General features: G+C 37.8%; 1 protein-coding gene, 1 long non-coding RNA gene and 1 pseudogene across 6 annotated transcripts; 2 read left to right on the top strand and 1 right to left on the bottom strand.

The window, feature by feature from the left end:
- Positions 1-875: 875 nt before the first annotated feature.
- Positions 876-18,530, bottom strand: LOC123639538. Its single transcript, XR_006735754.1, has 4 exons — positions 18,377-18,530; positions 17,911-18,012; positions 2,260-2,363; positions 876-910 (listed from the first exon to the last, which is right to left on the bottom strand). It is a non-coding gene; the product is annotated as an uncharacterized LOC123639538 (long non-coding RNA).
- A 160-nt stretch (positions 18,531-18,690) lies between these two features.
- On the top strand, positions 18,691-47,174 carry MDM2 (MDM2 proto-oncogene). Of its 5 annotated transcripts, none has more exons than XM_045553404.1 (11): positions 18,691-19,017; positions 19,731-19,809; positions 22,943-23,017; positions 29,138-29,271; positions 31,674-31,723; positions 35,041-35,108; positions 35,240-35,336; positions 38,309-38,475; positions 42,075-42,230; positions 43,264-43,341; positions 45,567-47,174. In XM_045553404.1, exons 2-11 carry the CDS (start codon positions 19,735-19,737, stop codon positions 46,140-46,142), a joined length of 1,476 nt encoding a protein of 491 aa, XP_045409360.1. In that variant the 5' UTR covers positions 18,691-19,017; positions 19,731-19,734; the 3' UTR covers positions 46,143-47,174. The 5 variants fall into 5 exon arrangements, with proteins under 5 accessions (XP_045409360.1, XP_045409357.1, XP_045409358.1 ...); XM_045553401.1 differs by having other exon boundaries at positions 18,691-19,028; XM_045553402.1 differs by having other exon boundaries at positions 18,693-19,028; positions 38,315-38,475.
- LOC123639535 lies at positions 47,152-47,622 on the top strand (annotated as a pseudogene).
- The last annotated feature ends 7,251 nt before the right edge of the window (positions 47,623-54,873 follow it).

Genomic DNA, 54,873 nt, shown 5'->3' with positions numbered 1-54,873 from the left:
TGTTGTCTTCATCACCTCTAAGCTGATAATTCTCAAATCCACATTTTTAGTTGTGCTCTTGCTCATAGTTTATCCTTGTTCTTTCAGGAAAAAATGTCGTATGAAAAAGGAGTTTACTGCAGCTTGCAATTCAATCACAAGAGAACTTTTCCTTGAGATAAGCAATGCTCATACTTCGATGTGCAGCAGAAGTGCTTATACGTACCTCCCATTTTATCATACAGAATACTAAAGAGATGTGCACTCAAGAGTGAGGATTAAATAAAATTAATAATTTTGACTACTTCTTCAAGAACATTCTTAAATAAATGTTAAGTGAAACTGGCTTTTTTTTTTTAACTGTTGGGTACATAGAGGGGAAGTACAATGACTGCTAGTATAGCTGGTGCCATGGCTTGAGTCACGCTAAGGTAACAGCAATTTTACCCACCATCAATGCAAAAGTCAACAAAGTGAAAATGCAAATAAAGTCTTAGTATTATTATGTAAAGAGTTTTGACCTCACAAGACCTTTTCAGGGGGGTCTGTGGACCGACATTTTGGGAACAGCTGCCCTAGGCTCCTAGGATGTTGTGGTGAACAAGAAAACAAGGTCCCTGCCCCCATGGAGCTTAAGAAGACAAACAGTTAAGAAGTAACATTTTTGGCCAGGTGTGGTGGCTTAAACCTGTAATTGTAGCACTTTGGGAGGCTGAGGCCGGAGGATTGCTTGAGGCCAGGAGTTCGAGACCAGCCTGAGCAAGAGAGACCCCGTCTCTATAAAAAATTTAAAAATTAGCTGGATGTGGTGGCTCACCTGTAGTCCCAGCTGCTCAGGAGGCTGAGGCTGGAGGATCACTTGAGCCCAGGAGTTCAAGGTTGCAATGAGCTATGATGAAGCCACTGCACTCCGGCCCAGGAAGCAGAGTCCCTGTCTCAAAAAAAAAAACAAAAAAAAGGAACATGTTAAAGAATTTTAAGAGGACAAACATTTAACAAATAGAGCAGTAAACAAGATGATTTCAGAGCATGATCAATTCTATGAAAGGAATAAACAAAGGGAATGTGATGGACAGTAACTAGGGGCTTGTGGGGTGGGGACTGCTTTTGAAAACCCCCTCTGAGGAGCTGAGGAGGTAACATCTAAGCCAAAGCTCAAGGATGAAAAGGGGTTCCCCATGCACAAAACTGGGAAGAAGTTTCTGGAAAGATGATGCAGCAAGGAAAAAAAGCACTGAGGCAGGAAAGGAGGGCAGTCAGGCTGTTGCAGTATATTTATGGCCCTTTTAAAACTTCTTCAAGGGGGATTCCAGGTTATTAGCATTAACAATGATAAAAGTATATGTATTAACTTTTAATCCTTGCAACAACCTTGTTATTATTCATATTTTACAGATGAGGAAACTGGTGTCAGAGCTAGAACACCAAGGCAGTTTGGCCATGGAACTGATTACTCACAATCTTTAAAGTCTCTTTTGGAGAAAATCGTTTAATAGATTAAAACTTCCTTATTAGTGTATATAAAAGCATTTGTGTGTATTTGTGCTTGTGTGTGTATGATATCTTATTTATTCCTCTTTGCTTTGGGTCTGCAGAACCAGAGGCTATTAAAGCCACTCTGACATCTTACAGACATCTGTCATTTGAGGGAAGGAACAGTAGTAGAAAGGAGTTTCTCTGAATAATTCTCTTAAAGAGTATCTCTTTCAACTTGAGCAGTCACGGACGCATTGATTCTTTTTGAAGCCCTGTCTTATTCTAATTGAGTTATAATAAACAAAGAGCAATGAACAGTCCATTCTATGACATGTTCCCTTTTTTGGTAGGTCTTTGAGTGACTTTTCTAACTTCCATGGTGGCCCAACGAGGAAGTTAGAAAGGTTTAATGCTCTGTTGCCCAATCTACACAGACAGGCCCACTCCCAGCCACCCCAATCCACAGGTGTCAGGTGAAGGGTGACACCTAGCTCAAAAGGTGGCTACCAGTTGAAGCCAGGCTTTCTCCTTGGTTGTAGGCATTCTGTCATCTGGATTCCAACAGAACCGCAAACCGAGTTGCTTTCTGAGAGACTAAACCCAAGAGACTAACCCCAATCCAGGATTCAGCCACCTGCACCTCAGCCCTAATAATAGACTGTGGCTTCTGCTCCCCAAGGAGCCCTGCTCTGAGCTTCTGGAAATTATATGGTTAAATCAAGACATGGACATGTGCTGCTCCTTTCCTGACAATAAGGAAGATATGCATTTGCTTGGTCTATTCTACCGCTGACTTGTACTTACTAGACTATAAGCTCCACAAGGGCAGGGTCTTGTCTGCTTCTGTTCACCTTTGTAGCCCCAGCCCTGGCACCATGCCTGGCATATGGTGTATGTTCAGTGATTATCTGTAGAGTGAGCGAATGATTAAATGAGTGGTTTAACTGGACACATGAAAATAGAGACATACCAGTATAGTGAAACATTTATCCATTTAGTATTTTATTCACTATTCCACAAATATTTATTGAGCACCGATTATGTTGGGCACTCCGTTAGATGCTAGGAATACAAAATCCATAGGTGAAGCAATCTAACCAAGGAGACTTTCCCAACTAATCAGATTCAAAGAAACAGTCCTTTATTCAGTTGGTAGCATGAATTAAGTAAGAGTTGCGGCATGCAGCACACTGTACCATACCCAGAAAAGTGGAAAGAGATGGAAGACAGTTCCTTTTCATCACAGAGCTCTCAAATTAAAGGCAAAGAGCATGGCCAGGTATTAAAATGTTATGCAATGACACATATATGAACAAAAATATATGAACATACCACCGTACCAAAATGCTGCATCTCTCTGAGTAATTAAGTGATCATTACTCATGGTGTTTCTGGCGGAGTTTTCGTCAGTCTAGTAAGTCTCTCTTTTAAGAACCCAGTTTTTTTCCTCATCCCAATTTGCAATTATATATTTATTTGCTGCTTGTATTTCTCCTTCACTACATTGCACGTGCCAAGAAAGGCAGGGACCATGTATATTTTGAACAGGCTATATTTCTGATGCCTTGTACCATGCCAATAAATATTTGTTAAATATATGAATTGCTGGGCACGGTGGCGCCCACCTATAGTCCCAGCTACTTAGGAGGCTGAGGTAGGAGGATCATTTGAACACAGGAGTTTGAGGCTGTAATGTACTGTGGTCACATCTGTGAATAGCCACTATGCTCCAGCCTGGGCAATTTAGTGAAACCCTATCTCTAAAAATGAATGAATGAAGGAAAGAAGGATGAATCACAGCCAAATTCCTGCTTAAAATATTCTGAAAACTGAGAGGATTGTAGTGGTAATTCAAGAAACTAATTGATGGTGTGTTTCTGACATGACCGGTCGCATAGGATTTATCTTTCCATACTGAACTAAATGACTGTTTTCATTTTTGCTGGCAAAGTTCTGGTCTAGAATCTGGTTCACTTTACTTCATTTTCTTTCTTAAGCTTATTTATTTATTTTTAACTGTGGTTAAAGACTCTAGTTTACTTTTAACAATAGCCTACAATTTGCTTTTTAAAATTACTCTATTAATTATTTTTTTATTTTTTTATTTCGGCTCACTATGGGGGTACAAAAGTTCAGGCCACACACATTGCCCATGCCCCCCTATCCCCCCCGAGTCTGAGCTTCAAGCGTGTCCATCCCCTAGACAGTGCCCATTGCACCCATCACGTAGGTATGCACCCATCCCCCCTAATTTTTGATCATATTTTTATGTAGTGTATTTGGATTTATGTCTCTAAATAACTTAAAAGTGACGAGGACACTATTAAGTAAGGTAATGAGAGATAAGAAACATTTAGCTTTATTTTTAAAGTGGGTGACAGCCTCTAAGCTTGAAAACAAAACCACGGCTGTTTTTGCCCTTCCTTTGGCATTCCCTTTGCTGCGACAATGGGTCCAGTCATCATCTGTGGCGTATGTATCATGCTTTGTAAACCTATGTCTTGCTCTTGCTCTATAACCCTATCTTGCTCCCCCCCTCAATAAACTTCACCTCATGCTTGCCTTAAAAAAAAAAAAGAAAGAAAACAAAACCACAGTCAGACTGTGTCATTTTCTGGTCGCTAGGTGGAACCACTACTACCATAGGGTTCCTAAATTTTCAGTCATTTAATAATCAAAGCCTCTTTTAAGGCCGGGCGCGGTGGCTCACGCCTGTAATCCTAGCACTCTGGGAGGCCGAGGCGGGAAGATCGCTCGAGGTCAGGAGTTCGAGACCATCCTGAGCAACAGCGAGACCCTGTCTCTACTAAAAATAGAAAGAAATGATCTGGACAGCTAAAATTATATATATAGAAAAAAATTAGCCGGGCATGGTGGTGCATGCCTGTAGTCCCAGCTACTTGGGAGGCTGAGGCAGAAGGATCGCTTAAACCCAGGAGTTTGAGGTTGCTGTGAGCTTGACGCCACCGCACTGTAGCCCGGGCAACAGAGCGAAACTTTGTCTCAAATAAAAAAAAAAAAAAGCCTCTTTTACGTATTTAACATTACATTTTAGCTCAGTGAGTTCCTTTAAATTGGAAGGATCCTCAGAGAGAAAAAAAAAATATGTAGTCAATTCTTACACATTTTAACACTCAGAAATGCTGCTTATTAGAATTTGAGTTCATTTTCAGATTTTTCTGAGAGGTTTGAAGGGCTCTACTGTGTTTAACAGCACAAGGATCAGTTAGAAACTAGGGAGGAAGCTATTTAAAAGGAAGGAATGACTAACGTCTGAAGGTCAGAGCACTAAAATCCTGGTGACATTAGCAAGTTGCAACACATGGGTTTTCCCTTTAAAAAACAAAAAACATTCTGTGCTGATTTCTCATTTTTGGCCCCAGTAATTACTAGACTCATGCTTGCTCTTTCATTTCCTCTTCTAATGATAAAGGAAACTGCAGTTGCTCAACTTTTAAACTGAAAACATTGGACAAGTACACAAAACGGACAAGCACAGACAGAGCTCCTCTGTGGTGGCAGATGTCTGGGCCCTGTGGCTGCCCCATTATTTCCCTTTCTCACTTTTGTTCTTTTCATCTTCATTTCTTATCACATTCATTTTTTTCCCTAACCATTCCACCACCCTCTTTTCCTTCTATCACACCCTTACATTAAGCCCATGAGTTAAAGCATTGATGGACGTTTCTACTTCAACTCAGGACTATCGATACAAAACACAAGACCCCAGTAGTCATTTAAATATAATGTAAAGCAAACTCCTTTTCTATAAATGTAACATACAGGTCTTTCCAACTGATTAAAAATGTACTTAAATGAAAATTAAATGAATTTTTTAGCATATAAGACTGGCAAACATTTTGTTTTGATTTTAATAGAGACCTATAAAACCACACCTTTTTAAATTTACTCTAGCAAAGGGTGTGGGAAAATGAGTACCCTCTCACACCCATTATGAGGCTATAAATTGCCCAGCCACAAAAATGCTTACGTTCTTTGCCCCAGAAAGTCCACTAGCAGGACTTTATACCAAGGAAGTAAGGATGTATACAAGGATTTTGTACGTGGAAGTTTATCAAAGCATTATTAATAATGGCAAAAAGTTGGAAAGCACCTAACTGTCTAACAGTTAGGTGTTGTTAGTCCACCGGTCTGTGTGGTTCCCCAGACTTCTGGAAAGGCCTGGGGTTTTTAACCTTATACTTGTCACCTGAACCTCAGCTGGATGAGTGAGACAGTAGAGGTCCATGGACTTCTACAGTTAATAATTGCTAGTCTCTCATTTCTAAGTTCAGACAGTTTGATTTCCTCATCTTTTTCAACATGCTGCTTAGAACTTCCAACTGCAACCCCTTCCATCTTCCACTGTGGTTAAATACAAGAACTGTGGTCTTTATGATGATGATGATGATGATGATGATTGTATTCCCCAGAGCTTAGCATCACAGTTAATAAGCACTTAGCACATTTTTATTGAATGAGTGAATAAATGAATGAGATCTTTGCATCTACCTAAAAGCAAGAGGCTGAAGCACAAAGTATGATTTCTAAAGGGTTTACTGGAGCCAAAGTAAGGACAACTGCCTGGAAGACTCAGACCGAGGTAACCTTGGATATGAGCTCAGTTTGGCCTTTGTTACAAGCAGGTTTTTAAAGGCAAAAAAGGGGGACAGGGAGTGGCCTGTTACAAAGTCGTCTGTCAGGAATTCTCGTTGGTTTACAGAAATAACATTGATTAGTGATTGGCTATTCATTGTTAAGCTACAGGGTGTGGGTTATAGTGGGTAGTGTGGCATTATTAGGTTAATTTATTGCTACTTGTGGCAATAGCAAGCAGTTTCAAGAGATGAATACATAGCTCAAAGAGGGGAGTAGAATGTAATTGCCATCTCATTTTAATTAATGTCTCTCTGGGCCTGATAATTTAAAAGGACTTGCATTCCTCAGATAAAAGTTCTTTTCTTTTCTAATTTGCAGTCTGCCTTGAATGTGATTCACTCCACTTCAAGCTGTAGGCACATATCTCTCTGTGGAAAGAAATCATTTACACAGTAATACTATAAGGAAGAAAATGATTCATATCATTTAAAGTGTTAACCTAACAAAACAAGAGTGATGGTTTGGCCACCCATTTGTTCAACAAATGTACTGAGTAGCTTCTATTACCAGGCATGAAAGCCCTGGGGATAGAACCACAGAATTAGAAATTAGGAAAACTGTCTGGATTGAGCTTTTTAAGCTACACAATTAAAGGGATTGGTTTATACACCAGAGTATCAGTTTCTTTTCTTTCTTTCTTTCTTTTTTTTTTTGGAGACAGATTCTTGCTCTGTTGCCCAGGCTAGAGTGCCGTGGCATCAGCTTAGTTCACAGCAACCTCAAACTCCTGGGCTTAAGCAATCCTTCTGCCTCAGCCTCCCGAGTAGCTGGGACTACAGGCATGTCCCACCATGCCCGGCTAACTTTTTCTGTATATTTTTAGTTGTCCAGCTAATTTCTTTCTATTTTTAGTAGAGATGGGGTCTCACTCTTGCTCACGCTGGTCTCAAACTCCTGACCTCAAGCATCCTCCTACCTCAGCATCCCAGAGTGCTAGGATTACAGGTGTGAGCCACCGCACCTGGCCCAGAATATCAGTTTCTTAATTCAGAAAGGTGCACATACCTGAACTATCCATTTCCCTCTATGGGCATCCCGTCCTTTGTATCAAGGTACCTGTAAAACTACATAGGTTAGCAGGAAGTGTTTTTAGGGGGCATATAATCAGTGGTAAGGGAGTAGACTAAAATAGGAAGCTATTTCTTTCAAGCCATGGAAAGGCCTGGAAATGTTTATATATTCCTCCAGTGAATTGATTATTCCCATGTCAGACGATCATGGTCAAATTCTTATTATTTAATTCCTATTTTTATATACTTCCTGTATGTGCTGTGGTTTGAATGTCCCTCCAAAACTCATCAAAACTTAATCCCCAGTGTGGCAGTATTGAGAGGCAGGGCCTTTAAGAGTGATTGGGCCATGAGGGCTCTGCCCTCATGAATGGATCAATCTATTTACGAATTAACGGGTTAATGAGTTAGTGGGCTGTGAGTTATGGGAGGGGAACTGGTGGCTCTGCAGGAAGAGGAAGAGGGACCTGAGCTGCACGTTAGCACACTAAGCGCCCTTGCCATGTGATGCCTCTCTGTTGCCTCAAGACTCTTCAGAGTCCTTGATCTTGGACTTCCCAGCCTCCATAACTGTAAGAAGTAAATTCCTTTCTTTATAAATTACCCAGCTTCAGGTATTTTGTTATAAGCAACAGAAAACGGACTAAGACAAAACAGAATGCCCCTTTACTGTGTATTATTCCAGACAAGCTCTAAAATATAACTAAGGTACAATTTTCATTTTATAGGCCCATCCTACTCATTTAGGTAAGTCTGTCAAAAGAAAGCTAGTGTTTGCAAAGGTTAGGTCCTCAGGTTGCCTCTGGGATGATGAAGGACAGGGATTTGAGTAGGGTTTAAAGGGGTTTTGTCCTTATCTATGATATTCCTGCCCCCCTCTTTTTTTTTTAACAAGGAGAATTTGTGTATTACTTCTTTAAATTTTATTTTTAAAAATTAAGACTTTTTCTGGTCAATAACTGACGTATATGAAATACATATACTCCCTTTAAATAGATAGGAATGCTGCATTATCTATTTATTAATGATATACATTTTTTACCTATATAAATATATGTGTGTGTATATATATACAGAGAAAGAGACAGAATAATTTGAAATCGAGAAAGATATTTCCTTTTGTACCAGAAATGAAAAGAGAGCCCCAAAATCTAAGCAGTGAGCAGGTGCTAAAGCCAAGGGGCTCACAGCTAGCAAAGCAGCATCAGACTTTACGTCTGGGGACTGGGCTTCAGGCTGCAGGCTGCGGTGCCAGAGGCTGGCAGAAGGTGGAGGAGGAGGCGGGCGCGGGGCATCAGGGTGGAAAGCCGTGGATGTGAGCAGCGCTGCGGGAACAGCACAAGGCCAGGACCCCCGCCCGCCACACTAGAATACCACTTAGAGAGAAAAACTGGGATGAGGGAAATCTAAAACAAAGACTAAATATTTCTATTTAAAAGAGACTGGACACTGCCTAAATTGACTGATTAAATGATCAGATCCACCCCTTTAAATGGTAGCTACTGGACAGGCACAGCCTCAGGAATACTCATAGGCAAAATAAAAGTGCTATTTTTTTTCTATTTGCCTGCCTGAGCTGGTGTGAGTTAAATGTGCAGCCCCCACTTCTTATATAACAGTCAGTTATAATGCTGTTTATAGAGCCATCTATTGTCACAACCAATGAGAGCTGATAAGGCAGCTATACTGTTTGCTTCAGCCAATGAGGGTAAGTATACTATGTTGCTAAGACTCTCAGCCAATGAGTGCTCTCCTGAGCTATCCTCAGCTAAGCCTGTACTGCAAATGCAAGGTGGGTCATTTGTCCTGCTTAGGCCCAACTTTCTGCTGTTTATTTTGGGTTCTAGGGAACAGATTGACCCCAGATGTCTGTCATAATCTACGTAAGTGATAGTGTTGGCTTAGAATAAAGAGACAAAGACTATGATGGCATTTTTAAAAGAGCAGATGTTACAGTGACCTAAGTTGGGGGACTCCCAGAGGTTAGTTGGCAGTCTTCTAGGTCTAGCCACTGTAGAAAAAAATTAAAGATCCATATGCCTACCCAGCAGCTCCTCATCAGGGAGGAGGCACGGTGACTTTTTAACCAATTTGAAGATCAACAGCCCAGACATCTGGAGCCAGCTGTAGTAATTAGAGAGTTCCAAACACCTCATCAACCAGCAATAGTGTAAAATGGAGTGGTCAGGCAGAGATTGCTGGCAGGAATTGTCTGACCCCTTCAAGGTACCCACTGAGCATGGGAACAACCTCTCTAGCTTGCCTTGGGAGGAAGACTTTAATGCTACCAAGGACTGCCCTACAGCCCTGCAAGACAGTACTACTTTTGTGAGATTTTAATTTGAAGACCATGCCAACCTGTCATTCAAAGACATCCATCCCTGCCTAAGCTGTCAGATGTGCCAGTTTCTTAGATGTGCCATGATTATTCACTCAATAAAAAATTATATCAATCATGATTCTCAGTGGTAAGTAGCAGAAACCAACTGTATTACTTTTCTAGGGCTGCTCCAACAAAGTACCACAAACTGGGTGGCTCAGAAAAATAGAATTTGTCGTTCACAGTTCTGGAGGGCAGGTCTGAAACTAAAGTGTTGGAAGAGCCCTGGTTTCTCTGAAGACAGTAGGGATGGATCTGTTTCAAGCCTTTCTTCCTAGCTTCTGGAGTTTCTTGGGTTTGTGGAACATAACTCCAGTCCCCTCATGCTGTTCTCCTAGTGTGTGTTTGTATCTAAATTTCCCCTTTTATAAGGACACCAGTCATACTGGATTAGGGGCCCACCCTACTCCAGTATGACTTCATCTTAACTAGTTACATCTGCAACAACCCAAATAAGGTCACATTCTGTTATGCTGGGTGTTAGGACTTCAATATAAGAACTTTAGGGGACACAGGTGAGCCTATAATGCACCTTGTGGGATTTAGGGGGAAAAATCTTTTAAAAGGATATTGGGTCAAAGGACCATTGGAAAGGCTGAGGAAGCAACTTGAAAAGTGGGCAGGTACAGGGGAGCTGGGTGCAGCCAGGACCACAGCTAAAATCATGTCCCAAACCAGCCCAGTGAGGGTATCCTGACTTCTGCAGGACACTGGGCACCATAGCTTGCACAGTCCCAGCATCTCTGAGTTGCTATGCTGCAACTCCCAACTACCTTCAGACACCCAATTGAAGAATGGACTTACCAAGATCTTGGCTTTTATATCACTAGCTCCCAATTTTAAGTCTAGGTAACAAGCCCATGTCCTAGCTGCAAGGGAGGCTGGGAAAGCAAGTATAGCAATGTGTCACTTAACAACACAGATATATTCTAAGAAATGCATCGTTAGGCGATTTCATTGCTGTGTGAACATCATAGAGTACACTTACACAAACCTAGATGATATAGCCTACTACACACCTAGGCTATATGATAGAGCCTGTTACTCCTAGGCTACAAACCTGTACAGCATGTCACTGTACTGAATAGCGTAGGCAGTTGTAGCACAATAGTAAGGATTTGTGTATCTAAACATACCTAAACATAGAAAAGGTACAGTGAAAATACGGTATAAGATAAAAAATGGTCCACCTGTATAGAGCACTTACCATGAATGGAACTTGCAGGACTGGAAGTTACTCTGGGTGAGTCAGTAAGAGAGTGGTGAGAGAATGTGAAGGCCTAGGACATGATGCTATATTACTTTATAAACACTGTATACGTGGGCTACACTAAATTTATTTTAGAAATTTTCTTTCTTTAATAATAAATTAACTTTAGCTTATGATAACTTTTCTTTTTTTTTAAGAGACAAGGTCTTGCTCTGTTGCCCAGGCTGGAATGCAGTAGTACAATCATAGTTTACTGCATCCTCAAACTCCTGGGTTGAAGTGATCCTCCTGTCTCAGCCTCCCAAGTAGTTGGGACTACAGGCACCTGCCACCATGCCTGGGTGATTTTTCTTATTTTTTGTAGAGACTGAGGTCTTGCTATGTTGCCCAGGCTGGTCTTGAACTCCTGGCCTCAAGCAGTCCTCCCACCTTATCTTCCCAAAGTGCTGTCATGTCAGCTACTCGGGAAGCAAAGACAGGAGGACCCCTTGAGCCCAGGAATTTGAAGTTATAATGAGCTATGATTGTACCACTGCACTCCAACTGGGGTGACAGAGTGAGACCCTGTCACTTAAAAAAAAAGACTGATTCCTTCATTTTGAAACTTCAATTCATATTTGATTCAAAGCTTTCCTCCCCCTCTCACCCACCAAAGCAGGCTAGCCTTGTGAATTGGGAAGGGGGTGTGGGATGTGGGGCATGGGTCTTGTCACATCCCATTCCCTCTTCCCTGTTCTTGTGGTGCCAAGAATTCCAAGATGACCCCTGTGACTCTTACCCTTGTGTAATCCTCTCCCCTTTAAGAGTGGGTAGAACCTGTGACCATGATGAGATAGTACTCCCATGATTATGTTACATTACATGGAAAAAGGGAGATGTAGGTTGGTTTCATCAAGTCATATGAAACTTTAAAGTCAGACATTTTTCTGGCTGGCATCAGAAGACTAAGTCAGAGGTTGGAAGGCCAAGGGAGATTTGACACACTGTTGCTGGCTTGAAGATGGAGGGGGTCATGTGCCAAGGAATGCAGGAAGCCCTTCTCAGCTGAGAGCAGCCCCCACAGACAGCAAGAAAAAGAGGATCACAGTTCTACAATCACAAAGAACTGAACTGGAATGAGCTAGAAAGCATGTTCTTCCCTAGTGCCTCCAGATAAGAGGCCAAGCTGGCCAACACCTTGCTGTAGACTTTAGGAGACCTGGAGTAGAGGAATCAGGTGGGCTCACCTGGATTTCTGATATACGGAACTGTGAGCTAATAAATTTGTGTTGCTATGAGCCACTACATTTGTGGTAATTTGTTACACAGGAATAGAAAACAACTACATTACTCCTGCCATCAGAGTACCAGGTGTGGCAAGCAGGAGGGGGAGGAAAATTACATTTCTTTGCATGATTGCCCTTGAAAGTTTGTTGCTCTGTTATTAGCGGGACATTACCATGGTGCCATCATGTGAAGAACCCCAACTAGGTGATGGGAGACATTTCTGTCCTTTTCTGTTGGTTGTCCCGAACTTCTCTGATTAATACCAACTGGCCACCAGTACCCTTCACATGGAAAGTGTCCAAATGATAGATCTTCAAAGGGTCCTGTGACATAGTTCTGGTGAGAATTTGGACTGGGGAGATGTGAGTGAGGCTCAACTTCTTTTTCCCCAATTCAGCACATGCTACCAGTAGACATCCTATAGTCTTCTGCTGCCAGGGTTCTTTTACCCAGCTAGTGGCCAGCCTAGGGGCCTCCAGCAGAACTGTTTGCACCCTTGGGACCACTCAACCTGCGGAAACTCCAGCAGCCCTTCCCCACCAAAGAGTGGGGTGCTGTTCAACCTCACTATGTCTCTTCTGCCAGTTGAGTGGCTCGGCACCTTTCAGAAAAGAGATCCCGGAGTTCTTTGGGGCACATGGGAGATTATAAACTCTTCATTCCTCTGAAAGGTGACTTCTGTTGTTTCTGGTCCTCTCTTAAAACTCTCGATGGTAAAGTTATCAGACCAGTTCAGCCTGTATTGCTCCTGTGGGAACCAGAGTCTCAGGCCAAGAGTTGGGCCTTATTTGAACTTAGCCTAAGAGATTTGAGTCACTGTTCTTAACGGAGCAATATTCCTATGAAATCTCTGAAATATTTGGTATCCTCTAAGAGCAGGATCAGTTCTCAGTCATGCTCCATCCTGATATACTATTTCTGTTACAAATTCATCAGTGTCAAAAAAAAAAGACCTATTGTAACCAAGTAGGATTTTACGTGAGTAATAAAAGGATGATCAATATTAGAAAATCTATAAATATCATCTCACCACATTAACATATAAAGGAGAGGCCAGGTGTGGTGGCTCACGCCTGTAATCCTAACACTCTGGGAGGCTGAGGCAGCAGGATCGCTTGAGCTGAGTTTAGCCTGAGCAAGAGCGAGACCTCCATCTCTACTAAAAAATATATAGAAAGAAATTATCTGGACAACTAAAAATATATAGAAAAAATTAGCTGGGCATGGTGGCGCATGCCTGTAGTCCCAGCTACTGGGGAGGCTGAGGCAGGAGGATCGCTTGAGCCCAGGAGTTTGAGGTTGCTGTGAGCTAGGCTGATGCCACGGCACTCTACCCTGTACAACAGAGTGAGACTTTGTCTAACAACAACAACAAAAAAAAACATAAAGGAGAAAAGCCACATGGTCATTTCTAGATGCATAAAAAGGCAATATATAGTATAAAATTGAGACCAGGTGTGGTGGCTCATACCTATAATCCTAATAGTTTGGGAGGCCAAGGTGAGAGGATCACTTGAGGCTAAGAGGTTAAGACCAGCCTAAGCAACATAGCGAGACCCTGTCTCTACAAAAAATAGAGAAAAAAAAAATTAGCTGAATGTGATGTCGTAGTTCCAGCTCCTCAGGAGGCTGAGGCAGGAGGATCACTGGAGCCTAGGAGTTTGAGGTTGCAATGAGCTCTGATGATGCCATTGCACTCTAGCCCCAGGCAACAGAGTGAGACCATCTCCAATAAATAAATAAATAAATAAATAAATAAAATTGAGCACTCATTTATAGTAAAAACAAAAACTAAAAAAACTAGAAATAGAAGAAATCTATTATATTGTGATATGGAGAATTACCTAAAACAGCAAACATCAAACTTTAAAAGCATTTTTATTAAAGTCAGGAGTAAGATGAGGATGCCCACTATCATTGCTACTATTCCATAAAGTAATAATTGTTCTAATGGTTATAAGAAAATAAAAGAAGAGGTATAAGAAGGGAAGAGACAAGTTGATAGTTTTTGTAAATAATATTATCTACATAAAAAACCCAAGAGCATCTACTGAAAAATTAATAGTATATATATATATATTGTGTTATATATATATATATATAAAACAAAATGCAACAGTATTGCTGGCTATAAGATCAAAATATGAAAATCAATAATTGTTTCATATGTTGGCAATAACCAAATAGAAAATAAAATAGGAAAAAATAAAATTTAAAATAGCAATAAAAGTTATAAAGCACCTCAGAAAAAAATTAGCCAAAGATACAAGAGCTTTAAGAAAAAAATGATAAAACATTATTAAAGGATGTCAAGATAGACTTAAAAAAATAAAGCTATATGTCATATTATCTAGGAAGAATTCATCCTGAAAAGATGTCAAATTAATCAATCCAATTCAATTCAAAGCAAAATCCCAATAGGATTCTTCTTACAAATTAGACAAACTGGTTTTAAAAATAACATCCAAGAAGGGCCAAAACAATATTGAAAAAAGATAAGGAGCACTTGCCCTGTTAGATGTTGAAACTTACTACAAGGTTTAATACTCTGTGGCCCAGCAATTCATTCCTCTTATACGTATGCAGTCTTCTGTCTCTACTGTTTATGGATTCATAAATTTACAGTCATATGTATGGACTCAGTGGACATGCATTAAATTGAGCATTATGATTGCTTTAAGAGAGGGGAGGAGAATGGGGTTAAGAATAACAGTGGAGGCAGGCGAGGTGGCTCATGCCTGTAATCCTAGCACTCCGGGAGGCCGAGGGGGGGAGGGTAGCTTGAGATCAGGATTTCTAGACCAGCCTGAGCAAGAGCAAGACCCTATCTCTACTAAAAATAGAAAGAAATGATCTGGACAGCTAAAAATATATATAGAAAAAATTAGCCGGGCATGGTGGCACATGCCTGTAGTCCCAGCTACTCAGGAGGCTGAGGCAGGATTGCTTGAGCCCAGGAGTTTGAGGTTGCTGTGAACTAGGCTGATGCCGCGGCACTCTAGCCCAGGCAACAGAGCAAGACTCTGTCTCAAAAAAAAAAAAAAAAGAATAACAGTGGAATTTCAACTTTTTTGTTTAATTTTTGAAATATATTTGATGCAGAAATGACAAATGTGAATTTTTGAGCAGTGGTTATGTTGGATATTAATTATTCTGTGAATGTTTCTGAATGTTTTAAACTTGTCAAAATAGAAACAAAAAGTCTGTATTTATATTCACTATTTGCTGGGCTTTTGGTTTTTATTTATTTTTTTGAGACAGGGTCTTGCTCTTTTATCTGGGCTAGAGTACAGTAGCATGATCATAACTCACTGCAACCTCAAATTCCTGGGTTGGGCATACCACCACGCCTGGCTAAGTTTTCTATTTTTTGTAGAGACAGGATCTTGCTTTTGTTCAGGCTGGTCTTAAACTGTTGGCCTCAAGCGATTCTCCTACCAAAGTGAAGCCTTCCAAAGTGCTAGGATTACAGGCATGAACCACTGTGCCCAGCCTGCTTTTAGTAACACTATTCAGTTCCAGATGTTTGGAAAGATATAGGGAATTTGAACTACTTCTGTAATTTTGGATAGTCTCATAAATATTGTGAAACTCTCAACATTCTAAACACCATTTCTGGGGTAAATCTTGTTTATTTTTCACTGTGCTTTTTTTTTTGTTGTTGTTGTTTTTTTTTTTTTTTTTGAGACAGTCTTGCTCTGTTGCCTGGGCTAGAGTGCTGTGGCATCAGCCTAGCTCACAGCAACCTCACACTCCTGGGCTTAAGCGATCCTACTGCCTCAGCCTCCCAAGTAGCTGGAACTACAGGTGTGTACCACCATGCCCGCTAATTTTTTTTTTTCTATTTTTAGTTGCCCAGCTATTTTTTTCTATTTTTAGAGATGAGTGTCTCACTCTTGCTCAGGTTGGTTTTGAACTCTTGACCTCAAGCGATCCTCCCCCCTGAGCCTGCCAGAGTGCTAAGGTTACAGCCGTAAGCCACCACACCTGGCCCACCTTACTTTAGATATTAGTCAGCTGTCATTATTAAATATAAGTATGAAGTGGCCCTTGGGCCAGGATGTTTATTGTGGATATGTTTACAGAGTTTATAGCCCAAAGAATATTTAGATATTTAAGGTATCTCCACCTCTTGGGCATGGAGAACAATGCTATGGAAAAAGAGGGAGAAGCTTGCCCCCAGGAAAGCCTCAAGTAAGCACAATGAAGGACACAGGATAATGGTGGAATGTAGGCAAACAGCAGCTGGTCTGCATTTTTTTAATGGTAAAGTCACAAACAATAGAAACTGCTTTTAAAGTAAGCTGATTCAGTTTGCTTTCTTATTCCTCATTTTGACTTCTGCAGTACTCAGTATTCTAGTTTGAGACACCACTATACTGCCCTGGGTTGGCTGGCTTTCGGGTTGTTCCTCTCATTCTGTTGCTGCTTCAAGCTCTGTATCGAGCCTGAGCTTTCTACCACTCAACTCTATTCTGAGGTGCATCACCGAAAACTCAACAACAACACAACTTTTCCATCCCTTCAGGCTTTTTTTGTCAACAGTATCATCATTCTCTTTAGGTGGAAACTGAGTCATCCTGCTAGGTTCTATTGACAGCTGGAGCATGACTATCTTGTTCACCATTTGGGGCCCATGGTAGTACTCAGTACACAATGGTAAGTTATCATTACCAAGTCCTTGAAAGAGTGAATGGTTGCCTCAATTTCTCTCCCTAACACTTTAAATCCTATCACTTCTACCTTGATTTCTGCCCCTCCTTTTCTGGTTCCATTAGAAAAGGACTAATCCTATCAGTTCTGCCCTTTGTTTCTGCTCTAATAATTTTGTCAAGATAATTTTTTTGAAGCACAAGGCCAATGAGAATGGGGAAAGTCAGTCCAGTTTGAATCAGCTCTTGGTGGTCCTGTTAAAACCATTTGAAGCAAATTACCAGCTTATATGCTCCCAATGTCTACCCACTGCCTACTCTGTCCAAAACCCAAATTCCCCTGCTTGGCATTTAAGGAGACTCCCAGTTCTTTTTTTTTTTTTTGAGACAGAATCTCGCCCTGTTGCCTGGGCTAGAGTGCCGTGGCATCTGCCTAGCACACAGCAACCTCAAATTCCTGGGCTCAAGCACTCCTTCTGCTTCAGCTTCACGAGTAGCTGGGACTACAGGCATGCACCACCACGCCTGGCTAATTTTTTCTATATATTTTTTTAGTTGTCTGGCTAATTTCTTTCTATTTTTAGTAGAGACAGGCTGGTCTTGAACTCCTGAGTTCAAGCGATCCTCCCGCCTAGGCCTCCCAGAGTGCTAGGATTACAAGCATGAGCCACTGCAACGGGCTGAGAAAACTCTCCAGGAGTCTCCAGGAGACTCTCACTTCTTAAAACTTTTTCTTGACTCATGCAAGTCAAACTGACTTACTATTTCTCAAATGGTCCTGTTATATTTTCACTTCTGGATTTTTTTTTTAACAGTATTTTTCTTGTGCCTGAAATATTCTCTGCTTTTATTTAAGTCTTACCATCCTTCAAGGTACACAACATGTGTGATCCTCTCTAAGGCCTTTGTGAGCTGCCGTGGTATGACTGAGCAATTCTGTGTCTGAACTCCTACAGCACACACCCATTCACTCATCTGGTATCTAACAAATGCCAACTTCTATCACTTATCCTTTTATGCTTACATTGTCCTACCGTTTGTGATTTTCTTTCACCGAGTGTCAAGCACCAGGGTCTCACAACCAGAAATCTTATATATTTGATATGATAAAGATTAGATTGTTTTTTAAAAAGCCACATTAAATCCCTGAAGTTGATCATGTTGGCAATTAAATTAAATCAATTGAATGACAACTATGTTTAAGGAAGATTTCTTTCTAGTAGGCTGGGGCGTAGGAGAAGGGAACGACATAATTTTATAAAAAAGGTTCTTATTTACCAGAAGCTGTTCTTTGCAATGACTGTGCTTTTCGGGTTGAGCCACCTCAATTCTTCATGTCCTCATTAATCTCTGAGACTGCATCAAAACCGCTTGCCACACCTATGTGAGCAAGTAGGCGAGTCTTTCAGAATCGAGCGCATAATATACAAATATATATATTTTAATGGTAATCAGTGTATAGCTTATATAAACAAACCCAAACATTCTAAAAGCATGCTGTCTTTTACCATCACCCCCTTCCTCCCCAAATCTCAACGGTAACCACCGTCTTATTTCTCCAATTAGAACACTTGCCTGCACTAGTGCATAAGCCTATATTCCGTGCTATTTTTAAATCTTAAAAAACAAGTCTTAAAAATAACTCATTTGTATACAGTTCCAGCAGCTGGAGCGGGCTTAATATATCACACAGCTGTTACTTTTGGTTTCTTTTTGGAGCAGGGGCACTTAGATTCGCACTTACGGGCAGTCTCCAACCCGGTCGTGTGAAGTAAACACATGAAATACAAAAACAGCACAAGGCTGAAGGAGTGTCCCAAGCGTCGCGCGCCACACAGGCGGGAGCCGAGGAGAGCCGAGCCCCACCCCGGGGCCGGCGGCCCGGCGGCCCGAGCCCCCCACCCACCTGGCGACCCGCCGAATACGGCGGCGCGCGCCCCTGGCGCCCACCCTCCACCCTTCGCGGAGGCGGCGTGGCTGGGCCCCGTCCCCAATTGGCGGAGGCGGCGGGGCCGGCGCGTGCGTGCTCGCGCGCGCGTAAACGCCCGAATGGGCCGCGGCGCCCCGCGCGCTCCCTCCGGGCGGTAGGGGGCGCGCACCGGGGAACCTCCGCGAGGTCGGTTCCTGGCGGGGTCTGCACGGCCTGTGTGACTGGAGGGAAGATGGAGCCCAGAGCCGAGCCTGAGGGTCAGCTCTGACCTTTCTGACCGAGGTCCTGCCCCCTTTCGCCGCCAGGAGCTTCCGTCCTCTCCGGACTAGTGCGTTCGAGCTCCCCAGTGGCCTGGGCCCCGAGGCCCAGGGCGTGGGGCTTCCGCGCGCCCCGTGAAGGGAACTGGGGAGCCTCAAGGGACCCCGCACAACTCCAGGCGCGAAAACCCCCGCATGGTGAGGAGCAGGTATCGGCCAAAGGGAGCGGGCAGTCCCGGGTCTGGGCTGGGACTTGGGTCCCCTCGCTCGCTTTTGTCTCCAGCCTCTTCTCCGCACGCAGCCTTTGTGCTATTCGTGGTGGGGGGCGCAGGGCACGTGGCCTTGCGCGGGTTTTGTTGGAAGGAGGCGAGGTTGCCGCCGGGGGCGAGGGGGTGAGGAGGGCGGGGTTTAGAGCTGGCGCTCCCGGCGGTTGGGGGTCTCCCCGGGAGCCCGGGGTAAAGGTCACGTGGGCGGGGGGCTGCGGGGCTGCTGGGCGCTTCCGCACCGGGCTCGGGATGATCGCAGGTGCCAGTGCGGTTGCCAGCCTGAGCCGGGCGCTGAGTCTGGGCGAGATTGGGCTGGTTGCGTGAGCAAGTTGACTCAGCTTTTCCTCTTGGGCTGGTCAAGTTCGGACACGTTCCAGTCCGTAGTAAAAGGAGCTAAGCCCTGACTTGTCTCCAGCTGGGGCTATTTAAAGGATTCCTCTTCCCAGCTGTATTCACTGGCCGTTAGAGATAGACACCTGTGGTCACAAACCTGCAGCACTTTTCTATACCGATCCAGGTAAGGACCGACTTACTTACAGCTTTAGTTTTAAGAAAGGCAGTATTTATTTCCTTTATATATGGTGTCTTTTTCACAGATGTTTCGTTATTTCCAGGTTTTATCCTGTGTTTATTTCCTACTTGTAGGCAAATGTGCAATACCAACATGTCTGTATCTACTGATGTAGCCACCTCACAGATTCCAGCTTCGGAACAAGAGACCCTGGTTGGTATTTCTGTCTCAAGCGTAACTTTTAAAAATAATTTATTTTATGTGGTGATCAGCTACATTTCGTGCACCCTAATTGTAGCATGGCTCTTGAAATGAAATTGTGTCTACGTAGCTTAAATTCTGCCATCTCAGGCATAACTGTGTGGAGTAAAAAATGAACTGTAAGAATGGGTAAGTATTTTCTTAGTCCTTTACCACATGGGCTATAAAAATGACTTCCATTACATTTCTTAAGCACGGATGCTGAAGTTATGTTTGTTATGTGATTGATTTTCTTTTCTATTTTGACCTGTCAGTATTTAATTTTTTAAATGGTTTCTAAAAGTCACAAAAATAGTGCTTGTAAAGATTTTAGGCATTACAGAAATATATAAAGTAAAAACTGAAAATTTCAGTCTTTCCATCATGTTTCCTTTTAGGGTTTTTCTGTGTACATATACACATATGTTCACACGTGAATTTAAATATATATTATTGTCCTGTTTGTTCTAAAACAGGATTAAACTAGAGGTATTCTACAACTTGCATCCTTGTCAGTAAAATCTATAGAGTCTTTTTAATGGCTGTATAGTATTCCATAACACAGCTGTACCATTTTTATTTGTTTGTGCCTTTACTGATAGATTTTTTTAAAGTTACCTCTTGTTTTTGAGTATTACAAATAGTGCTGCTTTGTACATGCATCTTAACACAAGTGTTATGTGACTATTTCGGTTAAGAAAGATTTTATAGCATTAGAACTCTTGGCTGGGTGTGGTAGCTCACGCGTGTAATCCTAGCACTCTGGGAGGCTGAGGCGGGTGGATCGCTCGAGGTCAGGAGTTCGAGACCCGCCTGAGCAAGAGTGAGACCCCGTCTCTACTAAAAATAGAAAGAAATTATATGGACAACTGAAAATATATATAGAAAAAAATTAGCTGGGCATGTTGACACATGCCTGTAGTCCCAGCTACTTGGGAGGCTGAGGCAGGAGGATAACTTGAGCCCAGGAGTTTGAGGTTGCTGTGAGCTAGGTTGACACCATGGCACTCTAGCCCTGGCAACAGCGAGACTCTGTCTCAAAAAAAAAAAAAAAAAAAAAGTTAGAACTCCTGCATCCCATATTTTATGTATATTTGATTGCTGCTGGTAACTTTCTTACCAAAACGTTGTAACAGGTTTCACTCCTACCACCACTGAATATTACCAGTCTTTAATTATTATTATATTTTTGCCTTTTGGGGAGTAAAAGGTACTGTGCCATTTAGATTAGTATTTTCCTAGTCTCTTGGTGAGGCTGGGCATCTTTCCATTTTGTTAAATCAGTTGTTTCCTCTGGGGTTTGCCTGGTCTTATCTGTACATTTTTCTTTTGGGTTTTTTGTGTTTTTCTTAATTGGAGTAGTTCTATGTATTTTAAGTGCATATAACTTTTGGTGTTTACTAATGTTTCATTTAACTTTGTTTTTTTTTTCCCTATTGAGAACATTCTTATGAAGTCAAATTTGTAGACTTTTGTTGGCTTTTGAATTTCATATTGTGCTTTGGAAGAACTCTCCCATCCCAAGGTCTTACAAATATATTCCTATATTTTATTCTAATATTTTTAATTTTTATATCTACATCTTCACCTGAAATTTATCTTTTTGTTCTTAAATGTATTGTCTTTTATAATCATTTTCTTATTAATATATGTTTTTTAAGTCAGTAAAAAACTGATGACTTTCCATTGTGGAATTTTACTTTGAGTTATTTTATGTAATTTGTAGTTAATACACCATATATAAAAATTTAAGAGAAAAAAAGTAATTTTTTAGTCTTTTCTGAGAGGGTTCATTCTTTAGCCTGAAAGGACATACGTAAGCACATTTTTAAAAAGTGTGTGATCAGAACAATTAATACTTCAATTCTGCATTTATTATGTATTTTAAGTTTTTCAATTAAATAATATTTTTAATATTGTTGATTAGCTGGGAACAGGCCATTTGTAAAAATCTGGTTTTGAGAGCTCCCAGATGCTGTCAGATTTCAAAGTTAGATACAAGACAGGGGCATCTTGAGAGGTACAGAGCCACCAGTCTGTATGGGGTGGTAAGCTGTAAAGATACTCGAGTTTTGCAGATTTTGATTCAGCAACAGGAAGGGAGAAAGGGCATAAGCACATTACATTCCTCCCCCATGTGGGTTATTTTTGCAATACCACTTATAAAACCTCTAGATCAGGGTCAGGCATATAGCTTGTGGGCCAAATTTGGCCTGCTGCCTGTTTTTGTAAATAAAATCTTACTGGTTTACATGGTATCTATACTTTTGAGTTGGATAAACCATCTGTCATGAAAAGCTTAAAACATTTACCCTTAACAGAAAAAATGACTGCTAATCTAGTTGGCAGGCTTCTTGAAATATAGGTCATATGTCTCATTTGTGATTTTCTTTTTGCAGTACCCAGCACTGTCTAGTGCATAGTAAAAACTCAGTAAATGTCAAGTAGTTTTTTGAAATGTAGACCCGCTAAGAGGCAGTGTTGTGATATAGTAGGGAGAAAATGCTGAGTTGTAGTTGAGGGACATGAGTTGCTGCCTCAAATCTGCTTTCAGTTACCCTTGTCAGCTTGGGTTAGTCATTTTAAGTTCTCTAGCTTTCAAGAACCTAATCTGTAGAAAGTGAAGATTGAGAACAGGACCTACCCTAAAGATGTATTCTTTTGTATTGGATTCTCTAAGTTAGTTTGCAATAAATTCATTGGATCAGTATAGTAAGCTCATTGGATCTCAGCAATTTATGATTGTTTGTAAGGCAGTAAGCACATGATAAAAATAGCTGGAGGGAAAAATAATCTTCACTATCTTGGGATAGGTACTGTTTATGATCTCAACTAATGATACTTGATAATTCTGTCATAGTTGCATAATAATTGATCCAGAATTTTTTTTCCAAACCCTCTTGACTATCTGGTATTCAGTTTACATAGTCTAACCATTACACTTAGTAAAAACATTATAACCTATTTTTTGAGGTCCAACCTTGTGAAATTGTTAAACATAGTACCTGCTACCTTTATTGAACATCTTTATGGGCATGTTTGATTAAGGGCTTATGGTTCTGGAATAATTTGGGCAGTATAATAGCAGCTCTTTTTTTCTTTATAGGTTAGACCAAAGCCATTGCTTATGAAGTTGTTAAAATCTGTTGGTGCACAAAAAGACACGTACACCATGAAAGAGGTAAGCTGAACTAAGAGAAAGACATAAACTAATGTCTTACTAATGGTATGTAGCCATACTTACAGTTTTCAAGACCCTGGGGATAAAATTGGCCACAGAGGGATTTTTAATTATCAGCAACATTAAATTTTGTCGTCATTTGCACTATATTTAGAACCTGAAAATTCTAATTATATGTCTAGTTTCATTTCTCAGCTAGGAACTCAGACAAAGGGAAGCCCTGTATGCATTCTTGACCCTTTTATGCTGTGAACCCATTTGGCAGACTGGTAAAAGTCTTCTCAGACTGGTAACTCCTCAGAATCTTGTTTTTAAATGTATGAAGTAAAATTTACAGGATTACAAAGGAAACTTATGTTTAAATATAGTTATCAAAAATAGTAGTGATATATGTGCTTGTGATATATGTGCTTTTGTTATTAATACATTAAGTACTAAGATTTAGGAACAGATCTAATAAATATAATTTTGATGTAGTGAGGAGTATAAGTAATATTTTGAGATGTTTGCTGTATGCATAGTATGATATGAAAACGCTTGTGGTTTTTATTGATGATTAAATCACAGGGATTACAAATGCTATTGATTTGTTGCCTACATTTATGATTGAAGAAAAAGCTAAATTTCAGTTATAAGTTAGTGAAAATAAAGATAGAAAAAATTTTTTTCCCATCCAAATTAATGGACCCCCTAAATTCTATCCAAGGACTTCTTGGGCATCCCTGGATCCCAGGTTAAGAACTTCTGCACTAGAGATACATGAGTACAGTATACTGATCTTTCTGGGATAGAGGTGAGCTGTTTCATGAACATATGTTCTGTTTAGTGGATACAACATTTCAATGCATTCTCTAGCTTTCAATTTGTGTACAAAACATTTTCAGTGAGAGACTGAGCCATCTTAGGCAATATTTCAGTGTGAATGCAATGTGCCTGTTCCCCATCTGTACCGCTTACTTTATGGGGCTCAGATTACTTAAAACATTAAAGTTTCTCTGTCACAACAGAATAATGGGGCAGGAAGAGATTCCAGACCCTTTTCCTTTTCAGCTACACTTTTACAAACTTCCTTAAGGGATCTTTGGTAGAAGCAATCTAAGTTCTCTTCTTTGCTTTCCCACTGCCCGTCAACCATCTATCCAATTCATAATCACACAGGAATATTCCTTTAGGGCTGACATGCTTAGTGCATTCAGGGAAGTGCCGGGTTAAATGGTATTTTTAGGACTGTTAATTGGGAATTGACCTTATTATTATAATCAGTTAAAGAAACAAAGTATGGATTTGGCAGTAGGTAGAAATGAGAAAATTAATCAAGACCATCATAAAGACTTGGAATGCATATGTTAAACTATGTAACTGTAATGTGTAAATTATCAAATGCTGTTTTCAGTTACAGGCTCTTTGTTCTGGGGCACTTATGGGAAAGTGGTGAAAGCTAGTATGGGGTAGTAGAAAGAGCATTGGACTAGGAGTCAAAAGACCTGGGGTCAGTTTCCCAATTTCTGATACAGTGATGACAGTTCTATGAAATATCAGAAGGATGAGATAGTACTTTTTAAAAATTTTTGATGATTATGGGTACATAATAGTTATATATTTTTATGGGGTACATGTGATGTTTTGATATAGGCATACAAAATGAGTTAATCAAATAAGGGTTATTGGGGTATCATCACCTCACGTATTTAATAATTTCTTTGTGTTAGGAACATAAGTATACCATAACTTATTGTTGATTGTAGTCACTTTGTTATACTATCAAATATGGTTAATTCTATCTAACTGTCTAACTATATTTTGCATTCATTAACCATCCCCACTTTATCCCCCCTCCCTGCTACCCTTCCCAGCCTGTGGTAACCGTCATTCTACTCTCTGTCTCAATGAGATTAATTGTTCTTAATATTTAGCTCCCACGTATGAGTGAGAACATGTGAGATTTGTCTTTCTGTGCCTGGCTTATTTCACATAACATAATGTTCTCCAATTCCATTCATGTTTCAAATGGCAGGATTGCATTATTTTTTTGTAGCTATGTAACATCCCATTGTGTATATGTACCACAATTTATTTGTCCATTCATCCATTGATGGACACTTCGGTTGATTCCCTATCTTGGCTATTGTGAATAGTGTTGTAATAAACATGGGAGTGGAGATACCTTTTCCATATACTACCGAGTTCCCATACTTTGGATATATACCCAGAAGTGGAATTGCTGGGTCATATGGTAGTTCTATTTTCAGTTTGAGGAACCTCCACAGTGTTTTCCATAGTGGTTGCACTAATTTGCATTCCCACCAACAGTGTGTGAGGGTTCTCCTTTTTCCACATCCTTGCCAGCGTTCATTTTTGCCTGTCTTTTTGATTAAAGCCATTTTCACTGGGGTGAGGTGATATCTTACTGTAGTTTTGGTTTGCATTTCTCTAACTAATGATGTCGAGCATTTTTTCACGTACCTGTTGGCCATTTGTATGTCTTCTTTTGAGAAATGTCTGTTCAGATCCTTTGCCCATTTTTTAAGTTGGATTATTTGATTTTTTTTCCCATTGAGTTATTGGTGCTCCTTATATACTCTAGTTATTAATCCCTTGACAGATGGGTAGTTTGCAGATACTTTCTCCTGTGAGTTGTCTTTTCACTTTGTTGATTGTTTTCTTTGTTGTACAGAAACTTTTTAGCTTGATGTGATCCCATTTGTCCAATTTTTCTTTGGTTGCCTGTGCTCTAGTTGTATTACTCAAGAAATCCTTGCCCAGACCAATGGTCCTGAAGTGTTTCCCCCCCCATTTTTTTTTCAGTAGTTTCATAGTTTCAGGTCTTAGATTTAGGTTGTTAATCCATTTTGATTTGATTTTTGTATATGGTGAGAGATAAGGGTCTATCCATTCTTCTGCATATGGATATTCAGTTTTCCCAGCACCATTTATTGAAGAGACTATCCTTTCTCCCCTGTATGTTTTTGGCACCTTTGTCAAAGATAATAAGTTTACTATAGATGTGTAGATTTATTTCTGAGTTCTCTGTTCTGTTCCATTGGTCTAAGTGTCTGTTTTTATGCTAGCAACATGCTGTTTGGTTACTACAGCTCTGTAGTATAATTTGAAGTCAGATAATGTGATTCCTCCAGTTTTGTCCTTTATGCTGAGGATGGCTTTGGCTATTCTGGGTCTTTTTTGGTACCATATAAATTTTAGGATTATTTTTTCTATTTCTGTAAAGAATATCTTTGGTATTTTGATGAGGACTGCATTGAATCTGTAGATTGCTTTGGATAGTATGGACATTTAACAATATTGATTCTTCCAATACGTGAGCATGGACTGTCTTTCCATTTTTTTTGTGTACTCTTCAACTACTTTCATCAGTGTTTTCTAGTTTTCATTGTAGAGATCTTTCACTTCTTTGGTAAAGCTTATTCCTGGGTATTTTATTTTATTTGTAGCTACTGTAAATGGGATTACTTTCTTGGTTTCTTTTTCAGATTGTTTACTGTTGGCATATAGAAATGCTACTGATTTTTGTATGTTGACTTTGTGTCCCGGAACTTTACTGAATTTGTTTATCTGCTATAATAGTTTTTGAGTGGAATCTTTAAGTTTCTCTAGATATAAGATCATACTGTTTAAAAACAAGTATAATTTGACTTCTTCTTTTCCAATTTGGATGCTCTTTATTTCTTTCTCTTGTCTGATTGCTCTAGCTAGAACTTCCAGTAGTATCTTAAATAACAGTAGTGAAGGTGGGCATTGTTGTCTTGTTCCAGATCTTAGAGGAAAAGCTTTCAGGTTTTCCCCATTCAGTATGATACTAGCTATGGGTCTATCACATATGGCTTTTACCATGTTGAGGTAAGCTTCTTCTATACCCAGTTTATTGAGAGTTTTCATAATGAAGCGATGCTGAATTTTATTGAATGCTTTTTCAGTATCAGTTGAAATGATCATATGATTTTTGTCCTTTGTTCTGTTGATATATTACATTGATTTGCATATGTTGAACCATCCTTGTATCCCTGGGATGAATCCCACTTAATCACAAAGAATGATTTTTTTCCAATTTATTGGCATAGAGTTCCTTGCATTAGTCTCTAATGATCCTTTGGATTTCTGCAGTTTCAGTTGTAATGTCTTCCTTTTATTTTTTTGAGACAGTGTCTCACTCTGTTGGTCTGGTTAGAGTACAGTGTCATCATCGTAGCTCACTGCAAACTCAAACTCCTGGGCTCAAGTGATCCTCTTGCCTCAGCCTCCCTAGTAGCTGGGAGTATAGGCACATGTCACAATACCTGGCTAATTTTTCTATTTTTAGCAGAGATGGGGTCTTGCTTTTGCTCAGGCTGGTCTTGAACTCCTGAGCCACTGTGCCTGCCCTTTTTGTCTCTGATTTTATTTATTTGGGTCTTCTCTATTTTTTTTTTTTCTTAGTCTGGCGAAAGGTGTGTCTATTTTGTTTATCTTTTCAAAAGACCAACTTTTTGTTGATGTTTTGTAATGTTTTTGGTTTCAATTTCATTTATTTCTGCTCTGATCTTTATTCTTCTAATTTGAGGGTTGGTTTGCTCTTGTTTTTTACTTCTTTGAGATGTATTGTTAGGTTGTTTATTTGAAGCTTTTCGACTTTTTTGATGTAGGCACATATTGCTATAAACTTTCTTGGTGCTGCTTTTGCTGTATCCCATAGGTTTTGGTGTGTTTTCATTCTCATTTATTTCAAGAAATTTTTAATTCTTAATCTCTTCATTGACCCACTGGTCACTTAGTAGCATATTGTTTAATTCCCATGTGTTTGTATATTTTCCAGTGTTCCTCTTGTTATTGACTTTCAGTTTTATTCCGTTGTTAGAAAAAATACTTAGTACGATTTCTTTTTTTTTTTTTTTAATTTTTTGAGACTTGTTTTGTGGTCTGACATGTGGTTTATCCTTGAGAATGATCCATGAGCTGAGGAGAAGAATGTATTGAATTCTGTAGCTGCTGGATGAAACATAGCAAAAATATCTATTAGGTCCATTTGGTCTATAGTGCAGATTACATCCAATGTTTCATTATTAATTTTCTGTCTGGATGTTCTGTCCAGTGCTAAAAGTGGAGTGTTAAGGTCTCCAGCAATTGTTGTATTGGGATCTATCTCTCTTTTTAGCTCTGAGTGCTCCTCCAGTATATTGCATATATATTTAGATGCAATATAATATGATGCATATATATTTAGAATTGTTACATCCTTTTGCTGAATTGACCCTTTTATCATTATATGATGACCTTGCTTGTTTCTTTTTACAGTTTTTGTCTTAAAATCTATTTTATCTAATAGACTTATAGCTACTCCTGGTTTTTTTTTGGTTTCCATTTGCATCGACTATCTTTTTCTATCTCTTTATTTTCAATCTGTGTGTGTGAGATGGTACTTGTAAAAGTTTGTTGTAAACTGTAAAATGCCATACATATTAGGTGGCTGTTAATGGGTTTCTTATCTGGATATCTTAAAATGTATTGCCAACTTTTGTGTCTTAATGGAGCACATGGAATGTAGTTTAACTTTATATTAATGGCTCAGGGTCATTATTTTGATTATTTATTACTGTATAGATTATATTGATATCTTTGATGGTTTATTTCATTCACTGAATTCTCTCAAACTGTTAGGTAGATATCATTGGCCATTTTCTTATCTTTCTCCTCTGATGAGCTCAGAGGCTACTGAGGGTGTGTGGTGTTTGTGACTATTTACAAAATGGCTCCAGGTCACTGCCATATTTTAGTTGATTTTTTTTTTTATTCTGTAACTTTTTATTGCTCTCAGTGGTTTTTGTATTTTGCTGTCTTTTCCTTCCTAATGCATTAGTATTTAGATATCTGGGTAGAGTTAAAGTCTGCAAGGCAAAAAAAAACATTTTAAGGTTTAAGTAAATAGACGAGCAATTATTTCTATTTCCATCAAATTAAAAGGAAAAAATTTTAAAGTAGTTTCTTTTAGAGTATAAAATGGTTGTTATTCTACATGATTGGATGTGGTTGCTGGTGGTTTAACCCTGTTCAGATAAATGGGATATTATTGAATGTATTTGAAACTAACATTTAGTTTTCTTTAATGCTCAGAAATCATTTCTATTTCAGGTTATATTTTATCTTGGCCAGTATATTATGACTAAACGATTATATGATGAGAAGCAACAACATATTGTATATTGTTCAAATGATCTTCTAGGAGATTTGTTTGGAGTGCCAAGCTTCTCTGTGAAAGAGCACAGGTAAATTCTTTAGTTTAGTCTATTGTAAAAAGCCAGCTGGGCAAACATTTCAATTCACCTCCACCCTTACTTCCTTTTATCAGAGAAAAATTGTTGCAATATATATATATAAAAGATGCTGAAATTTAATTTCTTAGTTCTAGAATATTTGAGAAGGAGGTAAATTGACTTAACCTAACTCTTAGTTTCCCATTTATAAAATATGGATTATATCTATGGATATATATCTCGTGTGGAGGTTATATTTCACGAAAGACATTTTATAAAAAGCACAGTGTTTGGCACATAGCATTCAAATGTTAGCTACAGTTATATACTATAAATTATTATTCCAATCACCTTCAGAAACAATCTTTATACCACCATGTGGTAAAGCTTAAACCTGAGCCTTAGTTACTTTGGAAATAATTTTCTTTGTCATATATCATTATGGCACTTATCAGCACAATTTAACCCAGGTGACATTTCTAGAATTATTCTTTTGGGAACTCAGTGTTTTTTTAGTCATTCTTACCTTACATTTGGAATTGTCGTGTTTGATTTAGTGCAGTCAATCTGTGTTGAGCCTTACCATTTGTGTCTTAATAAAGGGATGAATACTTTTCACCTGAAACAGTTAATTAGCTTCTAGTATTGAATGCTCAATAATACAGCTAAAAAGATGGTAATTAAATGGGATATTTTAGCTTTATTTTATTTTTTTTATTTTAAAATATTTTTCCAGGCTTTATGGTTACAGATATGTTAGCTTTAAAACAATTTCATTAATATAAACATAATATATTATTGAACATTAAGAAAAGACAACTAAGAAAAGTAGGGAAAAAAAATGACTGTAGTTTGTCACCAAAAGATATTTTTAGTAGTCATGTTCATAGTATGTACAGATGTGTGTTTTAATCAAGTTATGAACATAGTACTATATTTAATTTCATCTTCTTAATTTAACATTATATAAACATCTTTCCATTGACAAACCACTTCTATTTAATGTTCATTCATGTTGTCGTTTTATAGTTGGCTTTGGGATATAAGATTTACTTTTATAAATTTAATAAATATATTTTTTTCATCCTTTGAATATTTAATCTTCTTATAATGTTTGGAGGTGTAATTTGTGATAAAATTATCTTTGACTTGAATTCTAAATGTTGAGAGATTAGAAATTGAGGAAATTGCTGACTTGAAAAAGGATATGGGTGGGCCATAGTGACTCATGCCTGTAATCCCAGCACTCTGGGAGGCCCAGGCAGGAGAATCACTTAAGCTCAGGAGTTCAAGACCAGCCTGAGCAAGAGCGAGACCCCATCTCTACTAAAAATAGAAAAAACTAGCCAGGAGACTAGAAAAAAAAAAAAAAAGCCAGGTGTGGTGACGTGTGCCTGTCGTCCCACCTACTTAGGAGGCTGAGGCAGGAGAATCACTTGAGCCCGGAAGTCTGAGGTTGCTGTGAGCTAGGCTGATGCCATGGCACTTTAGCCCAGGGAACAGAGCAAGACTCTATCTCATGGGAAAAAAAAAAGGATATGGATAAGAGTATTGTGGGGTTTCTTTGTATGTGTGTTTGGTGGGGTGGGGAGCTTTAGATTGCTGTATCATCTTTCCCAAGGGTGAAAATAGATAGTTGGGGTTGGTACTTTCCCCTTAACACTGAGAAGTAGAAATGGTATTTTGTGACAAACATTCTCTAAAATCATTAGTTTAAAAACTTACAAAAAGAAAAATGTCTCGTGATATCAATGAATACTGGGATAAATGAATTGTTTTCCTATTAGGGTATAAGCTCCATGAGACAGAGGTTTGTTTCTGTTTTATTTTTTGTTTTTCCCCAGTGTCTAGAGTAGTTTTGACTGGTACATAGTAGATTCTCAGTCTGTATTTATTGAATGAATGAATACTGCCTTATGTTTTAAGATCAAGAAAGGAAATCCATTAGATGATTGATCCAAGGTTATTAGAGTCAAGAATATACCAAGTTTTTCTTTAGTGGGTTTTACATAACTGATTACTATTTTAGGCAGTTTGCTTCTAAGCACAGAGCTAGAAAAAAATTTATTTCCATTTGAAAATAAATATACTAACTTGCTTCCTGCTTGCACACCCATTTGGGGGGGAGCCTTTTGGTAAAGTCCAAACAAAGCACATTTTGGGAAATGGAGATGTGAGGTCGCCCTGAGAGACCTTAGTGATTATTAAAAGTAGCTGTATGTAATCATTGTGCTACTTATTACTGTGGTGCTTTCAAGGGTCTAGAACCTTGCCAATGATGTAATTTGAATACAGTGATTTAAAATTTGGTTTTGAAGTGTGCAGTAGTTCATATCAAATAAGCATTTAAAAGTCTGTTTAAATTCAGTTTAATTTTTATTTTAAAATATTTCTTTTTTTTTTTCTCCTACAAGGAAAATATATACAATGATCTACAGAAACTTGGTAGTAGTCAATCAGCAGGGTAAGTTAATTTTGAACATCATAAATATATACGATAAAAACATTTTAAACACTCTGGGAGGCTGAGGCTGGTGGATTGTTTGAGCTCAGGAGTTTGAGACCAGCTTGAGCAAGAGCAAGACCCTGTCTCTACTAAAAATAGAAAGAAATTATATGAACAACTAAAAATATATATAGAAAAAATTAGCCAGGCATGGTGGTGCATGCCTGTAGTCCCAGCTACTTGGGAGGCTGAGGCAGGAGGATTGCTTGAGCCCAGGAGTTTGAGGTTGCTGTGAGCCAGGCTGACACCATGGCACTCTAGCATGGGCAACAGAGTGAGACTCTGTCTCAAAAAAAAAAAAAAAAAAAAAAAAAAATTTAAAAGACATTTTTGTTTATGTACATACATTTTATAATTATGATTCTCTTTAAAAGTTGCTATAAAAGTCATAAATTTAACAGGAAGAAGTATATATGTAGGTAAACATAAAACTAAGGTTCTAATGTAAAGCTAAATATCCTATTATATCAGTTTAAGCCTTGAGATACCAGAGTTAGGATTTGATGTGAAAGGTAGATAATTTCAAAAGCTCCTGCTTAATAGAGGCATGATTAAACCTTGAAAAATGTATTGAAAGGCATTGGAAAATAATGCAGTACATAGGTAGACCCATGGGGGATGGTTTTTTTTTTTTTTGGTAATAGATGATACTTTGTTTACCAATTTGTGTAGGTAAATGGCATTTTATGTTCCTACTTGATGTTCTTAATTGGTCATTTTTAGACTTGCAGTTCTTAAACTGGTTATTTTTGGGTCACATCTCCCTTTGATAATCTGATGAAAGCACTGGGTTCTTGTTTCAGAAAGATGCACATATACATAATACATTGATATATTGGTAAATGTTTAACAACCTACTGTCCATGGGGAAAAGCCCTTATTTGTGTGGTTGCTGATTTCCATGGTGTAAATACTCGCATTTTCAGGATACAAACACGGAGTTGGGACGAGATGTACACAGTGCTGGTAGGAGCTGTCTTCAATACACTATAGCCCTTAAGTTCATCCTCAAACTGTAATTAAAAACTACTCTCAGAAGCTTGGTTAGTTCCCGGAATGAACTGACCACTCCCTTGTGCTCCCTCTCTCCATGTTCAGATTTTATTGTTATATTGCTTTGTTACACTTGTTTATGTTTCTGTTACCTGTGTCTAGTCAGGTTTGCATTGTGTATCACATAGCGTAGTGTTTATTAATATGGTGTTTACTAAATGTGTTGAATACTTATTTTTCCAAAGTTAGAATTTAAAACCCAGAAAAATGTATCATCATCCCAAAATAAAAGAAATTATTAGGCTGGTGACTTGGCATTTTATTGTTTTAAAGCTCTTCAAGACATCATGGCAAAATATACAACTATAGTATTTGCAGCAATATTTTGAGTTTTCTGATGTTTCCCTGATATATTCATTCATTCATTTAAATAAACTTTGGCAGATTTCTAGGAAACTTAATGAGATGGTAACATGTAAATTACTTATTTCCATTCTGAGTTTGTTGTAGGTTTCAGTAGAATTAACTTCAAAAGTCCTATATCTGTGTTCTCAACCTTGTCACACCTAATTCTTCCTTTTTATTACATCTGTTTTGTATCATCTCCTTTATTATACTAAACCAAAATTCCTGGATAATAAAACCTATCTATATGTGCAATTTAAAAAAATCAGTATAATGCCTTACCCGTAGTATAAAAAGAAAATTAATACATGATAATATATCATTTCAAAATGTTAATGCTCAGGCATGACTTCACTATTAAGATGAAAATGTTTCCAAGGGGGTAGTAAACGGTATTTGATTATGATCTTGTATATATTCCAAATCTGAAACTTTGACTTTTGAGTTCTAATTCTGTATATCCAGCTACGGGCTAAACCTTTCTACCTGCATAACTCACTTTAGTTTGTTATCTTGCCATCCAAATCTGTTCACCTTTCTGACGTTTCTCTCTTAGTGAATGATACCACCCATTTGTTCACTCAAGGTAGAATCTTGGAGTCTTAACTCCTTTCTCCCTTGCCTTGTACACCAGACACCAGACCAGGTCTTATTGGTTTTTACTTTTTTAATTTCTCTTGAATTATTTTTTCCATTCCTTAATTTAGGCTTTAATACTTTTTTGTTTGTTTTATTGCAGCTACTGTCTAATACTGATTTCCCTGCTATAATGCTGGTTTCCTTGCCTGTACCCTCTTTTTCTTCTATTTTCCCAGAGTGATCTGTCATTCTTCTGCTTAAAATTACCATTTAGGGGTTCATTATTACTCTGGATATACTGCCTTCTGTGAGCTAAGAAATCAGTTTTATTTCTTAGACTAAAACCCTTTTTAATGGTGAGTGGCTACAGCATTGTCTTGGGGAAGATTCTGAAGTGTCCACTGGGAAGAATGCAGTAATGCAGGAATGACATCATGAGTGTTGCTTGTCGACATCCTTGTGCTGTTTGGCTAGACACACAGAATCCTTTACAGTCTGACCTTGCTTACATTCCAGTAAAAATGAACTACCTGTAGTTCCTGCAACAACAACTGTTTGCCTCTGGATTCTTTCTCACATGCTATTCCCATGGTCTGGAATGGCCTTTCCTGCCTCTATTTCTACATTGTACTATGAAACCTTTCCTGATTCTTTGCTCCTCAGACCCTCCCTATCCCTACCAAATAGTTACTATTCCATCTTCTCTGTGAATTTATACACAGAGAATTTATATACTTCTTTTAATGTGTTTATTATACTTTTCTTTTTTTTTTTTTTGAGATAGAGTCTCACTGTGTTGCCTGGGCTAGAGTGCCGTGGCGTCAGCCTAGCTCACGGCAACCTGAAACTCCTGGGCTCAAGTGATCCTCCTGCCTCAGCCTCCCGAGTAGCTGGGACTACAGGCATGCACCACCAGGCCCGGCTAATTTTTCTATATGTATTTTTAGCTGTCCATATAATTTCTTTCCATATAATTTTTAGTAGAGACGGGGTCTCCCTCTTGCTCAGGCTGGTCTCTAACTCCTGAGCTCAAACAATCTGCCCACCTCAGCCTCCCAGAGTATTAGGATTACAGGCATGAGCCACCGAGTCTGGCCTATTATACTTTATAATTACTCTTTCATGTATCTTGTGTATTAAAATTGAGGTATTTATATCTGTAGTATTTAGCATGGGGCTGGCATCTGGGAAATACATGTTTAATGTTTGTTGAAAGGTTAAATTATGTAAGAGTTTATGTTGGGCTGATATCTATTGAATAGCCTAGTTTGTGATTCTTTGTTTTCATTTTCTCTCAGAATCATCAGACTCAGGTACATCTGTGAGTGAGAACAGATGTCACCTTGAAGGTGGGAGTGATCAAAAGGTAATCTTTAAGTAAAGTTTTCATTCCACTATAATATTTCTCGAAAATTGGAAAGGTTATTTAAAACACAGACTTTTAGTTTCCTGACATTATGTTTAGTTTGTCATATCTATTTTTTCTTGAATGCTTAGGACCCGGTGCAAGAGCTACAGGAAGAGAAACCTTCATCTTCAAGTTTGGTTTCTAGACCATCTACCTCATCTAGAAGGAGAGCAATTAGTGAGACAGGTATGTATAAATATTTATTTGGCACATTCAAACAGCTTTTTGGTGTTCTGTCTTTAATGAAGTTAGTGCTTTTAGGGCTAATGAAATTGTTCTGCTTTTTTGGTTTAGAGGAATGAACTTCTGAGTTTATTTTTTTATTTTATTTGAAATGTATCCAAATTGCTTTTTTAGCAATAGTTTTCCTGCTGACTACAGCAGGCACTGTTTACTGTGCTCCACTGGAGTTTATAGTTAGCCAGCTCTCTAATATGAAGATAATACAGGACAAGGATATAAACTCTAATTTTAGCCATTATTCTTAGTTACCTTTGCAGTTAAAATTTTTAATAGTTTTTAATAAATGATAAAACATACCAATGTGTTTTAAAACAGAGAAATAAGTAACATCTTAGAAATGAAAAAGAGTTAAAATGGCTGAGAACATTTTTCTAGAGAAAAGATAGCAGAGGAGAAGACTGTAGCCTGATGAAGTCACAATAGCTAAAACTGTATGATTCAGGTGAAAGAAGGATCAGTGAAATAGATAAACCCAGACCAGGGTTTTACACATGAGGGCAGAGGGCAGAAAGGCAGAGGATGTCTTATTAAATATGTGGAACTAAAACAAATGCGTAGTTATCTGCAGAAAAGATGCAAGTACATCTGTCCCTGTATGTCAAAATGAGTTCTAAATAACTTTAAAAGACTTATGAAAAAAATATAAGATATTTGAAAGATAGTCACTTTGTTTTTTAAAAACTGAGTGGGCCTGTGGAAGAGATAGTCACTTTAAATTTGACAGTATTACTATCTTTATTACATAAAAAGTTTCCAAAACACAATACAGAAAATATTAAAAATTCAAATAGCAAAAAAGACAAAAAATGAACAGAAATTTCTCACAGTAAATGCAAATAGCTAAATAACTATAGGGAGGGGGTGAATTTTGGTGATGTTAGCTTTATAGATAAAAATACAAAAAAGGCCAGGTGTATTGGCTCACTCATACCTGTAATCCTAGCACTTTGGGAGGCAGAGGCAGGAGGATCACTTGAGTCCAGGAGTTCAAGACCAGCCTGAGCAAGAGACCCTGTTCTATAAAAAACAGAAAAATTAGGTGAATGTGGTGGCAAGAGCCTGTAATCCCAGGTACTTGAGAGGCTGAGGCAAGAGGATGGCTTGAGCCTGGGAATTTGAGTTTGCAGTGGGCTATGATGATACCACTGTACTCTAGCCAGGGGTGACAGCAAGACCCTGTCTCCAAAAAAAAAAAAAAAAATACCAAAATGGATGTCTTTTGGTCTGTCCAATTAACAAAGATACATTTTTTACTCATCCTTGCAACTTGTGTATTGGCACTGGTACGCTATTGGTGTATCATTTGGTATAAATTGGTTAAATCTTTATGGATTATGAAAGGTTAGAGTTATTAACATTATCCTAGTAATTAATAAGTGAAAACCAGTGAGTTATAACACTAAAATATTAATAGTCTCTCAGTGGTAGCATTACAGATGATTTACATTTGTTTTTCTGTTTTCTTTAGATTTCTACAGTGAGTAATGTATTACTTTAATCAGAAAAAAGTCCCCAGTTTTTTTTTTGATGGAGGGAAACAAACATGGTTAAGAACTTACATCAAGAACTTGTGATCTAGTTATGGAGATAAAACACAGTATAGGATGTAAGAGTGTTTTGGGAATTTATAGAAAGAAGAGATGGCTTTTTTTTTTTTTTTTTTATGACTTCTGACTAGGTAGGTCAAGAGACGGAAATGGAATGAGCAAAGGTATGAGAATTGTACTTGTTTCAGGCATGCAGATTATATTTTAATCCCATAATCCTATTGAACCCCCTTGCACATACATCATTGAATAATTATGTAGATATTTCTCTAGATAAATTGTCCACAAAATGTTGCACTATTTTATATTCCTATGAACAGTGTATAAAAATGCCCTTTCAAATCTTCTGTGATAACTGTCTCTCATTTTAATTTTTGTCATTTTCATGGGTGAAAAATAATACATTTGAATTCTCATTTCCTTGATCCCTAGAAAATAGATTTTTCGTGTGTTATTAATCATTTGTATTTCTTCTCTGACTTGCTTTTTGTAATTTTTGATTTTTTTAAAAAATTGAGTTTATCTTGATTTATTAGGAGGACTTTGTATAATTAATATATATGAAATCTGGATATTTAACCATTATCTATTATATGTTGCGTATATTTCCTTCTAATCTGACATTTGCCTTTTAACTTTTGTTTATGGTGTTTTATTTTGCCATGTAAATCTTAATGTCGTCTAATATTGATAGTCTTTTTTTTGAGGGCTTTGTAGTATTATGAAATACTTCCCCACGCTAGTATCATAAGAATATTATAGGTACTTGATTGGTTTGGTTCTTTATGTTTGGCTCTTTAATCCACTTGGAATTTATTTTCATGTCTCTTACTACGTAGGACTCTCATTTATATCAGACAGATTTGGCTAACATTTTGACTTCTTAAGTCAGAGATAATTTTTTGTTTAAAATAAAATGGACACAGTTTTCACTGGTTTTGATGTCTGTTGAAAATACAGGATACTGAAGAAATTGAAACATTAATAATACCTTCTGAATCTTAAATTCAGCTGATGAAAAAAAAGAAAAAAGAATACCCTCTAAGTAAATTAAACATTTTTGGTTCTTTTCAGAAAAAAAGAAATCTTATATTGTAATGTTTGGTTTTGACAGAAAAATTTTAGATTGATTAATAAAAGTTTTAGATTGATTAAATTAATTGTGCTTTATGGAGATAAAGCTCTAAAGGAAGAATAGAAAGCTTTTTAAGATACAGTTCTATAACTCTCAGTTGGACAGATTCTATAAAGCAGTGTTCATTTTTGAAACAATAGTAGTAATTCACCATTTTTCTGTTTAATTTTGTTGAAACTAAGCTCAATTTCTAAATCAATCTCAGTACAGTAATTTACTTTTTTCCTTTACATATCCAGAAGAAAATTCAGATGAATTGTCCAGTGAACGGCAAAGAAAACGCCACAAGTCTGATAGTATTTCCCTTTCCTTTGATGAGAGCCTGGCACTGTGTGTAATAAGGGAGATATGTTGCGAAAGAAGCAGTAGCAGTGAATCTACAGGGACTCCATCAAATCCGGTAATGGTCTCATTTTAAGTAAAACAAGAGTCTTATTTTTAAAATCTAGTCCTAGCCGTCCTAATGTGGCCTCTGGATCTTTGAGTGCAGCCTTTTGACTGAATCCAAATTTTAAAGAACAGATTCTTTTAATAATAATAATCCTTTTGCTGCTGCTAAATACAGTGGTGAATTTTACTGTCAAACAAAACTTCTGTATAGATCTTTTCCACCTCCAACCCTGGCTTTGGGGCAAATGGTGGGAGCTGGTGGAGCAACACTGGTATTGGTAAAATTAGTCCCAATATTTATAGTTACTAATGTCACCCTGTGTATTAGAGAATCTTTGTGGACCACTGCACCAATCATAAATTCAAATAAATTAGACTGTAGCATAGTCTGAGAATTTGGAAGTTACACTTTTTAAAAAATAAGTGAACAAAACCCAAAATTTGGTTCAATTAAATATCTTAGGGTTCTAAGACAAATTTGTCTTTAATATTTAGAATATATATTTTATTACAGCTGTCAGCAGATAAGTCAGCATAGTCTGAGCTTAACATTTGCCATACATGGGTCTAGACATCAGGGAAGGCCTTTTTACTAATGCTGTGAAACATGGGTATATTATTGCATGGATGATGGGAGAATATTAGTATGTTCTGATTACTGATACAGAATTTCAAAGTATTAGCCAGAAGTAAAACTCTTAAGAGATGTCACTGAAGGAGGTTTGGTAAAAAATTTTTTGTTAACAAGAGTGCTTGAACAATGGAATATTTTCTTTCTTATCATTAAACATTATGAAAGTTCGAACCTTTTTATAAAATATGGCAGTGTCTCATTGTCATTATTTCTGGATATTAGTGATCATATTATATAGTTCTCTAGACGATGTAGGAGAGTGAATCAACCGTGATAGTAACCCTATGCTTACCTTTTGCCTGTTGTTACTTCCTGTGTCATCTTTGCATTTTTCTCTTCCGAAGCAGTGAGTGTGTGAATACTGACCTGGCTTCTTGAGTTAGTGCTGTACTTAACAGAGCTGTTACTTGTTTAGGCCACTAGATGGCACCATGGGCTCCTGCTCAGTGTGAGAGCAAGTTCTTCATTCAGCAGACGTTTACGTCGTTTCTGTGCCAGGTTTCATACAGTGGAGATGGCACTGGAGATACAGTGGTAGTCAAGGCATTAATAAATATGGTTCCTACCCTTGTGGGGAGAGAGACCATTAACAATTAAATGATGAAACATTTAATAAATCCTATACAAAATACAGGTTTTGAGAGCAAATAAGTATGATCTGAAGATTGAATCCAGTTAAAGAAAACTTGATTGGATACACAAACTACAAGTTTGGTTAATTTTATTCTTTACAAATGGCTTACAAAAGAGAATTACTGCACCCCATTTAACTTAATGGTATTTATTTATTTATTTTTTACAGCTAGTCAAGTGAAGCAGTGGGTTAACTTACAGTCTTTTTAAAAGTTGTATGAGAATTCTAGCTGAATGATATTTAGAATCCTTGTTACTGCTTTGTACCTGGGACACTGCCTCGTTATCAAAACAGAGTGTAGAAGGGTATTTCCGTTTTGTTGTTGTCAGTCCTGTCCCACACTCTTACAAAAATCCTATAAAAAATCTGTTGTTTTTTAGATTCAGTCCCTAGTTGTAAATGCTTTTGGTAGGGCCAACCTTTTTTCCTTCATTTTAGTTTACTTCATATGAGAATGTTATAATCAGCATTTAGTGCCATTATTCACCAATTTATGAAGAGAATTAAAGTATATTCTTCTCTCATCTTCTTTCTTTTGTGTTTAATAAATTGGGAAGCTATGTTGTAAACTTAGTTACTAGGCAGTTTATATTGAATTTTAACATCTCAGCAGCCTCAAACTTCTTTTACAGGTGGGAAAACTAAGACTTGGGAGTTTTAAAAAAACTTGTTTAAGGTTCCTACGACTAGTAATTGTCACAATTGGAACTGAGACAAAATCAGCCATCTTTCCAGATTAAGCCTATCTGATAATTTTTAAATGTATAGTATTTAACAATTTCTGAGTCATTCTTCTTTGAACATTAGCCAAAACTTCTTCAAACTACTCCCAGTTTTCCATTCTTCATTGTACCTTATGGTAGGGGTTGGCAAACTTAAGAGCCAGACCATTAATTATTGGGCTCTGCGGGCCATAGGATCTCTGTTGCAGGTGCTCAGTTCTAACTATTGTGATGCACGAGCAGCCATACACAACAAATAAACAAATGGGCATGGCTGTGTTCAATAAAACTTTATAAAAATAGGTGGGCAATGGGCTTACAATTTGCAGACCCTTACCATAGAATATGCTTTCTGAGACTTAATTTTTCTTGTGATGTATTCTAAAATTAATGCACTGAAGACTTTAGTTAATTGAAGCATCTGGTTTGTTGAGTTACTTTATTAGAGATGTTACTCTATTCTAGCTTGATGTGTCATTCTAACCTGATTGCTAATAGAGCCCTTGTTAGGAATTAGAGCTGCATCTTGAGAATGTTGCTTTTACTACTGCTTCTCTAACATCACTCTAAAAAAGTATTTTGACCTCAGAGGTCATAAAATAATATGCTTTGTTTTTATTTTTAGAAATGATGGAGATTGTTTAGAGATCACTTAATCTAAACTCCTTTTATAGGTGAAGTAGTTGTAGCGTTTAGAAGTTAAATGATATGTCCAAAGTTAAGTAGCTACTTAGTGGCAAATCTAAAATAAGAAATGTGTGTATCCTGACTCCTAGGCTTTTTCCAGTTGTAGCCTTCTGCTTAGTATATGGGCCCACCCATAGCCACTAACAGGAAATATGGGCCTGAAGGTCTTACTGGGCTTAAAGTCCTAAAAATGAGGTGTCAGATGAGCAGCTACAGAATTTTAAAGATAAATTAAAAAAAATTAAGTCTGAAAACTCTTCAAAAGAAATTATTTTCGAAATTCATTAAAACATAAATATCATAAATATGTCTTGTTACTAGCATTCTACCAATTTTAATATATAAAGATGATTATGACAGGTCTTAGCTCTCAAAGTACATATAATTCAGATGAGAAACATGCATGCAAAATTACGTTTTGCATAATTTTTGTGAGAGAATATATAATCAGTATCATACAAGTAGTAAAGATAATTAAAGGCGGAAGATCTCTTTCAGTTACAGTATTGACAGAGGCTTAGCTAACGAAGGATTAATAGGATTTATACACTGTCGGGTTATTCCTGTTATAGGGTGGAAGTTGAAGTGCCAAGATTAATTTAGGAAGCAATCTAGATCTTGCTGGATTGTCTGTATTTAGTAAGGGAGGAGGGGAGGAATGTCTAGTTGAAGATAAGATGAAGATGTTAATGTAATCATACTGTATGTACATTCAGTGCCACAGGGCTGTGGCCCTTTTCCTTTATGCAATGGGGTCTTGAACAGGGGAAATAATAATGTATTAATAGTAGTGATAACCTTGAACCTTAGTCTAGTACCAGTGCATGGGATGGATCTGAGAAGGAAATAGAAGCCCAGGGATGAATTAGGAGGCTGTTACAGAGGCTAAGAGGTAATGTATATTAAATCATGTTGTTTTTTTCTTATTTTAGGATCTTGATGCTGGTATAAGTGAACATTCAGGTGATCAGTTGGATCAGGATTCAGTTTCAGATCAATTTAGTGTAGAATTTGAAGTTGAATCTCTTGATTCAGAAGATTATAGCCTTAGTGAAGAAGGACAAGAACTCTCAGATGAAGATGATGAGGTAGTTTTTTTTCCTTCCAATTATATTAGAAAATTGTTAAATATTTTCCATGTTCGTTCACTTTGATGAGTTTGAAATAATATATTCAGATCATTTAGATTTCACTTGAAATCCTTGCCCCTTGATTTGTTCAAATTAGAGTATTGGTTTGTAGACTTGAGGCTTTAATAATTCTTTTTTGTTTTTTGAGACAGAGTCTCGCTCTGTTGCCCGGGCTAGAGTGAGTGCCGTGGCGTCAGCCTAGCTCACAGCAACCTCAAACTCCTGGGCTTAAACGATCCTACTGCCTCAGCCTCCCGAGTAGCTGGGACTACAGGCATGCGCCACCATGCCTGGCTAATTTTTTTTTTTCTATATATATTTTTAGTTGGCCAGATAATTTCTTTCTATTTTTAGTAGAGACAGAGTCTCAGTCTTGCTCAGGCTGATCTCGAACTCCTGCCCTTGAGCGATCCACCCGCCTCGGCCTCCCAGAGTGCTAGGATTACAGGCGTGAGCCACCGCGCCTGGCCAAATAATTCTTATCGTTGATTTATATATTCTTATATTCCTGCTAATGCCAAGAAGTCAATAGGCCTTAATAAACATTCTTATAATGGTCTGTTCATTTTTTAAAATATTCAGTTACTCTCTTTTGGTAATAATTTTCTATAAAAGTGAAACATACACACAGTTAAAGTCATATAGTACCTCAGATCTATTTTCTAGAAGTGGCTGCCTTCAACATTTCTAGGTATTTCCCTTCGTATTTATAACATAAAGCCACATATGCTGACTCTTCAGTTTTGTTTTAAACATCTATCTATTGACTTTTCCCAGGGTGGGTGAGGATTTCACTGTCCTCCATTTTTCCCCCTTTATTTTCACTTCATTTGACCATTTTCTCAGAATTTTTCATTTATAGTAATACGCCCTTCGTGTGTATAGTAATACACACATTTATAGTAATAGTGTTTAGGACCTATCACTAAGAAGCCTTCTTTATTGAAGGAAAAAAGGTGATGAATTAATGCTAATGAATTTGTTTTATTAGGTATATCGAGTTACTGTGTATCAGGCAGAGGAGAGTGATACAGATTCATTTGAAGAAGATCCTGAGATTTCCTTAGCTGTAAGTATATATCTGCTTTTTAAAGGAATCAAAAAATAACAGTGGGGTCAAGATTAGGAAAATATGTCTAGAAGTCCTCTCTGAAATCAGGTGGTTTTTATAAAGTTAAAATCTAAATGATTTAAAGCATTTTTCTTCTTTTATTTGTTGTGGTGAGATCTCTTGCTATAATCTTTATTTTTATGTGCTGGAATTTGAACTTTTTAAGATTCTAATATGGAAAATACCAAGTATGTACAGCATAGAGAGTGGTATAATGTATCTCCAGTGTACTCACCCAACTTTAACAGTTACCAACATTTTGGCAATCTTGTCAAATGTAAACTTTCTTTTCTTTTTGTAAATGTAAACTTTTTTTTTTTTTTTTTGAGACAGAGTGTCACTCTGTTGCCCAGGCTAGAGTGCCATGGTGTCAGCCTATCTCACAGCAACCTCAAACCCCTGGGTTCAACCCATCCTCCTGCCTCAGCCCCCCGAGGAGTTGGGACTTATAGACACACGCACCACCATGCCCCGCTAATTTTTTCTATTTTTAGTAGAAACGGGGTCTCGCTTTTGCTCAGGCTGGTTTCGAACTCCTGTGTACAAGCTATCCTCCCACCTTGGCCTCCCAGAGTGCTAGATTACAGGTGTGAGCTACCGTACCCAGCCTAAACATTTTTAACATTGACTCATATTATAGAATATGGTAGAATTTGCCATTTAAGAAATTAAGACTTAAATATTTACATCTCATGTGTGTTTCACTGGGTTCCTGAGGTATTAGAAGGTTTTTGTTTTAATTGAGTATTACTGCTTTAATTTTTATTCTTAATTAATACTGCCTTTTATTATATTTGAATGAGAAATACCATTTTTTTCTGAGTTGGAAACACTAATTATCCAAATGCAAAAAAGATGAAGTGTTAAGATCTTTTTCAAAATTTTTGCTGTATTAGTAGAAATTAAGTAAGTACTTGACCCACATGATGATATCAAGTTGAGTAAAATATTTTAGATGTAGATCTTGCAATTTGTTAGACTCTTTGAAGCATTTTCCATCCCATATTGTAAGACTTTGTCTTTGGTTTTAGGGGAACCACCTTTGATAACTTGAAAGAACCAATGTGGGAGAGTGACCAGTCTCTGCCCTTATTACTGCTGTCTTATGTCACTTGTCAGGCAGTTTCAAAATGGTTACATTACTCATGTCACAATAGAAAGGACCTCTCAGGGCTGTTTTACCTGTAAAGTGTCTTCAGGCAAGAACCATGCTTCAGTTAAGGCAAGGAGATAAGGATACATTCAGTAAGGAGGCTGGGGATGTGGGAGTTTATTATTCAAATCACATGGTAGAAAGGTTTGAGAGAGAAAAAGCTGGGATAAGGAAGAAGCACTTAGCAGTTACAGATTTGGAACACAGGAAAGGATAGATAAAAGGGCATGCATACATTATGGATAGTGACCAAGGATGACCGGTTTTGCTGAGAAGAATGTTGTAGTATTTCCCTTGTGAGTGGAATTAAGGAGCACTCAGTTGAGCCATGGTTTAGAGTGTTGCCAAGGTAGTCCTAGCCACTGGTGGGTTGGGAGGCTTTCTCTAGGAGGCATGTTTCATCTAGATTGACTAGGTGGACTCTAGGGATAGTGTCCAGGGTTGAGGCTTTGAGGGAGTGGGTCCAGGCTTCTTTACAGAGTAAAATACGCCATAGCACTTGCTTCAACTAAATGAACTAACTGTATCTGTGTCCTGAAACAGATAAGTTTATAGGTATTAATATCACAGTAAATACATTTTTTTAGTTTTAGGATTTTTCAGGCTAATGTGGCTAGAAAAAAATGTGCTTACAGTCTTTCACTTGTGGAGAGACTGTTACATGTTGACTTTTTAAAATCTTTGTTTTATTGTGTGTGTGTATGTATAAGGCATACAAATGTGATGTTTTGACATACATATAGTGAAATAATTGCCACAGTCAAGCAAATTAACTATCTGTTGTCTCTAATAGTTAACCTTCTTTGTGTGTGTGGTTAAAGAACCTAAAATCTACTCTTAGTACATTTCCAGGATATAATATTATTAACTATAGTCCTTATGCTCTACACATTGGCTATTTTATATAAAACATGAAATGCTGAAAATTGAGCTGTGTGATACATTTTACCTTAGACATACAGAAGTTGCTAGTATTGGTATGACTAGTAAAGAGTTACAGAAACTAACTCTGTGTCTTATTTCATTGAAGGACTATTGGAAGTGTACTTCATGCAATGAAATGAATCCTCCCCTTCCATCACATTGCAACAGATGTTGGGCCCTTCGTGAGAATTGGCTTCCTGAAAATAAAGGGAAAGATAGAGGGGATATCTCTGAGAAAGCCAAACTAGAAAACTCAACACAAGCAGAAGAGGGCTTTGATGTTCCAGATTGTAAAAAAACTACAGTGAATGATTCCAAAGAGTCATGTGTTGAGGAAAATGATGATAAAATCACACAGGTCTCCCAGTCACAAGAAAGTGAGGACTATTCTCAGCCATCAACTTCTAATAGCATTATTTATAGCAGCCAAGAAGATGTCAAAGAGTTTGAGAGGGAAGAAACACAAGACAAAGAAGAAAGTATGGAATCTAGCTTTCCCCTTAATGCCACTGAACCTTGCGTGATTTGCCAAGGTCGACCTAAAAATGGTTGCATTGTCCATGGCAAAACAGGACATCTTATGGCATGTTTTACGTGTGCAAAGAAGCTAAAGAAAAGGAATAAGCCCTGCCCAGTATGTAGGCAACCAATTCAAATGATTGTGCTGACTTATTTCCCCTAGTTGACCTGTCCATAAAAGTAGAATTATATATTTCTAGCTATATAACCCTAAAAGTTTAAACAGCATGAAACTTATTTTTATTTACATATATCAAAGTGAGAAAGTGTCTCAATCCGTGAAGATTTCTTCTCTTTAGTGTAATTTACCTGCTTTGGGAGAGGAATAGTGACTATTTATTTCCTTTTAGGAAAATTTCACTTCTGTTTATATTTGGCTTTTAATGTAATTTGAATTGGATATATAGCTCCATCCCTTACCCATCCCCCTCATTTTAAGTAATTTCTACTTTCTCTTAAATGAGAAGTATCTGATTTTTAAAAATAATATATATATATGTAGGACATCTAAATGTAACTTATTTAGTATCTTTCATGTAAGGAGAAAATGTGTGGACAGATTTGCATATTTAAAATTTTGATGCTTTTAAATCTTCTGATCTTTAGTTTTTCTGAGAGCCGTAAAAAAAATAACAGTTGTATTTGGTGCTATGTAAGTAAAAATGTACTTCTTATTCTCTAGCCTCTGGTTATACTATAGTAAAGGGTAGGTGGTAATGACATTGTCAGTGAGAATAGCCATCATTTACTCATAAGACAAAACTTTTTTAAGGCTCCCTAGTAAAATGTGGAATTGTCTTGGAAGTCTAACCTAGTACACCAGGCCCTTTGTCACAAAAGATCCTTATCAGGATTTAGTGGAATCTGTTGTTGCCCCTGTGTTGAAAAACAACTCTAAGATGCTTTGAAGGACCTTCTTGGGCTGGGTTATGTGGTTCCTGGTAGTTGCCTAGGTTTCGGACCTTTTCTTAAGGCCAGTTTTAGAAACCTGTGAATTCAGAAATTTGATAAAAAGAATTGCTCATTTTAAAACTAGCTGAAAAGATTGTAAGTTCTCTCTGAATTATGCAGAAATTAGGCATCACTTTTCTTCAAGAAAGACAGGGTCAGAACATGGGATTCTAAAATATCTCTTGGCTTCCTCTCAAGCTTGGTGTTGGTCAGTAAGGACCATGCATGTTGAGAAGTGTTAGTTCCCTTTGGGGCCCGTCTTCCCTGGCCATGGCGTGATGTTTGTCTGCACCTGTTGCAAGCTGTTCAGATTCCATAAGTCCAAATGTCATAAAAACTTTAAAAAGTGCAATTCTCACAAGGTTAGGTAGACTAAAAAGCATTCCATAAAGCAGCTCGTATAAAGACCTAATTCATTTGAATTTGGAAAACAGAAATGACTCTGTCAAATACCAGCAAGAGCTATATAATAAAACTGATGATGCAATGAAGAGATCGAACAAATGCCAAGCTAAATTTATAATGAACAAATTGAAGAAAAATAAAGAGCAACAGAAACTTCAGGACATCAAAGAAGTCAAGCAAAACATCTTATCTGGGCCCCTCTTGCAGGTAAAGGAAAGCAGCTGAAAGAAAAGAAGCTATAGCAGTTATTAGTACAACAGGATGTGGACATGGAATATGTTTCTTAAAAAATCTCATTGTAACCATTTCTATATGTACATTTAAAAATCTCCCTTAGAGATTTAGAACTTCTAAATTATTGATTTAGTTTTTACATAAGGTCACTCAAGGGTGATTAAAAATACATTGCTGTTTGCAAAACGTGCTATGGATGTTAGATTGTGTCTCAATGTTAAATCTTTACTGATGTGTGAATCATGAAAATTCTGTAAACACAGACATGAATTATGGACATAAAGTGGTCATGCCCTTTGGGTAATGGTACCAGGTAGCATTTATGTAATAACTAATGACAAAAATTCATGGCTAGTGGTATATAAAATAAAATGTTATTTGTAGTAAAATGTCTTAGAAGGTAGGATACAAGGAACTAACAATTTCTATGACAGTGAGCCTCAAATAATATATTTTAATTTGATTTCAGTATTTCCTGTTTGGGTTTATTAGCATCTTAGAAGAACATAATGGCCTTATATAATGAAGCCTAGTTATGCTGGACTGTTTTGACCTGGTTTCACTGTTCTTATAGGTAGTTGTGGACGTTGGAGATGAAAGCTGAATACTCTTTGCCCGAAATGGGCAAAGTAATTTCCACTTTGGGAATTACTCAGTTCTAACTTGTGATTCCTAGTAGTAGAACAAGGTTTATTTTTCTAGCCTAGCAATTAAATCTAGAAGCAGAGGAATCCCAGTGCCTTTTAAGATTTATGTGGTTTTTCCTTTAAAAAGCTTCTGCTTCTGTGAAACAGAATTTATGGGTAGAACATCTGTCCATTATTTGCACATAAAACCCTTCCTAATGGGTAAAAAGTTACAATTAGGAATAAGTTGTGATGTTCTGTTGCACAGTAGGGTTACTGTAGTTAACAATAATGTATTGAATATTTCAAAATAGGTAGAGGAGAGGATTTTGAATATTCTTACTACAAAGAAATGATAAATGTTTGAATTGATGGATATGCTAATTACCTTAATTTGATCATTTCACAGTGTATACATGTATCGAAACATCACATTGTACCCCATAAATATGTGCAATTATTGTGGGTCAGTTAAAAATTCTAAAAAATTTCTAAAGTAAAAAATAGACTGTGTAGATTAACTTCTTAATCTATATTTAAGTAAGAATCTTCAGCAAAGTATTCAAAGTAACCGCCTTGATTTAAGGTGCCAGTGTTTTCCTCCTGTGTGTGAGTTGTTGTACATCCAGGTGAGGACAATAAAATCAACTGAACTGTAAGTTTAAACTCGACCTGAGGGATGATTTTGCATAGCAACTTTATATGCCAGTTACAGTACATTTTGTTTTGAAACCATGTACACACATCACGCACACAGGACTTACCCATTGTGTAAGTAGGACAAATGGCTGAAGTGATGAGTACTTCAGCTTTGGAAGTCCTCAAATACAATAAAGCTTTATTTGGAATTTATAATACTTCAACTAGAACCAAGTAGTTATCTATTTTTTCTGAGGAGAGTTGGTAGTATAAATGAGATTATAAATGAAGTACATTTAGGTTTTATGTCTGCAATGACTGCTATTTATACAACACTTTAAATTTGCAAATGGAGTCTCTACATGCTTATGGATTACTAATGATTATCTAAATTTTTCGGTCTAATATACATATATTTACAAATAAACAATTAAATGATTAAGAATTATTTCAAGAATGTGATTATTGGTTCTTAGAAACAATTTTCTCATAATGAATTGTTAAAAATAGAAATTGTGTGAATGTCATATTTGGGTAACTAAAGACACAAGTCTGAATGTGTTTCTTTTTTTAGAATGGTCATGCCTGCCCACCCTGAAAGCACACTTATCACTGGGTAGCTTGATGTAGTTGGGAGCCTCGTAGGCATTGAATAAGACCAACTTGAGAGAAGGAATGGTGCAGGTTAGTAGGGCTAGGAAATGCTGTTTTCTCCCTATCCTCACTTTGGGTCATCACATGGCAGCTTGGCTTAAGTGGTTTCCTAAGTGATAGTGAATGGTCTAGAAGGGATATAGCTGGGAGCAGGGAAGGGAATTTAGGCTACCCATCATGCCCCTTGTCAGCATAAAAAGCACTATTGTAGGTGTGGCTCACACCTATAATCAAGTACTTTAGGAGACCAAGGCGGGAAGATTGCTTGAGGCCAGGAGTTCGAGACTAGCCCGGGCAATATAGCAAGACCCTGTCTCTACAAAAAAATAAAATTAGCTGGGTGTGGTGCTGAGTGCCTATAGTCCCAGCTATTCAGGAGGCTGAGGTGGAAGGATTGTTTGAGCCTGATAGTGGAGGTTGTGTTCAGCTGTGATTATAATTGCACCGCTGTATTAGCCTGAGCAATAGAGCAAGACCCTGTCTCCAAAAAAAAAAAAAAAAAATCACTATTGTAATTGTGTCATCTTTGACACTAAATTCCAGTAAGCCAAGACTTCTTGATTATGAGGCACATACGTAGGTGTTTAATAAGAATTTATTAAATTAACAAAGCCATTGGGACCTGAGTCTTGAAGCTGGCTTTACTGCAGGAGCCTGTGGAGACCCCTAAGCCAGACGAGAGTTAGCTCCTGGCATCATATAATTTAGATTTTCTACGTTTTTTAATTAGGGCTTTAAGGATACTAGTGTATAGGTCTGTAAGTTTATGATGGTAACTGTAAGTTGTTATGGTATTGGATTGTGACAAGTTTGTAGTCAGTATTTTCTGATTGGATGCAGAATTAGGTTTTTGATTTAGTATTTGCAAAAACGAATTTCTTCAACTTAAAAATTACCAATTCAATGTTTGTGACAATATTGTCTATAATATAGCTGACTTTCAATTATAAGGTCATTAAATATGAGATGTCTGATTTCAAATCAAAAGTATAGTTTATTATATCTCAAATAAGCAGTACAATTAATCAAAGTATGTGCCTAAACTATCAACACAGTGTTGCCTTCTTAACAGTAGCTTGTTTATGCCAGCAGCAAAGAAGCCTGGAGAGCAAGTGGTGATGAAATTGCAAAAGGTGTCTTCCAGAGCTTGTTGAGAATTGAGTATTTTTCTTTGCAAGAAGTGGTCCAAAGCCTGGAGGAAGTGGTAGTCAGTGGTGCAAAGGCTGGTGATTACAGTGGATGACAGAGTTTCCAAGTCCAGGTTCTGTAGTTAGAGCAGCATTGTTTATGCAACATGTGGTTGAGCAATTGTCTTGCAAGAGGATTGGCCTGTCCCTATTGACCAATCTTGGCTGCTTAATTGCAGACATCCTCATCATTTCATCCATTTGGTTGTAGTAGACGTGTGCTATAATTGATCAATTGGGTTTCATGAAGCTGTAGTGGATAATACCAGCCCTAGACCACCGAACAGGCACCATTAGCTTTTTCTGATGAATATTTGGTTTTGGAGTGTGTTTCAGCATGTTTCAGCACTTCGTCTTTATCCAACTATTGTGCCAAATGCTTGCGATTGTCAGAAAGAAGCCATTTTTCATCACGTAACAATGCAGTGCAGGAATGGTTCACTTTTATGTTGTGACAGGAAAGAAAGGCAAGCTTCCAGAAGATGTCTCTTCTGAGGCCCATTTAATTCATGCGGAACCCATCTATCCAGCTTCTGTACCTTGTCCATTTGTTTCAAATGGTCCAATATTGTTGGAATAGTAATGTCAAACCTTGCTGCTAATTCACGCATAAGTTGAGATGGATTCACTTCCACTGTAGCTTTCAGCTCATCATTATCCACCTTGGTCTCAGGTCGCCCACGTGGCTCATTTTCAAGATGAAAATCGCCAGAATGGAGCTTCTCAAACCATCGATGTACTGTGCGTTCATTAGCCACATCCTTCCCAAACACTTCGCTGATATTTTTAGCTGTCTGTGCAGCATTGGTTCCACAGTGGAACTCATATTAGAAAAATAACATAAATTTTTGACTTATCTGTGGTTTCACAAAAATTGCTCTAAAAAAATTTTGAAAGATTAATCACAAGCCAAAACATGCATTTGAAAAACTGAGCCTGTACCTTCACAATAAAAATAAAACAAGAAGTGTCAAAGTGACCTGTCAGAGATGTCAAACTTAGTACTTAAGGAAATCAGACATTTCGTACTTAATAACTTCATAGGGTAATTTTTTTTTTTTTTGACATTTACAAATAATGGTCTAAAAAGATAAATATCTGCTGGGCGTAGTGGCGTGTAGTCTCAGCTTTGTGGGAGGCTAAGGTGGGAGGACCCCTTGAGCCCAGGAGCTCAAAACCAGCCTGGGTGATACAAATATGTGAAAGCACCACCATATAGTAGGTGTTCAGAAGTAACATTGTAAAATGGACAGCTAACGGGAACTAATGAAAAGCAACATAAAGCAGAACAAGAGCAGGAAAGTAACAAGCAGATGAGAGACTCCCCATGTGTTCAGTAATTTATATATATGCATCTGAAGTGATCGCTGTCTTTAAATACTGTTACAGTAATATTATTTTGAATAAAAAACTAATTGTTTTGGGGAGAGGGCTGATACTGAAGCATACTTGAATTCTTCCTACTTTCAAAGCTCTCTCCTTTAAAGATTCATATTTTAAAAAATTGATAGATTCCTCCCTTTGTTTCAATCCTACATCTCTACTGCCGTCAGAATACTACTACTTAGATGTCCTGCCAACAGCTTAAAGTCAGTTTATCAAAACAGTATCTTTCCTGATTTCAAAATTTCACTTTTTAAATTTTTTCCATTACTATCACGTTCTAGATGAATTTCATTTATTTCTCAGGGTTAAATTTTAGTACTTTTGTTGTATCTGTTTTTGGTTCACACCTTCCCGGGCCACCATCCTGTATTAAGTAGGCCTTACTTGAAGATCACAGTAACAGCTCCCTAAATAGACTTTACTGCCTTTGGTCTCCCCTGTTTTTAGTTTATTTATAGATAAATTTACAGATATCATTTTGCTTTCTTGATTTAAATACTGAATTGGATATTTGTTGGATATCCTATTTGTTGGTATTATGTCTGATGTTTTGCCGGGTCATTTTAGACCTTCAGGGCTCTCTATGAAATAGATGCTTTCTTTTCACCCTTTCTTAAACCGTTTTTGCTGCAGCAAAGTTTGTAAGATGTAGTGGGAAGGGCTAAGTTCAAATGAGACAATACATGTATAGAACCTAGGAAGTAAGACTTCTAATAAATAGCAGTTTAATAATATTCTCTGCATCATTTATGACCATAACCACTTCCAAAACCCAATTTAGGTAGCCCCCTTGAATTAACCTTTTTTAATATGTTGTCTGAACTCTGAGACACTCCATTCACACTGGTAAGTTTCTTTCTATCTTCTCTCCACATTATAACATCCTTTGTATGTCCTTCCCCCAACTGCCAAATATGGTGCATTGAGTATACAGTAGGCATTCAGTAAAGGATGTTGATTGGCAATGAAAGCAACTATGCAGTTTTCTCGGATTTAGAAGAGGACAAGAATTTTTAAAAAACATCCTGGGCTGGGCGAGGTGGTTCATACCTGTAATCCCAGCACTTTGGGAAGCTGGGGAAGGAGGATCGCTTGAGACCAGGAGTTTAAGACCAGCCTGGGCAACATAGCAAAACCCTGTCTCTACAAAAAATTTAAAAATTAGCCCGTGTGGTGGTACGCGCCTATAGTCCCAGCTACTTGGGAGGCTGAGGCATGAGGATGGCTTGAGCCCAGGAGTTTGAGGTTGCAGTGAGCTATGATGACGCCACTGCACTCTAGCCTGGGTGACAGAGCTAGACCCTGTTCCCCTCTTCCCCCCCAACCTCCCACCAAATAAAAAACATCCTGAAAAACTGTTGAGTACAATAAATGACAAAAATATCAACAAGTCTTTAAAAGTTGATAAGGTGTCAGAATTGTGACAGAATTGAAAAAGCTTTTCTTTAACAAAACCCCTCCTATAAAAATACTTTTTCCACCTTTTCTCACATTTGTTTCTTTTCTTTTTCTTTTTTTTGAGACAGAGTCTTACTCTGTTGCCCAGGCTAGAGTGCCGTGGCGTCAGCCTTGCTCACAGCAACTTCAGACTCCTGGGCTCAGGCAATCCTCCTGCCTCAGCCTCCCGAGTAGCTGGGACTACAGGCATCTGCCACCATGCCTGGCTAATTTTTCTATATATATTTTTAGCTGTCCATATAATTTCTATGTTTAGTAGAGATGGGGTCTCGCTCTTGCTCAGGCTGGTCTCGAACTCCTGAGCTCAAATGATCCACCCACCTCGGCCTCCCAGAGTGCTAGGATTACAGGCATGAGCCACCGCGCCCGGCCTGTTTCTTTTTATAGGAGGCCTATGAGAAGACCAGTCTCTTCAGAGTTATACACTTTTAAACCACATGGTGGAAGCAACACATTAGGAGAACTCAAGGTATCCACTAATGGTAGACCCCTAACAGTGCTGAGAGAATACTTCAAGAGAAATTGCTGGCCTAGAGAGCAAAGAAATGTTGGGAGTTCTATTCAAAGTTGTTAAACAAACACACAAACAAGCAAACCACTTCACATTACAGTCCTAAAATCCTTTACTATTGTTCCTTTAGAGATCATGAGACAAATACTGCACAAAAATACTATGCTTTTTCCTCTCTTTTTTTTTTTTTAAGAGATGGGGTCTTGCTATGTTGCCCAGGCTAGCCATGAACTCCTGGGCTTGAACAGTCCTTCCACCTCAGCCTCCCAAGTAGCTGAGACGTCAGGCATGTGGCACTGTGCTGGCTCAAAAAATACTATGCTTTAGTGTTGAAGGATGAATGTCCATAACTTCATCAATTAGGAAAAAATTATTACTTTTGATATATGTTATTTCAGTGTAAACTCTGAAAAACTTTAATATGTAAGAAGGTGTAGCGATCATTTATGTAAATTGGTGATTCTAAAATTTGAGGTTCTATTCTATAAACCAGTTGCTTTCTTCCATTATAAAAGTAGCAGTAAATACAAAATCTCAAAAATGAAGGAGAAAAAGCAAAAGCACATAATTCTGCCATCCAGAAATGGACTAATCACTTATTTATACACTTACTTTTCCCCGCATGTCTAACATTTGAAAATTTTAGTTCATTTTAAAACCGTACCTTGCTTTTGTGGAAGGGGGTATTGTAATGGATGCTTTAAAGAGCTGCAAATTTAAATATTGAAGTCTAGTTAAAATTTGCCTGTGAGTTCTGCCTAACGGGTCCCTGTATCATGAATTCTTTTGAAAATAGGAAAACTGTTCCAAGTTTATTTTCCAAAATGAGATATGTATCACTTT

Source organism: Lemur catta, chromosome 6 (assembly GCF_020740605.2).
Source record: "Lemur catta isolate mLemCat1 chromosome 6, mLemCat1.pri, whole genome shotgun sequence".
Classification (NCBI taxonomy): domain Eukaryota; kingdom Metazoa; phylum Chordata; class Mammalia; order Primates; family Lemuridae; genus Lemur; species Lemur catta.
This window is presented reverse-complemented; position numbering and strand designations above follow the sequence as displayed.

What these genes read in the sequence shown, in the direction of transcription:
- MDM2 (XM_045553401.1), top strand. An exon ending in CTTCGGAACAAGAGACCCTG is followed by an intron (nt 19,810 to 22,942) that starts GTTGGTATTTCT and finishes TTTTCTTTATAG; the next exon opens with GTTAGACCAAAGCCATTGCT. An exon ending in ACACGTACACCATGAAAGAG is followed by an intron (nt 23,018 to 29,137) that starts GTAAGCTGAACT and finishes TTTCTATTTCAG; the next exon opens with GTTATATTTTATCTTGGCCA.